The sequence below is a fragment of the Schistocerca gregaria genome, chromosome 10, assembly GCF_023897955.1.
Source record: "Schistocerca gregaria isolate iqSchGreg1 chromosome 10, iqSchGreg1.2, whole genome shotgun sequence".
NCBI classification, from domain to species: Eukaryota; Metazoa; Arthropoda; class Insecta; order Orthoptera; family Acrididae; genus Schistocerca; species Schistocerca gregaria.
Genome location: NC_064929.1, coordinates 151,041,822 through 151,108,114, shown reverse-complemented (window position 1 = coordinate 151,108,114; position 66,293 = coordinate 151,041,822). Strand labels below are relative to the sequence as shown.

Here is a 66,293-nt window from a genome sequence, read left to right as displayed (position 1 = left end):
ATTTACTAAAACTGTACTTATTATGCTGTCACTTTATATAAAAGTTTTAAAAGAACACTGATTGATATTATATTCTGTAGTGTCAATTAATGTTCTCCCCACTAACAGATTTCAAAAAGCAATTTTGAAATAATTAATACATAAGACATTTCAGAACTTTAAACATAAAACTTTACATTAATGCTCTCGAATAGTTCATGTAGAGTTATTTCAGGATTGTATTTTTAAATCTGTTAGTATGTGTAGAAGGTACTCATTAAAAATACAAACTTTTTACGTCAGTGTAATATTAAAATTTTAATTTAAAACGACAGCATACAATTGTGGCTTCAGTACATGACACTCAGGCTGATAGGTTTGTTAAGACTGGTTGCCCTGTAACTATAAGAAATTGTATGTTGTATGATATTTGTATTGTAATCACACAATTTATCTCTATAATATTGTAAACACAGGATTAGAACTCAATAGTCATTTATTTTTATATTGTTTACTAACTCTGAATATGGGCAACACAGTATGAAACCAGTCAGTTTGGAAAAATAGAACAGCTATGGAAAGACAGAAAGTAAGTCTATTTTCTACAAAGAATGGCTGTGGGTAACTCCCTGTGACAAATATGTCGATTTTAATCTAATTAATTTTAAGATTCTGAGTAGTCAGCCTTTTGTGGTCTCACATGTCAAGTCTGTTAGTTGTGTCAGAGACATAACTTGTCACTAATATCCTTCAACCTGTTTATTGAGAAAGGCATTGAGGAATATATAGAAGATATAAAAGAGGTAAAGTTTAACAGAATGGAACTCAAAATAAGATTAACCGATTGCATACACTTACAAAAATTGAAAGTGTTATACAGTTAAAACCTTGACAAAACCAGTACTCCAGTATATGCTTGTGGGATACATTGATTAAAATTTCGTTGTTACATGAGCTTATATACTACATAGAAAAAAGCTATTCCTTCAGGTGGTGAATATGAATAGTGTGGGTATGTGACAGCCACTGGGTGTGTGTAATGTTACTCAGTTGTTTCAAGTGGAGATCGCATCACACTGTGCGTATAGGACACATGTGTGCAGTTTATTGCTGTGTTTCAGAATTTGAGAGAGGTCAAATCATTGGTGTGTGGGGGGGGGGGGGGGGGGGGCATGTCCCACAGACAGTTCTCTGGAGCCTGATGGCTGCAGAACGAGTGGTGAGTAGATGGAGTGTACTTAGAAGAGTAAGCACGGCAAGTTCCAGGAGGACTGCACTACAAGCAAGTCATAGGATTATTGGACAGCTCTGATGAAAAGATGGATGACGACAGCTGAGATCCGGCGAAAGGTTCTCCACAAACCATCAGGAACAGGTCACTGGGAGATGGATCAGTGTTTCGAATGTATCATGTTATGTTCAGTGATAGGTCGCACTTCTGTTTGTGATAATGAAATTGACTCTTACGTGTCCTAATATGACCTGGTGAAGTAGTGGTTCTCGAGATGTGGCACTCTCTGACTCGTAGAGTCTTGGTGTGAGGAATTAGTGGATATGGCAATAGGACTGATTTGGTAATTGTTGAAGGGAGGCCGAATGCTCACTAGCATGTGACAAAAGTGGTAAACCTTTCATGACTGGGGTTCCAGATGGCATATTCATCTAGGATAGTGCAAAACCCACATTGCAGTTCACACAACAGATGTCTGCAGAAATGTGGCAATCCTAGACTGGCCTGCCCATTTCACTGATTTGTCACTGAAAGGGCATGTCTGGTAACCGATATACTTTTATTCTGGCCTCCCATCAACAATCTTAGTGAAGTGACACAGCATGTGATTCAGGCATAGCAAGAAATTGCTCGGGATGACATTCATAGGTCACAACTTATAATGATTTTGCTGATGGACATCAGTATCATACAAAATGAAAACAGACTTATTTAATACCCATTATGCAATGAACATCTGAACAAAAGAGAAGAGTGTGGTAAATAGGAACTGGAAAAAAAATTCCGTATGTTCTATGACCAAACTGTGCTATTTTTTGACTAATTTGTTGTTATTTATTTACCAAATTTCTTATATTTTTGCCACGTATGGTATCTCTTCTGCCAAACTCTTTATTATTTTTGTCAAATACGGTGTAAGTTTTTTGCCAAATTCGTTGACCATGTTGCCACATTTGGTGTTACTTTTTCCTCAAATAGAAATGTTACTTTTTTGCCAAAATGCAGAGTTTTTTGCCAAATTTAGTGTTTCCTTGCCAAATTCAGTGTTTTATTGCTATATTCATTATTATTTTTGCTAATTTTGGTACTATTATCATCGTTACATCGAAGTCCATTACAAAGTAAATGAAGTGTCAGTTTAAGATTATACACCAACCTCAGTATTCAGGAATTTAGAAGTCAAAATGCAGTTTTAATGTTCAATAACGAATAGTTATGAATATTAGTGAACTGCAGTTCTCAGATTTATAACATTTTTATACAGCAAAATTATGAATGTTCCAATACCTCAGTGCCATTTATCTCACGTAATTTTGCTAAAAATGCTAATTTTGCATTATTGTTTTTGCAAAATTTCCTGTCCCTATTGATGAATGTTCACCTGATGTTTTATGCTGTAACTCTTTCCATTTGTGTAAGCATACCTGTCACTCTTCACTGTATCACCATAACATTCCAACTTGAATGCCAGCTCGCAGACATCGCTACTTAACTGTTCCTTAATGTTTTCAACATCTTCTTTTTTACAGTCAAAAATATGTACTATGAATGAAAATATTTGATCTAACTAAAACAGATTACTTCAGGCACTGTTTGTTATTTTTTCAAAAATCATCAACATGTGTCCAAGTAATCTGCAAGCAGGATGATCTGCACTTAGATAATTGGAAGCTTGCTGTTTTCATTAAATATGTTTTCCTGTTGTGCATTAAAGTAATCTCCCAAATCATATTTTAATTGCTCAGTAACAAGCACTTGAGGTACAGATTTTATATACCTCCCATCAAATTAATTTCTTAGAGCATGACACATTATGAAATTCTTGTATTTTTAACCATGGTAATTTTAGAATCTTGTCTCTCTCAGGTAAATTTCTGATGCAGATGTTCACTAATTGACATCTATATGACTGCTTTGAAATTCGCGCTTACATCCTTTCTTGAGGGTTCATCAAACTGCCGTCAGATAGTTTCTCAGCTGTTCCATTCTTGAATAGGACATGGAAAAAATGAATATCTAAATATTTCCGCTTGAGCTCAGATTTCTCCTATTTTATTACTGTGGTTCCTATGTTGGTGAGATTCAGGAGAGAAAGTTGGTGACTGAAATTTCACAAAATGATCTCGTTGCAATGAAAAAGCCATTGGTTTAATGATTGCCATCCCAACTTCATTATCATATCCATAACATCTCTCTCTCCTATTTCATGATAATACATAATGAGCTACCCTTCTTTTAACTTTTTTGATATCTGCTGTCTGCTAAGGATCCCATACCTTGTAGTAATGCTCCAGAAGAAGATGGACAAGTGTAGAGTGGATAGTGTCTTAAACCGATTTGTTGCATCTTTTAAATTTCAGTCAATAAATTGAAGTCTTTAGTTTGCCTTCCCCACAACATTTTCTTGGTGGAGTGAGGAGGATTTTGAAACATCTTTGTCTCTGTACTTCCGCCTCAACTGACATCTCTGCCCAAACTCTTTGCCTTTACAAATGACTGCTTGTGTGTGTGTGTGTGTGTGTGTGTGTGTGTGTGTGTGTGTGTGTGTGTGTGTGTGGGTGGGTGGGTGCGGGTGCGCGCGCGCGTATACCTGTCCTTTTTCCCCCCTAAGGTAAGCCTTTCCACAACATTTTCTGTTAGATAGCTTCTACGTAAGATGTTTGTAATAGGGTATTTGACTGTTTTCTTGAACCCGTCTTAGATGGTTAATTATGTCATTTTATGCTTTTTCCCTTCATGAATTTCAGTACCCTTTTATAAAAACAGAAATAAAATTTGAATAATTTGAATGCCTGCTAAAATGCTCCGTTTGAGTCAACTGGCTAGCCCACTGCTCATACTGTCATAAAGGTAATGCACAGTGATGTCTTGGTTTGGAATTTACATGTCAGAAAATGGATTCCAAATGGTGTGTAGTATTACACTGTACAAATACATCCATAAAAACTCTTGAAAATTTGTTTTTGATTGTTTCAGAGAGTGAGAAGGTATGTAAAAATTAGTTGCACTGTACCAGCAAAATGCCATCTTGTCGACACCAAAATTTCCTTACTTAATTATAAATGTTTTGCACTCTGAAGTTAACATTAATTTACGTCAGAGATATGCTTTCTCACTGTTACAAAGAAGGACAGTGTCAGTCAATGAAATTTAACTCTTAATAAAAATTATTGTTATACCCACTTCCTTGGACAGCGTTGGCAGTTTGGTCGGTAGGGCGGTGGAGTGTCGAATATTAGAAGATGATATCCATAGATTGCTGGTTTGAATCTAGCTTGCAATAATATTTTTACTTATTTATAAAACAAATTGACCATCCTTTCATGTGAAAACCAAATCACAATTACAAAACTTCACCAGACCAATTACAAACAGTGTATTTTTATGTTTTTCTTGGCATTTACATGCACGTACATTTGCAATAATTGTTCACACATATCACTTTCAAAAATATATTTTCTAGTTAATGTGACCACTAATTTCTTATTTTAGTAGTAGTAGTAGTAGTAGTAGTAGTAGTTTTCCTTTAAAAAAAAATCTTCATACTGTTCAGCAAGGATCCTTTTGTTTAAGCTTTTGAAGTTTCATCATCTTGCATAAAATGAAGTTAAGTCTGCTTCAGACATGATGTTAGTTTACACTCACAAACAGTGCAGCCCTTACATTTGTGTTACCTGCACGTTGTACTAAACCTCGTTGTACTGTGGGAGTATGGTGATATCTTCACTGTTTGCAATGCTTTCCAAAAAAGGTAATTGTTTGTAATCAAAGTAGATGCATTTATCCTCAGTTGTCCATTTTTCAGAGTAGATTAACGTGAAGCTATATCCAATACATCTCATCGTTGAAGCAACTGCGACAATGAATTCTTGCTAACACTATTTTCAGATTTTGTGTAAAATTATGACCCCTCCAGGACTCAAACCTATATTCTTCCTTTCCAAAATCACATACGCTATCCATTGCACAACAGAGTGCATGCTGCTTGTGGCTCCTGTGCTGCGTAATTTGTATACTGGAAATCAGCACTAAGATTTTCCACAAGAATGGGGAAAAGAATGGCCGTCCTTGCACATATCACTGCTCTGAATGAGTGGTGCATAAACACATCAAGTTTTGCGAAGTTTACGCTGTCAGTATTCATAAAATTCCTTTCTGTTGTTACTTAAAAGAAATAAATGTGTTTTCCATACCTAAATAGTGTAACTATTTGCAGAAAAAGTACGTAAAACCTAGTAACTTTGGCTAACACTCATGTAACACACATATAGCTTCGTTTTACTCCTAGTCTGTGACGTCACCAGAGCTTCAGTCAATGACAGAGTATTTTCGATCATATGACCGAATCTTAAAATTTAATGATTTTTAAGCTTTAATTACACAAAAATAAGAGAGATTTTGTGCGAATATTGATTCCAAATGTGATTTGAATGTTATAATCACTCCAAATAACTGATATAATCACTCCAAATAACAATAATCCAAACCATATTTTTAACATAAGAAAATGGTGTATTTTAATCCCTAGATATTTATTTGAATTAGCAACCATTACATTTGTGATGTTTACCGTGTAATCCAAATTTAAGAGATTTTTAATACTTGTGTGTAGGGCCCTTTACTTTTTATTGTTTATTAATGTCTGTGCACCTCAAATTTTCAGAACTCGACAACTTCCGTCGAGCAGTCACCTGTGAATAAGTCGAGTGAGGGCAATGTGAGAACTCCCGACAAAGTTGTCTCCACTGCCAGCAAGGGCTCTGGTGGGCCGGCAGCACGCAAGACCCGCAAAGTGCGTATAGCGGCACGCTTCACTTACGGCCTGGACGTTGATGATGAGAAGCAGCCAGCTCTGCCAAACGAGGAAGAGAAAAAGGAGACGACGAAGCAGGCAGCGGGCAGCGACTCAGGGGCTGTTGAGGGCCCCACCACCGAGCAGAACTAGAGGCATTTTAATAGTGGTCGGCATTGGTCGTAGGCTGTGAACTGTTACTGTAACTACGCTTCAAAGTGAAAGAAAAAAAAAAACGCTTCGTGAACTATCATAAACCTACCATTTATATGTAGTGAGGTCATATGCATGAGAAAAAAAAAGTTCTTTTTGAATTTGTACTGAAAAACTGCAGTTGATTGCATTTTAATGTACTCTTGGCAAATCTGATGACTGATCAAATTATCAGATTGGATGTTGTATGTGCAATGACTTTTGAATTGCTGATTTTTAGTTTGCATGTTTGTGTTTATGGTTGTAGCTTTGATCAGTGTATTTTCTAATAGGCCCATAAAAAACGATTTGGTTAATATGAAAACTGCTGATGTAAGCTGCATTCTGCAGCTTTACATCTCTCTCTGCATTTGTGACGACACACAGTTTCCAAATGCTGTATTTCCAATACAGATTTGATTACTGCTGAACCTTTTTTATAGTGTGAGTACCACATGTGATCCTGTATATTTTCAAATAAAAGGCAAAAGATAAAAATAGATGTGTTGAAATGGGTAAGTTGTCCACACTGACTGGTTGGGTAACTTGTTTGAGCATTGCTAACACAGATAGGAATTCTGCTTTTAATGTCTTTTTGAACAGAGTAGAATATTAAAACAGTGCAGAGTTGAAAGAGAATAACTAATTCAGCAGTGGAATACAGTGCTCCAGAAATGAATGTAAAATTGTAAGGCAAATCACATGGTTGTGGAACTTGAGGGTGTCGTAAGATGGTCATTTCCCAGTTTGATTGCCAGAAAGTTAAGCCAGTAAAATTTCTTACTCATTTTAGAAACAGATTTTTGACTCCCCCCTGCATTGCTCTATTAGAAGCTATACGCAAGAGTTTATCATACGACAGATAAGTTCAGACCAAAAAGAAATCACTAATAAATCTGTACTGAGCCTGCAGACACAGCTCATTTAAGAGAAGTTTAGGTTGTTTATGTTTATCTTCCCATGAAACCTAGTACGTGAACAATCCCATGTCTGCCATGTTCAATAGGGTTGTTGTTGTTGTCGTCGTTGTCGTCGTCTTCAGTCCGGAGACTGGTTTGATGCAGCTCTCCATGCTACTCTATCCTGTGCAAGCTTCATCATCTCCCACTACCTACTGCAACCTACTTCCTTCTGAATGTGCTTTGTGTATTCATCTCTTGGTCTCCCTCTACAATTTTTACCCTCTGCAGTGCTCTCCAATACTAAATTGGTGATCCATTGATGCCTCAGAATATGTCCTACCAACCGATCCCTTCTTCTAGTGAAGCTGTGCCACAAATTTCTCTTCTCCCCAATACCCCCTCATTAGTTATGTGATCTACCCATCTAACCTTCAGCATTCTTGTTCAATTGGCTATGGAATACAAATATTTTAAGCATGCCCCCTTCCCCATAATAATAATAATAATAATCAGTTTTGCATTATTTACATACAGTATCTGTACCAATTAAAATGCATTACTTTCATTGGTAACATACTCCAGTTCCCAATCAGTGTTGTGCTGATAATCCACTATCAATTCTTTCTCTTTGTCAGCTTCACCACCACCTATGGCTTCTTTTTTACTGAATAATTTATAAAAGCGAAAATCCCAACTGGGTAAAATATCTTTATTGTTAGACAGAGATCATAACTGTTTCACTCAATTAGTAAATTAATCGAAAAACACTTGTAGTAGCATAATAATAGTATAATGTAAAACGGCTTACATGAGCAGTTGCGCAGGGTACAAAATGCGCTGGCACGGAACACCTTCCAATAAAACTTTGTAACAAGTAGAAATAAGCATAAAACTAAATGGAGCTTCGTCTTTTTATTGTTAAGATAGTGGGTGAATATATGTTGTGGTGCTGGCATTCTTTGTTGTGTGGGGTGAAGTACTTCATCAACAGTGCACATGCTGGGAGGTTACTGAACTTTGTGGAAGCACTGGCAGCAGAGTCTGTGAATATATTGAATGATGGGAAGCTAATCTGTTCTATCTAGCGAATCTGAATATCGCTTTGTGGAAGCACTGACAGCATAGTCTGTGAATATATTGATTGATGGGAAGCTAATCTGATCTATATCTAGCGAATCTGAATATCGCGCGCTGAATAGCAGAAGCATTGAGTCAGCCATCAGTGAGCACATAAATAAGGTTCAAATCAAAACTGCGGACAAACTCTTTTTCAAGCTTGGTGTGTGTGTGTGTGTGTGTGTGTGTGTGTGTGTGTGTGTGTGTGTGTGTGTGTGTTTGTTGTATTCTAGCTTGAAAAAGGTTTCATCTGAGAGGTAACTAGTTTTTGTACCAAATAAATTTGATTATCTAGTGAACATAAAACAGTGCTATTGGAAGTGATTCACACCCAACAACAGCTTATCAGTGACACCTACCACATGGTAATCACTTACAGATATCCTCTTGTTGACCTTGTGACAAAAAGCCCCATAAGGTCTGTGACGAAATTCAATTGTCATTCTACAGCAACAGAGTGATTTAAAAAAAAAAAAAAAAAAAAAAAAAACACAACTACTGCTGCTGGTTATTAGCCTGAGTCCGTAGTGCAGTATTACACTACCGGTTAACAAGGACAGAACATTCATATTAATGAAGAGCGTCCAGACAACACAGTAGTTCAACAATGCTGACTTGTTTTGGGAGGTAGTAGCAGGTGATGGGTGGTGTGGTTGTAATGATAGCTGATGCTGGAGTACCACAGCCCAGGAGTTATTGGTACATTATCATCAGACAACTGTCATTTTATTTTATGACAGGCAGATGCTGATAATTACACAGTAGATAAAAGAGGCCAAGAGTGTAATCTAGGATTTCAAAGTGCCAGTGACATTGTTTATGCTAAAAAGGTTGTAAGCTAAGTTAACCCATTCACCTACAGTACATGGTTATAGCCATCATAGCAGCCCTGTGTATTGTGATACAATGGCGGGTACACCCAACACAGCACTGTAGATGCAACATACGACTCTTCTGTAGCTTTGTGCTTTCTGTCATAATTGTGAGCCATACTACTTGATGCCACTAGTTGTATGTTTATGAAACTGAAGCCACACCACTAGATGGCCACAACAAATTGACATGTTTTGGAAGAGAGTGATATTGGTGATGCAGATAATAGTGAAGACAATGACAGTGCAAGTGAGATATCAACCGTTAGCATATTGGAGGATAGGGAAACTGTAAGTGCAAAATGAAGGGCAGAGACACGTGAAACTTGTACCAATGTGACGACAAAATATTTTGCGGCATCTTGAAAGGTGGCCCATTGAGACTGGGACAATGTAGATACTCATCCTATAACTGGCAGTTGCTCTGTAATATCTGAAATAGAAACAATGGTTCTGCAGCATCTGGGACAAAATCCTACAGAACTTCAGGTCGTAAATCAGTTTCTAAAGACAGCTTTTGACTCCATTGTGAGAGAAACTCTCTCTTATGCAGCAAAACCACAGATTACTAATTCAAGCAGTGGCAACACATGCTTGTTTCCTATAACAGCTGACAAACTGAAGGCACACTTTGCTCCCTGCATCCTCATGTCACAGACATTAAAACCTTCTGTACAAGACAGTTGGTCACAAAGAAAAATAATTGAAACTCCAATATTTGCTACAAGAAAGCCACTGAGAAGATGTTATCTCTAAGTACTACTGAATCTAAGTACTACTGCTACTGAATCACCAGAAACACAACATGGTAAACTGAGGAAACTAAGATCAGTCGTTTCACAACTGCTCAAAAAATTTCAAAGAGTATATTTTCCTAGTAAAAATGTCAGCATCGATGAAAGTCTGACGTTACTGTGTACTCAAATAGAAGGATACAAGAGATGAACATATTTTCCATTTGAGAACATTGCTGCTGTGTATATGCAATGTAATGCGACTATGGTGTGGGGGTACAAGCACCAACAGGGGCAAGGGATTAGTGTGTCATTAGTGTCTTTCCAACATGTGTGAGATAAATGTGGAAATGTGAATTATGGTGACATTATTACCAAATGCATCCAAACAGGACAATGTGCTGTTAATTTTTTCTTGGTTGTGGAAGGGCAAACACTGGCAGGCATCCATCAGAGAATGAAGAATGTGTACAGGGAAGCACATCTGTTGAAAACCATCATTATGGAATGGTCTGGAAAGGAGTGCTGCTGCTGCTGCTGCTCCGTGATAATGCACATACCCACATCACAAATGTTGTAACACACACATTATGCCAGTTTGAGTTGGAGACACTCAGGCACCTGCTCTATAGTCCTGATCTCTGCTCATGTGATTATCATGCCTTTGGTCTCTTAAAAAGGTGTTGAAGGGTCATCTGTTTCTGTTGGACAAGGATATGCAGCAGGCAGTTACAGACTTCTTCACTCAGCAGGAGATTAGTTTCTTTTATTTCCAAGTGCACTGTTTGTGTGTTATTCCAAGATGGCAGACAAAGGAAGATCGCCTGTTGAGCAGCACATTAAAACTTATTTTTTTCATGAAATGGAAAGTGTGGTGCTTTCACAGAGACAGTTTCATGTTCATTTTAAAACTCAATGATTGCCCTCATTTAAAACAATATGTAGACATTACAATACATTTAATAAAGGTGTTTCAATGTTTGAGAGGAAGCAGAAACGGCCTGCGAATGTTCGTGGTCCACAGAATGTCGAAACTGTCAGACCGCCATTATTGAGAAACCTGGCAACTCGACAAGGAAAACAGCGGCACAGCTTGGGATTTCTAGACAATCTGTACAGCAAATTTTAAAAACTAATTTGCATCTGTATACGTACAAAATAAGAATTTTGCCTAAGTTAATGACGGGTGACAAAGGTCGAAGAATCGGTCACATTCACTGAATGGGAGGTGAATCACAGTGTACTGTTTAACAATGTCTGGTTTTTGAATGAGACATTTTCACCTAAGTGGCCTTGTTAATAAACAAAATGTGTGCTTTTTGGCTTCCAATAATCCAAATGTGCTTCACGAAAAGGTGCGTCTCACTCCAATTACTGTATGTGCCAGTATCTCAAATTGTGTAGTAATAGGGCCATTCTTTTTGGAGCAGACAGTGAACAAAGAACATTGTTTAACATGCTGCATAATAATTTTGGTCCTCAGCTTCTTGCAAAAGGATTTAAATTAGAAAACGAGTGGCTCATGCAGGAAGGATCCAGCTAATGTCAAACTTTCTGTATGAAAATTTTAAGGCTAGTGTCATACCGAAGAGTAATTCAAAACATAGGAGCTTGTGAAGGAGTAGTTGGTAGATGTGTTGGTGGTCATATTGAACAGGCAATAAGCAGAATGTAATCTTCACATATATTGTTAACACATTGTATTTTTCATTTATGTATCCTGACTGAAAGAAATGTATTTTACTGAAACAAATGTTGGATCATTTCGTGCACCACCCTGCGGTTTTGAGCAAACAGTGACAGTAACTGTAAAAGCTAGAGTAGGAAGACAGGCAGAGGGAACATCAAAGTCAAGGAAGAACGTGGAAACTGCTTGCTCACATGTTTGATATGCCAAATAAATGGAAGCAAAGACGAAGACTCCTCCTCCTGTGTCAGCTTGCCTGTGAACCTTGGCTTCTTCAGTAATTCTCTGCCAGTTTTAACGATCTAATACTTGCGCTTTCCACCCCTACAGTCGAATTTCTTCATGTTCTCCATGAATCTATCTGGTAATTGGTAAACCCTGCCCTCTTTCACCCTTGGATTTCCACCTAATATCATTTTTAAGTCACTTCCATATCACTCATCCATACCATGTGGCCTGTCTATCTCAGTCTGGATGATTCCACAGTTCTTCTAATAGGAGGACACTTGTAACGTTCATTCTTCTCCATCTTCCTCTTTCTCAGGTTGGGCCAACTGTCCCTCGAAGTACCTTTCTCTCAGAGGCATCTAGTATTCAGATATCTTTTGATGTTAATGACCAAGTTTCTGAGGCATATGTAAGCAACAGCCATATACGTGATTGAGCAGATGGCAGAAATTGAGAGTCACGAAGAAAATAAAGATCTATAATCTATCTAGTACATTAAAAGATAATTATGGTAGAGAAGTTCACCAGTTCACTCTGAATGGGGATAGGAAAGAAATGGAGAAATCTTTGTTTAGTTCAAGTCATTCTCTATTCAAGATACGATAGGTTACGGGGTCCTACCAAAATTTTAACAGCATTAGCGAGTTATTTTCATCTGAATTGTTAATTTTTTGTCATTCAAAGAAGCACGATCAATTATTTGGAACAGCCACGTTTCTCTTGTTTAATTTTGCTTCTTTTGCCAAAACACAACGTAAGTTGGACTAGCTAACCTTGCAGTAGTTATTGTGATATCTAATTCTGAAACACTATCATATTAAGCAACTGGTGATCAGAGAGATCAAAAGCTTACAGAAAATCTCATACTTTCGGTTTGCAATAACATAAGAGAAGAAATTTCATGATTATTTTAGTACAAGCATAGTCTGTTTTCATCAGGTGTCAAAGACCCTTAAAAAAATTACAGTACTGGACTAGAAGAAGAAGAGAAAAAAATGTAACTATTGCTATATCGTAGTAGATACAAAACTATATAGAAAAATACTTTCCTCTCTGCATGCTTTCACTTGTCAAAATCTCAAAGATGTCTCAAACAGTTTAGGCTGTATGAGGGATGTTACACTATGTGATCAAAAGTATCCGGAAACCTGTGACTTACGAGTTTGTGGCGGTCTCCATCGGTAATGCTGGAATTCAATATAGTGTACCCTTAACCTTGATGACAGCTTCCACTCTTACAGACATACATTCAATCAGGTGCTGGAAGGTTTCTTGGGCAATAGCAGCCCATTTTTCACGGACTGCTGCACTGAGGAGAGGTATCGATGTCAGTCAGTGAGGCCTGGCGTTCCAAAACATCCCAAAGGTATTCTATAGGATTCAGGTCAGGACTCTGTGCAGGCCAGTCCATTACAGGGGCGTTATTGTTGTGTAACCACTCCGCCACAGGTGCTCGATCGTTTTGAAAGATCGAGTCGCCATCCCCAAATTGCTCTTCAACAGTGGGAAGCAAGAAGGTGCTTAAAACATCAATGTAGATCTGTGCTGTGGTAGTGCCATGCGAAATAACAAGGGGTGCAAGCCCCCTCCATGAAAAACATGACCACACCATAACACTGCCGCCTCTGAATTTTACTGTTGGCACTACACACGCTGGCAGATGACATTCACCATACCCACACCCTGTCATCAGATCGCCACATTGTGTAGTGTGATTCGTCTCTCCGCACAATGTTTTTCCACTGCTCAGTCATCTAATGTTTACGCTCTTTACACCAAGTGAGGCATCATTTGGCATTTACTGATGTGATGCGTGGCTTATCAGCAGCCGCTCAACCGTGAAATCCACGTTTTCTCACCTCCCGCTTAACTGTCATAGCACTTGCAGTGGATCCTATTGCAGTTTGGAATTCCTGTGTGATGATCTGGATGATGTCTGCCTGTTACACATTATGACACTCTTCAACTGTCAACAGTTTCTGTCAGTCAACAGATGAGGTCGGCCTCTGCATTTCTGTGCTGTATATGTACCTTCATGTTTACATTTCACTGTCACATTGTAAACAGTGGACCTAGGGATGTTTAGGAGTGTTGAAATCTCGCATACAGGCGTATGACACAAGTGGCACACAATCACCTGACCATGTTTGAAGTTCGTGAGTTCCACGGAGTGCCCCATTCTGCTCTCTCACAATGTCTAGTGACTACTGAAGTTGCTGATATGGAGTACATGGCAGTAGGTGGCAGCACAATGCACCTAATACGAAAAAGGATGTTTCTGGGGAGGGGGTCTGGATACTTTTGATCACATAGTGTATGAATATTTCACTCTCTCACAAGTGAGGTCGGAAATGAATGAGCTACATAAATTCTATTTTCTCGAAATTGGAGACAGATCGAGATCTCTTTCTAACTATAAACAGAAATTAAATATCTGAGCTAAATTTCATTTGCAGCAACATATAGCGTAAATAAAATAGAAAGAAACTTCCACATGGGAAAAATATATTAAAAATAAAGATTCCAAGACTTACCAAGCGGAAAAACGCCAGCAGACAGGCACAAGAACAAAACACACAAACACACACACAGAATTACTAGCTTTCGCAACCGATGGTTGCTTCTTCAGGAAGGAGAGGGAAAGACGAAAGGATGTGGGTTTTAAGGGAGAGGGTAAGGAGTCATTCCAATCCCGGGAGCGGAAAGACTTCCCTTAGGGGGAAAAAAAAAGGACAGGTGTACACGCGCGCGCACACACACACACACACACACACACACACACACACACACACACACACACACACACAAGCAGTGTGTGTGTGTGTGTGTGTGTGTGTGTGTGTGTGTGTGTACACCTGTCCTTTTTTTTTCCCCCTAAGGGAAGTCTTTCCGCTCCCAGGATTGGAATGACTCCTTACCCTCTCCCTTAAAACCCACATCCTTTCGTCTTTCCCTCTCCTTCCTGAAGAAGCAACCATCGGTTGCGAAAGCTAGTAATTCTGTGTGTGTGTGTGTGTGTGTGTGTGTGTGTGTGTTTTGTTCTTGTGCCTGTCTGCCGGCGTTTTCTCGCTTGGTAAGTCTTGGAATCTTTGTTTTTAATATAACATATAGTGTAATACGCACTAAACACAAAATCATAGCAACCCATTTTCCACTGCATAGTTTTTCAAACTTCACGCAGTGTTGTACTTTTTTGCAAATATCGCGTTAAGTATGATCATCATTGAACGTTTGGGCACTTCACTGGGAAGCTGACATATAAAGCTATAGCTAACACTAAAATTAATTTTTTGCCGATTATTTTCTATAAAATTGTTTGCGAAACATTTCAGGCTAAGTGTCGTGATTCTGCCAGCGCACTGAAGCAGTTAAAGAATGTCTCGTCCCTTCTGGCTCGCCAGTAGGTGCAGGGCCTCACTAGTCAGCGCAGTCCCATTGCTGCCATTGTGTTCTGCCTCATGAGGGGATATTTTCCGCGCTGGGTCAAGCTGTCATGTGCTATGCAAGTAGCCTGCTTTCTTTCTGTGCATACCCTACAGAAATGCTCAACAAACTCTGGTAGCAACCGTTACAAAAGATGTGCTGTTAATCACGGAAAAGTTTAGTACTGAAATTCCAAAATGGCACTATTCGGCAAGAGTCAGACAACGTATTACTTCCTCCCATAAAATCTCACAAAATGAACACAGCAAAGAAATTAAGAGTTAATACATAAGCTTACTGAGAATCATCCTTTCTGAGCAACATTTGTGACTGGAACAGGGGAGGGGGCATCAGTTAACGGTACCAGACGTATCCTGCACCATACACCTTTAGGTGGCTTGTGGAGTGTGATGTAGATGTAGATGTAGATAGCATGAAGTAGGTGGCTCTCAAGACATGGACGATTCACACGATGAAAACTGATAGTGTAGTTGTGAAGAAAAACAAATGACGGGGTAACAGGAGGATAAGAAATATGTGGGCAAGCCAGTATGGCTCTTGCCGAAGTCCGAGAGCCACAAGAACAGAGAATGCAAATAAATGGTAATGATAAAAGCATATTGTTAATGTCAGTGTTTTATGCCCTGTTACGTGGCTTCCAATCACTGGATCTAGCCACGTCAAGAAAATTATTATTTCTATTTGAAACCACGACTTCCCACTCACAAAAAAAAAAGTCTATGAAGTCTTTCGCTACAGTGTAGTTAGATAAAAAGTACCGTTAACTTTACACATTAGATTAAGATAAAACCACAAGCTTTTGCTTGTGGAGGCTGTCATCGAAAGATGAAAACTTTATCACAATCCAGAAATGTCTTTAAATCGCATTCCACATTCCCTTCAGATTCAAAACACATCAGAGGTAAACATACAGCGGGCCTCAGACAATAAAGCCCACTCTGTCGAAGCCTTCTCTGCACCGTTTGCCTAGATACAATATTTTCAGTGGACACTGTGAGATCAGATGCCAGTTGCTGCGCACTACTAAGGCGGTAGCGTCATGCCCTTACAGCCGAATAACGGTTCTCTCTTACTGATGTTGCTCGTGTCTTGCCCTGCCCTTCGGGACACAGTTTTGATCCCTTTAAACTGTCGTCACATCCGAGAAACAACAGAACGATCCACCTTAAGCCATTGGGTCACATGAGTTTGCAACTGTCCTGCTTCCATTCTTCCTACTGCCTTCCCCCGCAGAGAATCTGATAGGAATCTTCTTTGTGCCATACTCCACTGTCTGTGACTGTGTACACAGCAACTGTGTGTGTGACTACCAGGCAAACACTGCTCTGTTCAATAGGTGCCCAACATCATCGGTGGCATGATTTTCTGTTGACCAAAAGGCAATATCCCATGCAGAAAACAGTCTTATGGACATCTGTTGACAGTTTGTATTATTATATTGTGAATTAGACACAGAATGGGGAAATAGTGGTTTGTTGCCATAATTCTGGATACCGGTGTATTTTTCCTTCTCCTAACTAGCTCTATATTCCCACCACAATTAAAATGTCTCACTTGAAAAACAACTAGACATATCAATTAAAGATACAGCATTATTAACAAGTGTCTTTACATCTAAATCCAGTGAGGGCACTGCCAGCAAGGTAAACACAGCACCTGTGGCCATTTTCTCCCGTGGGAACAGCGAGCCAGTTGATTTAATCCCAAGCGACAACGAGTTTGCTTTTGTTCTCTGTCCTGTTCATGTTCTGATCTGATACTTCCCTACTAAATGGCTGTACATTTACAAACTATGCCAGATGACGAAGAGGACTGCTGTTGCTGTTGGGTGAGTTGATTATGCATTCACAAGAGATTGTTAAGAGTGAAGTTGTGCTTGGTGCATAAGGGCTGGTATATTTATTCCACAGAGCAAAGTGATTATTACCCATCTCCCACCTCATTCTATCACTATCACCACATCTGTGTTGTATCCACCTTAGCCTGCATGCACAGTGGATGAGTGATGGTAATTGTTTAATTTTCTTGTGATTCAGAAAGATTGCATTATTTTATTGATAACTTACTGACTTGATTCATGTTGCAGTATACTACTGCAGTAGTTAAAATAACTGTTGCAACAGGAGAGTCGAGATTGTAGGAACTTTTAGTTCTGTGGTGGATGCTGGCTTTATGCTTACCTCTGCTGCAATAATGCATTCACTACATTGTCCATAGCAGCTTAACACATTCTTATGTTCTTTTTCATTATTACATCTTCTAACACATTACTCCTATTTGATTTTGTGTTTGTATCTGTGAGCTCACCTGTTGTTTCTTCTTCCTGCCACCATATCTAACTTCAATCCACCAGTTTCTTTTTTTAAATTATCTAACTTACTTGCCCAATGAAGGGGATCTGACAGTCCACATTCCACATGCAGAAAGTGTTTGTTTGTTCTTGATGACATCCTCCCAGGTACTTCCCACCCAGAAAACCGAACACATGACTATTTTATCTCTGGAATCCCAAAATCATTAAGCCAGAATACCCCTGGGAAAATTGATTGCTGTAGTTTCCCCTTGCTTTCAGCCATTCACATTACCAGCACAGCAAGACCGTATGAGCTAATGTTACAAGGCCATGGCAAGCAATCGTCGAGACTGACGTGCCTGCAACTGCTGAAAAGGCTCCTGCCCCTCTTCAGGATCAGAGGTTAGTTTGGTCTCTCCACAGACACCCTTCTGTTGTGATGGTACCTACAGTTCCAAATATCTGTATCGTTCAAGCACTCGTGTCAATCCACTCAGCGAGGTCATTGGTTTAGTGTGAATATACTGCCCTCAAAAACTGCCACACAATTTTCTGAAACATTACAGAGCTTAGCAGCAGGAAGAGGGCACTCCAGTTTCTTTGTCACAGGTAAACACATCCCTCAGTAGCGGACACTGTTAACCACACTTATTGGATTCCAGTCATCTAGACATTTTTCCACTGGCTGGTATTCAAACCCTACTACGTCTTGTGCTGCTAATACTACTGAAGCTGCTTCTTTGGATTCACCTTCACCCAGTTTACTAATGTTTGACAGTAGGATATCTAAGATTAAAGTTCTATGTATGCAGTTAATTTTCTGTTGTCCTTCTTTCTGGCATAAAGATATTTCAATTTTTTTGGTCTGAAAGACTTTTGTGCATGCTTATAATATAATTTCTGTTCTACTGTAAAATGACTGAAATTTCAATGAGGTAAATGACAAATGTCGAACAAATTTAAGCTTTTGCTCACTTTTCTATTAGAAGATGCGATTACATAATACAATACAGTGTACTGCTAAATTTGGAGGACAAAGATGGGAGGAGCAATATGATCTTAGTGTCAATCCGTAAGAGTACAAACAGAAGAGATGGAAGTATTGGTACTACATGTCAGCTACAAGATGCTGTTGAAACTTCTCTTGAAGGTAGAAGAAGAACTTAAAGTAGGGAAGTGTATTCACAGAACAGATCTTTACCCTAAACGACTAACAGAACACAGGGCTTAAAAGAAGAAAGACAATGGTAATTTTGTGGACTTCACGAAGGCATACAACTCCTATGACATTCTTACCGTTTGAAGGATTCTGAAAGACAGACTAGACATGACTACCGATAACTGGAATTTTGACAAACAAAGGCAACAGTAAGATTCACAGGAGCCCTGTCTGAAGAGTTTGTGTCGCACACGAAGGACTTCTCAGCACTGTGCAGAAGGTGGGAAATTTAAATACCTAGGATAGTATATAACAGAAATGAACAGGAGAAGTAAGGAAATCATATGAAGAAGGAGGAGGAGGAGGAGGAAATCGGCTTTCTGTGTGACCCACAATGTATACAATAGAAATAATATAGCTATAGAAGCACAGACCAGACACCATAATGCAGTGGTGACAAATGCAGTCCTATATGTGGCTGGGACAAAAACAGTAGGAAGTCATGGTACACAAATAGTAGAGAAAGAAGAGGGAAAATTACTAAGGACAATACGGGCCTTGAAAGAGATTATGAAACACAGATGTGAAGACATAGAGAAGAACTGTACCAGAGTAAAACGACGGTATCAGGAGAAAAAAGCACTGACTAGGGCAAGATATGCAGGATGTGTTACCAGAATGAATATGGGCATATAGAGCAAAGCAGTATGGTAGACAATGGGCAGGATAAGAGGAAAGAGAGGAACCAACTAATTGTTGAACTCTGAAAAAGTTGGTTGGAACTGGGGATTAATGTGGGAGGGAAGGAAAATTGGAGAAGCATGTACACACTGAGTGCAACACCAGAGCTAAATGAGGGAAAGGCGCACAACAATCAAACAATGGAAAATCCAGGTTGGAATGTAACAATAAGAGAAGGACAGTTGCTACTCACCATATAGTGGAGATGCTGAGCTGCAATAGGCACAATAAAAAGATTCACACAATCACAGTTTTGGCCATTTGGGCCTTTGTCAGCAACACACACACACACACACACACACACACACACCACGCAAGCGCAACTTGCGCACACGTCTGCAGTCTCAGAGAGCTGAAACTACACTGTGAGCAGCAGCACCAGTGTGTGATGGGAGTAGCGACTGGTAAGGTGGGGGTAAGGAGGACACTGGGAGGGGGAGGGACAGTATGGTGGGAGTGGTGGACAGTGAAGTGTTGCAGTTTAGACGGAGGGTAGGAGAGAAGGTGCGGTGGGGGAAGGGGGTAAGTAGTGGAAAGGAGAGAAATAAAAATAAAAGGAATTGAAAGACTTGGGTGCGGCGGTGAAATGACAGCTGTGTAGTGCTGGAATGGGATCAAGGAGGGGGCTGGGTGGGTGAGGACAGTGACTAACGAAGGTTGAGGCCAGGAGGGTTATGGGAACGTAGGATGTATAGCAGGGAAAGTTCCCACCTGCGCAATTCAGAAAAGCTGGTGTTGGTGGGAAGGATCCATATGGCACAGGCTGTGAAGCAGTCATTGAGATGAGGCATATCATGTTTGGCAGCATGTTCAGCTACACGGTGGTCCACTTGTCTTTTGGCCACAGTTTGTCGGTGGCCATTCATGCAGACAGACAGCTTGTTGGTCATCATGCCTACGTAGAATGCAGCACAGTGGTTGCACCTTAGCTTGTAAATCACATGACTGGTTTCACAGGTAGTCCTGCCTTTGATGTGATAGGTAATGTTAGTGACTGGACTGGAGTAGGTGGTGGTAGAAGGATGTGAGGGACAGATCTTGCATCTAGGTCTATTACAGGGGTATGAGCCATGAGATAAGGAATTGGGAGCAGGGGCTGTGTAAGGATGGATGAGTATATTGCGTAAGTTCGGTGGACGGCAGAATACCACGGTAGGAGGGGTGGGAAGGATAGTGGGTAGGGGGTAGGACATTTCTCATTTCAGGGCACGACAAGAGGTAATCGAAACCTTGGCGGAGAATGTAATTCAGTTGCACCAGTCCCGGATGGTACTGAGTTACGAGGGGAATGCTCCTCTGTGGCCGGACTGTGGGACTTCGGAGTTGGTGGGAGACTGGGAAGAAGGCAAGGAACAAAGAGAGAGCATTATCAGTGCAGCATAGAGGATCCTGAAGATCTCAGAAGAAGTGCACGAGAAGGAGGACGAAGAGGGTAAAGACATTCTGAAGCAGGAGATGAAATTGCAATAAACAAAGGGGCTACCCATCGTCCCACAAGGGTTTAACGGAAAGTGACAGCACTAGCTGTGGAGGGTATATAAAGTATGTCGGAGGGACACGGACGACAGGGCAGTTTATCTGACACCCAAAAGTGCACAATCATTGGCTTTCGGACCACAGGTGGAAGCATTTCCTAAGTGGCTATGTATGTAAACTGTTTGCGTGCCACCGCAGTTAAAGTACACCGTACAAGGCAAAACGACACATCCAAAACTGGCGCCGAGGCAACTGTGGCACCACGAGCCATAGATGACAAGGATGAATGATAGCTGCAGAGATGTTTATGGACAAATATATGTGCAACTGATCACCCATATGAACCAAGGGGCTACCAACAGTGTCTCTTCAATGACTGTTCAGTAAATGTGATGCATGTGGGCCTCCAACAGGTTCATGCTGCAATAATCATCGGAGGGAGGAGCATTATGGCCTGGGAAACTTTTTTTTGTTGCATTCGCTGGGTGATCTCGTCATTCTGAAAGGTGCAATGGATCAACATAAGAATGTATGTATCCTTCTGGACCATCACCCCCACATGCAGTTTGTTTTGCCTTGGCGCGATGGCACCTATTTGCTGGACAATGCGATGTGTCATGCAGCTCTCGGTGTATGTGCGAGGTCCGAAGAGCACCAGAACGAGTTCAGCGTACTCCCCTAGTGACCAAGATCCCAGGATTCAAGAGGAGTTGGAACTCCCTATCTCGACAGTGTTACATTTAGTGACTTTGCTTCCCTTATTTCAGGAACAGCTGTAGCCATTGACATGAAACTTTTACAGGACATTAAACAATATGTTCCGAGTCTACTGAAGTACATTAAATTCATTTTAGCCACTGCTTTCGGAAATACAATTTTTTAATTACACAGTTAAAAATTTTGTACTTTTTTTGTATGTTATCCTACATAATTTTAATTATACATAACATTATGTTCTTATTTTAGTTCAGTAGACTCAGGGTATGTATGTTATTACTCCCTGAAAATTTGAATAATCTACTCGAAGTGGTTTCTGAGATATAAGGAAAAATGCAACAGAAAATGTAAATTTTTCAGGAATGGCTTCTAAAGTTTCAAAACACTGTAACTCACTTAATATATGGTTAATTTTTTATTTTAAGTCACTCAGAAGCAACCCGCACCATACTGTATATCATCTTTTTCCAAGTTTTTTCTTCTTTCTGTACTCCTTAGTGGCCAATTGTGCTGCATACTGTGCTTTACCAATGTGAACCTTGTCCATCTGTTCAAGTTCTCTGATGCAGTTTGCTCCAGGATTAATTCCTATATGTTGTATCACTTTCACCCTACCAATGTTGCAAACATTAAAAGCAATAACAGCAGCACTGCCCTCCCCTCCCTCCCCCCCCCCCCCCCCCCCCACTTTAGTGTCTTATTTCAAACAAACATTTTTTGGTAAGCAAGTCCACATAAGCTTATTGAAGAACTCATTTGGATTTTGACTCTCACCATGCAGACCCTTCTTCAGTAATTTGGGATTTGCCAGCTCTCCATAAATACGTTTTATGATAATCCACGACTCCTGCTTGGATGGAATGTATATGTCTGTATGCACTGTGAGTACTGGGCATTGCTGTAATTGCACCATGAATCGGGTCCAGGAGGGAAATGGTAGTGTACTAGTTTTTCATCAGTTGCCAGTCTGAAAGAATGTAGCCCATATTGCCTGCTTCATTTTCAACAAATCCTCAGTATTATTTCTGATGGCCATCCCATAATACTGCTATAGTTCAGCAATCATTTTGTCTGTCAGCCTGGCTCACGGTTTTACCATCAGAAGGTTTGTCTCTCAAACTTTGTTTCAGCTTCTCTTCTGGACATGACCAACACATTTCAGTTTTGTGATAATCTCACCATAACGCTGAGCAACTACTACAATGCTTGAGTCTCCATCACCTAAGAACTTAGTGTAACACACATCCCTTTTGTTCAAAAATCGAATAAAAATTTCAATAGCTGCCAAGGCCTCCATATCACCACTTGTTCCTTCACAATTTCTACCACAGATATGACCTTCATTCCTTGATTTTTCACTTATAACATTGTTTGCTTTAAATCTGGAAATCTGTTACCTTTCCAGTATCCACACTGGCCACCGTAGCAACAGAATTCTTCGACTGTAGCCGCACTTCTGCCCAGTGCCATCAAAAGCTCCTGGTATGTCAGTCATACCATCTTTTATTTGAATAGCTTCATTTACAGCACACTTCATTGACTCATATGCAACAGATTCCACAGCAGCTCCAATAAATCCTGCATACTTGTCAGTGTTACACAGTGGGTGTGGCATATTCATGGTGGCGCACATTGTTTCTGCTGCAGTGTGTCCTTTGCCATTAGCTCTCAATCCATAGCACCATGTAACGTTTACTTCAACATAATTATCTTTGCACTTATAATTCCAAAATGAATGAGTATATTTACAACTGGCACCATTAATGATAAGTTTCCTGGATAGTTCATTTGATACCTCACTGTCTTCATGTTTATTGGCCCTCCACATTTTACAACCCATGCATTCACCTAACACCCTTGTTAGTATGTGTAAATCTATAAGAATATAACCTCGCCTACTATTTACATCACTTTCATTTTGAGAAAACTGTGTATCACAATGTTTTATTTTAATCTTCGAAGCACTAATGGGTGTTTCTCTAGATACTGATGAGTTTGCTGTCTGTAACTTCACACGCCACATGTTGAACACGTTTCCCTATATCAAAAATCTACTTTCATGAAACCCAAGTTTCTTAAAAACACTTCATTTTGGTGTCCTAGTTTACTTTTTGAGAGATTTACCAATCTATTCATCATGTTTTCGTCAGAAATACATTAGCACTTGAACATAAAATGTACGTTTATACTGTGAAATGATATGATACTATTTTCGACAGTGCTACCAACACAAACATGTAATTTAACCTTTATAACACAGCAGTCCACAGCCTTCTATATAAAAAAAATTACCAATTTTATTAGATCTTTCAGTAATGCACATAAAAATTAACATTTTCAACCTGTGTAATTATATTTAAAAATTGCAAATTTTATAATGAGATAAAAATCCAAAAAAGTGAAAAAAAAATTTTCTGTTCTAACTCCCCTTAAACTCAAAGGAGAATCTGTGGGACCACTTCGATCTGGCTTTCACACCACATATCTACAACTGAAACACCCAGTGTAGCAGGCCAGGGCACTACAGTTGGCATGGCTCCACATCCCTGCCAGTACCTTACCTTCCAGAACTTCACTGACTTTTCTACATGTCATGTCTTGCAGTGGTCCCCACTGCATAAGGTGGTTAATCAGGCTTCCCACAGGTGGTCACATTAATGTGTACATTAAACACGTCAGTCAATGTTGTGGCAGTGGTGCTCTTATTATGATTAATAAGTCTTTTTTAATACTTACTTGTTTAAAACAGTAAGAATCATTGTAACTTAACTTACAGTTATGAATACAATACAAGGAAACATTCCACGTGGGAAAAATATATCTAAACACAAAGATGATTTAACTTACCAAACGAAAGCGTTGGTATGTTGATAGACACACAAACAAACACACACAAAATTCAAGCTTTCGCAACCTGCGGTTGCTTCATCAGGAAAGAGGGAGAAAGACTAAAGGATGTGGGTTTTAAGGGAGAGGGTAAGGAGTCATTCCAATCCCGGGAGCAGAAAGACTTACCTTAGGGGGAAAAAAGGACAGGTATACACTTGCACGCACACGCACGCGCGCGCCCACACACACACACACACACACACACACACACACACACACACACACACACACACACACACACATCCATCTGCACATATACAGACAAATGCGGACATATGTAAAGGCAAAGAGTTTGGGCAAAGATGTCAGTCGAGGCGGAAGTAGAGACGCAAAGATGTTGTTGAAAGACAGGTGAGGTATGAGCGAGTGGCAACTTGAAATTAGCGGAGGTTGAGGCCTGATGGGTAACGAAAAGAGAGGATATATTGAAGGGCAAGTTCCCATCTCCGGAGTTCTCATAGGTTGGTGTTGGTGGGAAGTGTCCAGATAACCTGGACAGTGTAACACTGTGCCAAGATGTGCTGGCCGTGCACCAAGGCATGTTTAGCCACAGGGTGATCCTCATTACCAACAAACACTGTCTGCCTGTGTCCATTCATGTGAATGGACAGTTTGTTGCTGGTCATTCCTACACAGAAAGCATCACAGTGTAGGCAGGTCAGTTGGTAAATCACGTAGGTGCTTTCACACATGGGCTCTGCCTTTGATAGTGTACACCTTCTGGGTTACAGGACTGGAGTAAGTGATGTGGGAGGGTGCATGGGACAGGCTTTACACCGGGGGCGGCTACAGGCGTAGGAGCCAGAGGGTAGGGAAGGTGGTTTGGGGATTTCATAGGGACAAACCAAGAGGTTATGAAGGTTAGGTGGACGGCGGAAAGACACTCTTGGTGGAGTGGGGAGGATTTCGTGAAGGATGGATCTCATTTCAGGGTAGGATTTGAGGAAGTCGTATCCCTGCTGAAGAGCCACATTCAGAGTCTGATTCAGTCACGTAAAGTATCCTGTCACAAGTGCGGCACTTTTGGGGTTCTTCTGTGGGAGGTTCTGAGTTTGAGGGGATGAGGAATTGGCTCCGATTATTTGCTTCTGTACAGGTCGGGAGGGTAGTTGGGGGATGCGAAAGCTGTTTTCAGGTTGTTGGTGTAATGGTTCAGGGATTCAGGACTGAAGCAGATTCGTCTGTCACAAAGACCTAGGCTGTAGGCAATGGACCGTTTTATATGGAATGGGTGGCAGCTGTCATAATGGAGGTACTGTTGCTTGTTGGTGGGTTTGATGTGAACGGATGTATGAAGCTGGCCATTGGACATATGGAGGTCAACGTCAAAGAAAGTGGCATGGGATTTGGAGTAGGACCAGGTGAATCTGATGGAACCAAAGGAGTTGAGGTTGGAGAGGAAATTGTGGAGTAGTTCCTCACTGTGAGTCCAGATCATGAAGATGTCATCGATAAATCTGTACCAAACTTTGGGCTGGCAGGCCTGGGTATCCAAGAAGGCTCCCTCTAAGCGACCCATAAATAGGTTGGCGTATGAGGGGGCCATCCTGGTACCCATTAATTGTTGGTATGTCTGGCCTTGGAAAGTGAAGAAGTTGGGAGTCAGGATGAAGCTGGCTAAGGTAATGAGGAAAGAGGTTTTAAGTAGGGTGGCAGGTGATCGGCGTGAAAGGAGGTGCTCCATCGCAGCGAGGCCCTGGACGTGCGGAATATTTGTGTATAGGGAAGTGGCATCAATCATTACAAAGATGGTTTCTGGGGCAACAGATTGGGTATGGATTCCAGGCGTTCGAGAACGTGGTTGGTGTCTTTGATGAAGGATGGGAGACTGCATGTAATGGGTTGAAGGTGTTGATCTACGTAGGCAGAGATACGTTCTGTGGAGGCTTGGTAACCAGCTACAATGGGGCGGCCGGGATGATTGTGTTTGTGAATTTTAGGAAGTAGGTGGAAGGTAGGGGTGCAGGGTGTCTGTGGGGTCAGGAGTTTGATGGAGTCAGGTGAAAGGTTTTGTAGGGGGGCCTAAGGTTCTGAGGATTCCTTGAAGCTCCGCCTGGACATCAGGAATGGGATTACCTTGGCAAACTTTGTATGTAGTGTTGTCTTAAAGCCGACGCAGTCCCTCAGCCACATACTGCCGATGATCAAGTACCACGGTCGTGGAACCCTTGTCCGCCGGAAGAATGACGATGGATCGGTCAGCCTTCAGATCATAGATAGCCTGGGCTTCAGCAGTGGTGATGTTGGGAGTAGGATTAAGGTTTTTCAAGGAGGATTGAGAGGCAAGGCTGGAAGTGAGAAAATCCTGGAAGGTTTGCCGCTGTGACGAAGGTCGGAACTGTTCCAGGCAGGGTTCAATTTGGATAATGTCTTGGGGAGTTGGATTATTAGGAGTAGGATTAGGATTATTTTTCTTCTTGGCAAAGTGATATATCCAGCAGAGAGTACAAGTGTAGGACAGTAGATCTTTGACGAGGGCTGTTTGGTTGAATCTGGGAGTAGGGCTGAAAGTGGGGTCTTTGGATAGGACAGAGGTTTCGGATTGGGAGAGAGGTTTGGAGGAAAGGTTAAGTACTGAATTGAACCTATCTCCCAATCTGAAACCTCTGAACCGAGCAAGGTGGTGCAGTGGTTAGCACACTAGACTCGCATTCGGGAGGATGACGGTTCAATCCCATATCCATCCATCCTGATTCAGGTTTTCTGTCAGTTCCCTAAATCACTTCAGGCGAGTGCCAGGATGGCTTCTTTGAAAGGGCACAGCCAGCCTCCCTCCCCGTCATTCCTTCCCTAATCCGATAAGACTGATTACCTCGGTGTTTGGTTTCCACCCCCCCCCCCCCCCCTCGCACAAATCAATCTAATCCACTCCACTGGCTCCAAAAGCCTCCTAATAATAACTTGGTGAGTATATTTTTTTATTTTATCCATCCAATTAAATATTTGTTGTTGTGATCTTCAGTCTAGAGACTGTTTCATGTGTTCCAAACAACAAAGATAATGGACTTCCTTTTGAGCTTGTTTACTGTATTCAGCTCTTTGTCTCCCTCTATGATGTTACACCCAAAACTTCCTCCAATATTAAACTGGTGATCCCTTGACTTTCAGAACGAGTCCTATCAACGAGTCCCTTCTCTTAGTCAAGTCGTGCCACATATTTCTTTTCTCCACAGTTCTAATCAACAGCATTCTTCTGTAGCACCACATTTCTCAAAAGCCTCTAGTCTTTTTTTGTCTGAACTGTTATCGTGCACGTTTCACGTCCATACAAGGTGACACTCCACATATCTTCAGAAAAGATCTTCCCAACATGTGAATCTACATTTGATGTTAACAAATTTGTCTTCTTCAGAAACACTTTTCTTGTCATGGTACATATTATTGGAGTGCATATCTTGAATGCTACAAGAGCACTTCCATAATAAATGAATAAATAAATAAACAATACAATGGAAACTAGTTCTACATGAACCCATTCAGGGGCAAAAGAGATGATATCAGATTATAGATAGAAAAACACATTTTGTCCATTCTGGAGCTTTAAAGTTTTACAAAACTTGAAAATAATTCAGTTTCTTTCTTACTATAAATCACCTGACATTACTTGATATTTTGAAACTAACAATACATCATTCAAGTCATAACAAGTAGTAGTCTTAGGCTTTGCAGGAGCAAAATTGCTAAAAATCTATCATTATTTGACCTTTCAAATACCTGAACACTGTAACAACAGGTCAATCTGCAGCTGCAATGCTTACCAGGCTCACATGTCTGTGGCCTCTCGTTTGCAAATGACTTACATTCTTTAGTATAACTTGTAGATTTATGCATTCCAACACTTTCATGTGTCACATTTAAATGTTCACTCTCCAGTGACTTGCAGGGAAAAAATAGTAAAAGTAAAATATACTGCCACCACCAAGACCTACTAATAACACGGCACTAACAAACACATTGTTCAAAAAACAATACAAAACACAATTAAATCGAATATATGGCGTAAGGTTAGGGAAGAAGTGGAGATTAAAACATTTCTCTGTTTAACTTAGTGCAAGCAAGCCAGCCGAGAATCAGAAAAAAATCCAATGTCAACATAATGCAATGTGTCACATGCACACCAATTATATGAATGCCACTAATCGTCATTTTTGGAAGTTTCTGAAACCCAGCACAGCTGTAGATTAACACCAAACAGTTAATGGTGTAATGGCAGCTGGTAACACTTCTAGAGGTATTCAGTGCAAAGAAAAAACCAAATGAAAGAAAGGTGAAAGTGAACAGCTATGCTGTTAGAAATGGAGTACAAGCTGAGATAGGACATGCATAAGGAAAGATGTGGACACTTGTCACTTTCCAAAGGGACCATCCCAGCATTCATCTTATCTATTTGGGGTAGACAACAGATAGGTAGGAAGTGTGGCAAAAATGTACTGCTACTACTACCACACAAAATATAGACTTCATTATTTTGTTTGGGCTTATTTGGCTGAATTGTTCTGTGAACAGACAATCTATATTACTAAGTGGTTAAAACAGTCACCAGTTTGTAAGCTGCTTATTTAGTGGCTTCCATTGGTAACAAAAAATTGATTTTCAGTATTTCATAAAATCCTTGACTGAATTTAAAATGCTGTCAACCTACTCATTATGATATATAATCTTAAATCAAAATTTTATTACAAACTGGAAACTGTGTACATATCTTGAGGCATTGTAGCTCAAGGTGCACAAATTAGCCATACTATAGTCATCCAGTATTTCAGAATGAGAGTTCCTGATGACTTGCAACAAACTGAATGTAATTTAAAACCTTTTCTATACATTTCTCACTTATAATCTTAACATCAAGTATCTAACACTTTAATTTGTTTTTAAAGTAATGAAAAGTTTGAAGGTGCTTTACACATGGGAGTTTAATTCTTTAAAGGGGGGAAGGGGGCAGTTCAATGCTTTATAATATTCCTCATGATGCAGCAGATACGTAAGTTGGTCTATATGGATCAGAGCTAATCACTCCTGTGTGACTGTGGCCACCTTAAGAACAGAAACTTTGAAAAATCAGTGATGGCTCAGCACAGTCTAGTGTAAAAACACATGATTATGCCCGAACAGATGAGGATTTTGCTTTGTACTTCAAACTATTGGGGCTCTGATTAGGGAAACCGTTAAAATATGGAAAGACTATGTGATATCTTCACTAGACACACCAGCTGTGCACTTAGCAGGGAATGAGCATTTGACAAAGAAAAACCGCGTAGGAAGACTTCACCACCTGGTGCTAGACAGGGAGCACAAATGAAATCCATGGATACAGAGTGTGCCACCTCAGCATCCGCCTTATCCGTGCTGTCATCATAATGTAGTCTACTCCATCAGATGTCATCCTCTGGGCATAAAAGATGGAACCTCTCTAGTCTGACAAAGGTTAGATTTAGTCTTTGATGCCAGGGATACAGGCAGTCATCGAAAGCTTTGGATTTGTTCCAAATTTGATGCACCAAGTTAAATCAGAAACTTTTATTTAAAGGACAGTTGCAAAAGACTTCCCAGCCATTATCATGGCTGACATGCAACTCATCCCCCCCCCCCCCCCCCACCCCTGTGGCGATACCTGTAAGACACCGCTAGCCCACGCCTCTAGCGGTGTGCGTTCAACCCCATTTAAATGACGCGCCAAGCGCGCGCCCAGCGGCTGTAAGAACTAATTAAATAATCGGCGTGCTAATCACAGTTGAAATCTCTGGTCCAGAGGGACGTGAAGAGGCTGTGGTCCAGAGAGAGAGTAGAGTCAGTCGAGTCTTGTTCAGTCTTAAGAGTCAGTCGAGCTAGAAAGTGTCTTGTGAAACGATCATTCTGTGGATAATATTAGTGTGATGATTTCTTTTATATGTGTTGTGTTGTCTTCTTCGATGAGTAAAAAAAAAAAATATAGGTAAAATAAATTTTTGTGATGTCCATCAATAAGTTCATTCCAGTAAAAATAGAACCACTTCCCTTCACCTTTATTCACCCTTTTTTCTTTCTTTCCTTTCAACAAAACAAAAAACAAAAAAAAATTACCAACCCCCCTTTTCTTTAAATTCCGGACATCACCACCCCCCCACCCCCCCCCCCCCTGCCATCCACACCTTTGGATCAAACATGTAGTAGACAACATCCATCATAAGGCTGCATTTCCATCACAGAAACATCCCATCACCTGTGCATGACAACCATCACACTCTTTGACTTGCTTACTATACTCCACATGGAAAGGTAATTTATATCATACATACTTTTTATCAGAGTGTTATGACAATCAGCAACTGCTTTTGTGACTGAGACAAACAAAGAAATTATTTGCATTTGAATGACCATATCTGTGTGAAATTTAGGTTACAAGACCATTACATACCTCTCAATTTGCTAGATACAGTCTTTTTTTTCCTCTCCAAGACTCTGCAAATGTGCTCTAGATGCCATGTAGAAGCAAACAATGTAGATATCTTTAACTACAAATGCAAGTGATGATTTTCAATAAAATGCTTCAATCAATATGAATGCCTACAAAATGCACAGTGAAGGAAAGCAAGTTGATCACATGTCATAACTGCACAGTCTGCAGTCTATAATCTTAGCGCTGAACGCCATATCAACTTTTGAAGTTGTCCATAGCTTCACCAATTTTGTCATATGTTACAAAGAATTGGTCAGCATACTTCTGCAGATAATCAAATTCAAATGACAGAATGCACTTTCATGACAAAAAATCTATCACAGAATTTTGGCTGCACATTCCTGGAACGTAATGTAAGAAAGTCTGTTATTCTCTTGGCTGAAGAAATACACGTCCAGAGGTTGTGCATATTTTTTGGTTTTAGGTGGAGTGATTTTTTAGATATCTTTTCCTCCAGTCTTCCAGCAGTACTTGTTATCCTTATGTCCAGATGAGGTGTCACACAGGACTACCAACTTTGTCAGCACATGTAGATTCAAAAATGACAGGGGTAAAAAACACCACACTCCTTCTTTTGTCATCTTCCCACTCACAACTGCAATTACAAAAACATCTGAGGAGCACCTGCCCCCCCCCCCCCCTCTCCCCCGCCCCCTTCCCACACACAGGGTCCAAACTTTCCATTTAGTTCTTGGCAGCACATATAATTTGTCTGCCAAACATCCATCCATTGACACAGCAACATCGTGTAGCTGTGTTGCACTGTTAACTGATCGCAACATCAAGATACCGTTCCTCTTCCTTTTCATGGATAGCTTTCTTTGCTCAATTTTGTTCAGAAGCCATTTAGATATTTTCTGCCATGATATGCACATCAATTTTAGCAACATATGTTTGAATTCTTTGAATCATTTCTTCTTCATCTTTTCAGGTCTGAAGCACGTCATCTTAAACACTTTTTTCAAATTATTAATAAAGCCCAATGACGTAAAGATTGTACACCCGCAGTTTCTGGCTATATCCATTGTCCAGTATTGTAAATGCGATCAGTGGAATGGAATTAATGGAAAAACCACATTTTCGCACTTCATCAGACATCGTCATTACACATTGCTTGATGATATTGAACTGCAACGAACTATTTTCTTTGAAATACTGTATTGCCCTCTCTTTTCTCTGCCACATAATCCAGTAAGCTTTTAACATTGCTTATAGCCTTCAGTTTAGGGTATCTTTTCAGGAGCTTATCATATAATTGAAACCTCCCGACATGATAATCACTGTATGTGTTCAGGTCACTGCTTCCATCGCCTCTTTTCAGACTTGTCATGTCACCATAATATTTCTGTGTTATGTGTTAGAATACTATCCGCTGTAACCAGTGATGAAAATATTAGCACTATAATAGATACCAGAAAACATCTGAATGAGTCATCTTCCACACCAATACTATCTCCGCAAAGAAAAGTTCACTGTAACTTCATCCCAACCAACTGCAATACATTAGCAGGATTGATTACTAATTGCCGACTCACCTGACACTTCGTTATACAAGTTAACTTCACAAAATGCAACGTCACATATACAATTCATTATTCTAGTGGTCTCTACTGTCATAGCAGCAGGCAGAGATTGAATTTAGCACAGCAACTGCAGAGGTTCACAGATAAATATCACTGGTGCAATAAGGGATCTCCCAATGATCCCTCACAGGATTGTGCGTTTGCTTGAGCTCAAATATTTTCCTTGTAAGAAAAATTGAAGCCACCAGTTTTCCACTAATATTAACATTATTATCATATCAAGAAATACAATTGCATGACTTTGAAAGATGTCAAAGGTTAGCAAAGGATTTCAGAGTATGTTCAGGCTGCCGATACCTGTTCAAAATCAAAACTCTGAGAAGCGTCTACTGAAATTTGATGAAACGAATCAGACCTTGAAGAATTCAAGGCAGCTCTGCTAACAAACCCTACTCCCACGTACAAGGTGACACGAATTGCATGACCTCTGCTCAGTACATGGCATACAGTGGCTGTACATTATGTAGTCAACAGGAGAGGATGAAAGGTATGTTTTCTGGTGCCTTTAAATAACCAGAACATATCAGCTAAGAGAAATAACCCTGGAAAAAAGAAAACTCTTGGTCCTCCTAGAAAAGGGGTAACCAGCTCTCAGAAAACACTCACTACTCCTAGTACCCCAAGATAGGTACCATAACAGGTTATTTCACATACTACCTGAAGAGGAGGAGAGGCCTTTGAGTGTAATCAGCACATAGCATATAACTGTGATAGTGATATACTTGCATATTACTTCATCTTTAACTTATGAAAGCCATCACAAAACCAGAAGATAATGTGGCAATGTCACTTCAGAAGTAATACCACAACGAGTTGTGATTTGTTGTCTTAATTTGTTGCAATCATCAAACGTACGATTTACATAATATTATGTAGGCTGCATAGGATGTCCAACAAATATCAATGATCATAATAATAATAATAATAATAATAATAATAATAATAATAATAATAACAATAATGTAAAAATAACTGCTTAGCTTCAGTAAACAAAGTATAAGAACTGTAGCTTTATATTTCTACATAAATGAACCATTCAACTTTAAATCATGTTCAACAAAGCATTCAAGAAGTGTTAACAAGATATTAACATATTTTGTGAATTGTTACTGTCTGCTACCTATAGAATTCCATATTGTGACACATGATACAATCAACTTATTTCCAAATCATACTATAATACTGTGGGTAGGAGAGTTACAACCCTTATCACAACACAGGTCCCAAGCTTTTCAATTTAAACAGTGTTTCTTTTTGTCGATCCCACAATAAATAATGTATTTACACAGGACTGTACAACAGTCACACTACAAGACTGGAATGTGTTTGATATTCTAATTAGCTATTTATCCAACACCATTTTCATTTGAGCCTTAAATATAGTATATGCTTAATTAATTTTAAGCAATACAAGGCAGATACATTTAATTACATAAGGTAAAATGTAAATTATTCCATCTGGCATCTGCAATGCAATGATTTTACTTGAAGTCATCTGGGTTGAACATTCCCTGCAAAGAAAAGGCATATGTTAATCAAGAAGTTGTGTAAAATAAGCTCAGTTTGGTAACTGAAAATTATAAAAACAAAAACAACAGTTTAGAAAAAGAAGACTCTCTGTTCAAAGTTTAAAACGCAGGGGTGATAGTAGTAATGCACAAATCAAAGATCTTTATAAACCAATGGTCACTAGCAGCACAATAGGGTTCATCACACAATCTATGAGCCATAACAGTAATTCCAAGTACAGTCATTCCTATTTTTTTTTAAATTTATCGTGACTAGACTGTGGCCTTCAGCTCCTATGATTGACAGAATCTATTGCAATTATTATTTTTTTTTAACCACATTCCTCAGTTTCTATGTGTGCTTGTGGTGCAGCTATTTATGCAACTGAACCTGAGACACTGTTATAAGGACAATAGCAAATAATACTGGCTCTGAGCACTATGAGACTTAACACCTGTGGTCATCAGTCCCCTAGAACTTAGAACTACTTAAACCTAACTAACCTAAGGACACCACACACATCCATACCAAAGGCAGGATTCGAACCTGCGACCGTAGCAGACACGCGGTTCCAGACTGAAGCGCCCAGAACCGCACAGCCACACTGGCCAGCGACAATAGCAAATAATAATAATAATAATAATAATAATAATAATGGTTGGAAAATGAGAATGTGTGTGTGTGTGTGTGTGATTTTTTTTTTCTGGCAAACAGGAATAAACAAGACACAGCATGACCATAAGAACCATTTCCATTGTTTAAATGACAATCTGACATTAGAGTACCAGTTCAATTGTTATTGCCCATCACATTCTACATAAATCAGAAATAAACTCTGTTTTCTGATTTTAATTGGCATGCAAGTGTCGACAAATCTAGTTTAAAAAAAAACGTTTGTAAAGGAGATGGCGGAGAAACGAAACAAACGTGTTGACCTTTGAACAAAAATTAGAATTAACTGAAAGATTTGAAAAGGGAGAAACTGCTGCAAGTGCTCATTATGGTGTTGAAATGCAGACTGTTTGGGACATCAAAATGAATATGCAGAAAATGCAGGATTTTGTCAGGAAATGCGATTCTAATTCTGGACCATCCACACGAAAAAGCATTAAGGGATTTACATTTGATGAGTTAAATGCTGCTCCTTTTCAACTTTTTAGCCAAAAACAAGAAGGTACCATTGTTTCATATATACCAAACAAGCTTTTTTCACGAAGCTCTAGGGGTCGAGGGCAAATTTAATGCCCCATCAGTATGGCTGACCAGATTCATATGACATCATGAGATTTGCAAGCTTACTGTGGAAGGAGAGTTCCTTAGTTCAGCTCATTCCTTCAAAGATGAGTTCCAAAAATTTGTAGACAGAGAGAATATCACCCTTACTAAATTGGAAATATCTACCAACAGTATCCTTGCTTTTAAAAGCGAAGTTCATGCTCCTGGATATACGCTGTCTAAAAAAGCATTACTATTTTGTGTACCCTTAAGCTTCTGGGAACCACAAAGTGAAACTAGTACTGACAGGGGGGGTGGGGGGGGGGGGGGAAGAGCACTCAATGATATCACAGCTAAGGATCTTCCTTTGGATTAAACAGTCATAAAGGAGCACAGATGGATAGTGAAATTTTTAAAAACTGGTTCTAAGCACATTTTGTATCCCAAGTTCGATGATCTCTAGAAGAGAACGAGCTGCTACAGAATGCAAGTCTACTGCTTGATAATGTCTCTTCACATCCTGATTAGATGATTCTCATATCTGACAGTGGTCTCATCACGAATACGTTCTTACCTCTTAACGTGTCTGCTATTATATGGCCAAAGGACCAAGGCATAGCTGAATCGATAACAGTAGTACCACAACTAACAACTCCGCACTGACAATGGCTCCAACTAGTTTTTAAGGTGTCAATGAGAGAAATTTGAATTAGTGTCTGAAGCTCAATGCATGTGAACCCAGCTTCTAGTATACAAGTGACATCGAAATTGTGAGAGCAAATGTGAATGTGCAGGCACCATACCATACTGCAATGTGTTGATATTCTTCTAGATTATGTGGGCTGGGGGGATTTTTGTACTGTGGGCTCACCGAACCACCCCCCCCCCCTCCCCCCCCCCCCCTTACGCATCCAAGTTAGAAAAGGCTTGGGTGTCCTAGGGTTATGTGAGATAAATTACTGAAAGAAAAATTCAAAATGCCATGTGAAAAATGTATACTACTCTCAGAACCAGAGCAACATCATGGACTACTTTAAGAAGTAAACTGGCTTGCACCTACGTGCAGATCTTGGATAAACTTTCAGACAAGGCTTGAGGGGAGTTAAAGAGAGTGAGAGGCAGACAAGCATGTGGAAGAGAGAATTATTTTGATAAGAAGGTGGGTACTAACAGAAGTTGAAAAGGAGTAAATCATTCCAATGTTGGTTCCCAATAAAGAAAAAACTATGGATGTACAGGTTTTAAGGATTTGTAACATTTATTATATTTAACTTACAATTATCAATAATAATCAAGTGAAAGAGCAATTTAACAGTTTTTCTTAAAGGTGTTCAATGTCAGAACCATCATCACACATCAAGTTGATAGGCGAGTTCTTCCAAAACCTTGATCTCTGTGTCTATACCAATTGTTGCAATGATGCTGTTTCGGAAGTCGGAGAGATCAGCTGGTAGCGGAGACATGTACAAATCGTCCTTTATAAACCCCCAAGTGCATGGGGTAAGAACATGTGTGAACATGAAGATCAAATAAAACGAGCTCTGTCATCCAGTGGTCGGGTACAATGTCATTTAACCAGTCACGTGCTGAGTTATGCCAGTGAGATGGCGCACCATTTTGCTGCCAAATAAAATTTTGTGTTCAACTTCTTCCAGTTGAGAAAGAGTCATAGTTCTAGAGCACCAAGATGAGAAACACCAGTTACAGTTAGTTCACTGAAAAAGTTGAGGAATCTCGTTGCAACTACACCATCTCGTGAGGATTTTCTGACCCACAGATACACACATTGTGTGTGTTCACATTTCCATTTAGGTGAAATGTCGAGTCACGACTCAAGACAACACGATCCAGAAAATCATCTCATGCAGAAAAATTTCATTTGTGAAGTTGGCACGTAAACCGAAGTCTGTAGGCTTTAGAGCTTATAACAACTGCGAACGACAAGGACAAACTGATTTCTTGGGAATACGCGTGATAGACTCTCACTCGTTCATGATTTTTTTTCATTCCTTCTTGGTCGTTCCATACTCTTCCCTTTGTGCATGGGTATACAAACAAATCTGAGGTGCTCTTTCATTTGATGTATTATTTATAACTGTAAGGTGAATGTAATAGATGCTACCAAGCCTTAAAACCCGTACATTCATTTTGAAACACCCTGTATTACGTAAGTCTGCAGACTTTGTTGCTATTATCATTGAAAGTAAAAGCTTCCGGTTTGTTAGGCCCAGTCACGTTCTTTTTCAATTTCTTATACACATGACATTTTAACCACCGAAGTTCTACTAAACACTCAGATATCGAACTTTCATAAGATGGTTTTAACATGAGATATATGTGGCTCGGTGGGTAAGTGTTATATTACAAATGCAAAGATCTGACGTCCAGACCTCAACTGGTCCAGGGATTTATTGCTTCTTTCACCTCTAACAAACAACTGTATCTGTGAAAAGCATCAAGCTGCACTGTGGCCTGGAGTTCAAAATACATTCTGGGACATTCTCTGTCTGGGTAAGTCACTGCAAATTACAAAGAAAAACAACGTATCACCTCTCATGAGCACCTTGCTTAGTAAAGCACTGGTGTCCAGACTGACCTTTTGATTGAGGATGGCCATTCATTTGTAAAGGTTAAGCTTAAACGACAAATGCCACCTCATAACAGGTAGCACGAAACCCATGCTGTGCGATAAACTTATAAAGTGGTTAGACTTACAGACCCCAACTGGCAAAGAGCTGATTACGAACATACTGAAGCTTAAACGTACCTTCGATGCCACCACTCATTTGGAGCTTCCAGCGAACATGGAAAACTTGAATCCTGCAAAAGTTTCCTGAAAGAAGAACTCAATCCCCTGAACAACTATTATCCACTACAGGAGATACCTAGTGCAGAGAACTCCAGATGGAAGATTTGGAAAGGTCTGAACTGCATCAGAGTGAGCACAGCACCAGTGAAAGCAGATCGTATCGAGTGCAGCCTTACAGGTGAATACGATGACAGATGTGATTGACGAATATCAGGGTACGGAACACCTCATGACCCGTCCCACTTGCCCCAGTAAATGCACCCTTGACAAATTATGCAGGGAAGCAAGGAAGCACTTGTGTAGTCCAATTATGGACCACAAAACATTTGACCTGAAGTTTACATTGTACATAGATAGAATGGTTTGCAGAAGTTTCTTAAGCTCACCAAAATCATAATTTTATTATCTCATTGCACAAGTCATTGGTTTAATGTACAGAAGACTCACCAATGTAAGTAATACATTAAGACATACAATGTGTAAAAAAAAAAAAAAAGTCTTAATTTACAACATTTGTAAAAGTTTATCACATTACTCTACAAAGAACGATTTATGACCTTTTAACGATTCTGTAACTGAATAGCCAAATTTTTGCACAAGGTTGACACGTTATTTTCTTTCAGCAAATCTAATTCCGTACTGTCAATGTTTTTACCTAAAATCTATTATAAATTTTCATAACCACATGCTGCGGAATGTGGTGTTCAGAGTTTTTAATGTGCAAGACAGTGAGACAAATTTATCTTTTTTCTAATATCATATATATGTTGAAAACTGCTTGCATAAAGATAAACAGTTCGTAAGTACAGAGGGGACAGAAGTGTGTCTTGCAATTGACTGTATACACTACCCCAATTACTTATTTTATATCTTTAAAGACATTGTTCGATATGACAACTGGCATGCAACAGTAAATTAACAACTGGAAGAGTAGAATGAACACCATTTTCATCTGGTTACTAAGGAGTGTACTCAGTAGAACAGACTGTACCTATTCTAAAACTACATATACAGCCACAGTGTGCAAACCAGTGTTCAATTCATGGCAGATTGTGCTTATGAGGGTGAGTCCAATTAAAACCTAAAATTTTTTAAAAAATTTATTTATTGTGCAGAAGTGATACAAAGCTGTATCACTTTTCAACATAATCTCCCCCACACTCAATGCAAGTTCTCCAGCACTTACAAAGTGCATAAATTCCTTTAGAAAAAAAATTCTTTTGGTAGTCCGCGCAACCACTCATGCACCGTGTGGCGTACCTCTTCGTCAGAACAGAACTTCTTTCTTCCCACTGTGTCTTTGAGTGGTCCAAACATATGGAAATCACTTGGAGCAAAGTCTGATGAGTATGGTGGATGAGGGAGTGGCTGGTGGAAGAGAACCCAGGTTTCGTCCCCAGTACCAATTCTTGCAAGGAAGTCATCACCCTCTCATTCAAAGCACCGAAGAAGCACTTCACAAGCATCAACAAGTCGTTCTCTCATTTCAGGAGTCAGCTGCCATGGCACCCATCTTGCAGACACTTTGTGAAACTGGAGCACATCATGCACAATGTGATGTGCTGACCCATGACTAATCTGTAAACATGCTGCAATGTCATTCAGTGTCACTCAGCGGTTTTCCTTCACTATGGCTTCAACTTCTGCAATGTTCTGTGGAGTCACAACTCGTTGTGCCTGGCCTGGATGAGGAGCGAACTTCCTACTCCATTCATAGAATTGCTGCTGTGACAAACATGCATCACCGTACTGAACCTTCATTCATCGATGAATTTCAATAGGTTTCACACCTTCACTATGCAAAAACCGAATAACAGAATGCTGTTCCTGGTGCAAGTCGAAAGTGGGGTGACCATCTTTATACTGAAACTGTGACTGTATGAGTGCATCTGTACTATGCTGCCACCTACAGGTCATTCTGCATGCTGTTTGTAGCCCACTTACCAACTTACAGGATAATGGCGCGAAATTTTGATTTGTTAATACAAATTTAAGGTTTTCATTTGACTCACCCTTGTAATATTAAAGTTTCCCCCTTTTCCCATTTGCACAAGAAGAATGACTGCTCAAGAGCTTGTGTGTGCAGCGCAATTTGTGTAATGTTTTTTCCAAGTCCTTACAGGAGGAATACACAAAACGCTGTAGTATATTCCTAGATACCTTACTTAACACTTTTCTTTTTTTTTAATTTGGTAGGTAGGCTTTTGCATGATACTCTTCAATAGTCTGTCAATTTGAATTTTTCAGCATTTCATTGACACTTCCACAGATCAACGAACCTGTCACCATTTATGTTGCTCTTCTTTGCAATACATGCAGGTACACAGCCTGACAAACAATGTGAACCACTCACAAGACACAAACAGATGTCCATGTAACATCATACATGTACACACCATCATCAGGTATTTAAATTGATTCCGGAATGTTGGACTCCTCTGTGACAGGTAAAATGCATTAGCATTTTTCACGTTTAGTGCTGTTACCGGACCCAGTAGGCTATTTAAGGGATGTGACAGCATCAGATGTCGAGTGATCACTGTGAAAGACACACAAAGGCCATGTACTAATGTGAGACAGCATTATCAGCACTCAACAGAGGTTGAAAAATGGCCCGATTGTGGGTCTCCATTTGGCGAGTTGCCCGCTGATCGATACTCTAAGGTCAGGGCAGGTATAATTATAAAGATTCTGGTTGGCCAAAAGGGAGGACTGCCATATCGTGCACCGAGCACATCTTAACCATTTTACAACTGAGCCTGCCATCCAAGAACGATTAACGGACTCCTTTCAACATTCTAAGTCATCCTGCAGCACTTGTTGGAGACTAGCAGTAGTTGGACAAGACAATCACAAGCCCACATGTAGGCTGCCGGTAGCAGCACAATACAAATGGCTGAGCTCGGAGTGATTCTGTGACTGGGAAGTAAGGACTGGTAACGAAGAGTGATACACTGTGTTTAACAAAGAATACCAGTTCTGCACTACCCTTGATGACCACTATCCAAGAGTATGGCAACAACCTGCAGAGGTGTCTCATTCATCAGTATTTTGGACAGGCATTATGGTGCAGTGAGCCACAGGGTACGACTTCAGATCACGGCTAGTACTGAATCGGGGAACTTGTATGACACGATTCTGTGTCACAGATATCCTGTGTTGTCACACATTCTCTCTCGTGCCACTTTTAGATGGGACAAAGCTCGTCCATACATACACATCTCTTTATGAACCATCAGTGTGATGCTGAGGGACTCCTTCAGCCAACTAGATTCCCATATCTGTCTCTGATAGAACACGTGTGGCACCAGTTTGGACATAAACAACATCGCAGTGCCAATATCCGGGATATCGAGGACCAGTTACGACAATTGTTGGCTGGCTTACCTCAGACAGGATACAACTACTTTATGATGCCCTTACCACCAAATTGGTACACACATCAAAGCCACAGGGAACAGTGTCATACTGATAAGAGGGCCCACACTGCCGTGTTTTCTGTAAATTTAATGTAATCTCTGATATAACATCACATACCATCTCAGCCCACAAAGTTTCATTTAATTTCCGCTTCCCCTTGTGGATGTTTCACTTTTTTTTAATCGTCGGAGTATGGAAGACATTAAAACAGTTATTTGGCAACAGGCTGGGTCCCCTCTCATGCTGGTGTTGAATGCCTTTCCCTTCCCCAATTGATCCCTTTTTCCTTCAAGAGGAGGAAACTGATACACTCATGCTCATAAATTAAGGATAATGCTGGTACATGGTGAAACAATGCTCTGGTAGGCAGTTTGTCAGTTTAATCACCTCTGGGTATAACCATGCGGTGCATTTGACCTGCGATTGTTGCACAGTGACGCTGGCAGCAGTCCACATATGCAGAGGTGTGTTGGCGCACGTCAGAGTATGGTGCAGCTAAGTGTGCAGATGTTTTCAGACATGCTAATGGTGACTGTATGCTGAAAATGACTCAAAGAACACACATTAATGGCGTTATGAGGGGTAGAATATTACGGTGACTGGATATTGGTCAAACACAGCAGGCCGTAGCATGGGCGTGTGCCACAAAGTGTGATCTCAAGATTATAGAAACGATTCCAGCAGACAGGAAACCTGTCCAGCTGCTACAGTATGGGATGTCCACAAGAAGAATAATATCTCACCATCAGTGCCCACAGTCTGCCACGGAGTACTGCAGGTATCCTTGCTCGGGACCTTACTGCAGCCACTGGAACAGTTGTCTCCAGACACACAGTCTACAGCCGACTGAACAGACATGCTTTATTCATCTGGAGACCTGCAAGGTGCATTCCACTGACCCCTGGTCACAGGAGAGCCCGTACAGCCTGGTGCCAAGAACACAGTACATGGTCATTGGAACAGTGGTCCAAGGTTATGTTCACGGACGAGTTCATGTATAGTCTGAACAGTGATTCTCGCTGGGTTTTCATCTGGCGTGAACGAGGAACCCGATACGAACCCCTCAATGTCCTTGAAAGGCACCTGTATGGAGGTCGTGGTTTGATGGTGTGGGGTGGGATTATGATTGGTGAATGTACACCCCTGCATGTCTTTGACAGAGGAACTGTAACAGGTCAGGTGTATCGGGACATCATTTTGCACCAGTATATCCACCTTCCTCCTGATGGATGGATGATAATGCACGGCCCCACTGAGCTGCCATCATGGAGGAGTACCTTGAAACAGAAGACATCAGGCAAATGGAGTGGCCTGCCTGTTCTCAAGACCTACACCCCACCGAGCACGTCTGGGATGCTCTCAGTCCTTGTATCGCTGCACGCCTTCAAACCCCTAGGACACCTCAGGCACTGGTGCAAGAAATGGAGGCTATACCCCAGCAGCTCCTCAACCCCTGATCCAGAGTATGCCAACCCATTGTGCGGCATGTGTACGTGTGCATGGTGATCATATCATGTATTGATGTCGAGGTAAATGCGCAGGAAACAGTGGCATTTTGTAGAACATGCGTTTCGGGACTGTTTTCTCAACTTATCACCAATACCGTGGACTTACCGATCTGTGTCGTGTGTGTTCCCTATGTACCTGTGCTATTAGTGCCAGTTTTGTGTCGTTCCACATTGTGTGGCACCACATTCTGCAATTATCCTTAATTTATGAGCATGAGTGCAGTTCCACAAGTTAGAATAATTTTTGGCATTTTTACACAGTGGTGGGAACAATCAAATGAAAACAATCGATTCAGACGGTTGTTGGAAAACAATCAACTCATTCGCTTGCAGATTTATGTCTCAGCTGACTTATTCATTCACTCTTGACTGAAACCAGTCTATGTACGGGAGCAACCAAATGGAAAACAAGTGAATCAGTCAGTTCTAGCTTTATATATCAGTTGGATTATTATACATTCATTTCTTCCAAGCGAAACCAGTCTGTGGGAGCAACCAAATGAAAACAGTTGGCACAATCCTTTGGTGATTTTCATACCATGTTTCAAGTGAAAAATGCCTCCGAGCATTGTGCACGTTCCACGTCAGCATCCTGTTGCTGCCAGGGCCAGGGTTGCAACCGGTGCAAGGAGGTGGCGTGGAGGCCAGTCACCACCAGTATAGGTCCCAGGAATGCTGTGTTGCACTCGCACTGGCAGCACCAGGAGGCGACTACGGTGGCAGCATCACATGCCTGCCCTAACGACCATCACCCTCATAGAAAAGAGTGATTTTTTTTTTTGTTTTTAGGGCGCTCAACTACTAAGGTCATTAGCGCCCAGACACTAACGTTTTTGCACTAATAGTGTAGAAAAACGCAAGGGGGCAACTTTAGAAAGTGCTTACAAAGACGCAGAGAAACAAAATAAAAGAGTTACATCTTTTGGATAGTCCATCAGTGTAATAAAATGAAGGACTTGAGCAGGTGCTCGAATGTCATCAGTTCCTGTAAGGTAGATGGCAGACATAGGACAAGACGAAAGTGATAAAACGGGGACAGGACAATAAAACATGGTGCACAGTCAATGGATGACCACAGGGGCACTGCATGGCGGGGTCACCGGACAACAGGTAGCGGTGGCTAAATCGGCAATGCCCAATCTGCAACCTGGCCAAAATGACCTCCTCTCACCAGGAAGGAGGACATCCAAGCTGTCTGGATCGGTTTGATGGCCCTAAGCTTATTTTCATGGAGAGAGGACCAAGCCTCATGCCACAATGATGAAACGTGCCAACAAAGAACCTCATTAACATCAGTTGATGGGACACAAAAGGAAGCTGTCCGATGGAGGAGGACAGCAGCCTTGGCTGCAAGCATCAGCAGCTTCGTTCCCAGGCACACCAACGTGGCCAGGAAAAATAAAGGACACAAGCGACTGTATCAGCTAGCGACTGAAGGGCCGTTGAATTTGTTGCACGAGAGAGTGGTCCGAGTACGGGTCACGGAGACACTGAATGGCACTCGAAGTATCAGAGCAGATGACATAGGGAGAATGACGAAGGCGGCCGGTATACTGAACAGCCTGATAGAGAGAAAAAAGCACTGCTGTAAAGCTTGAACACTGGGCAAGGAGCCGATATTGAAAGGCATCTTCGCCAATGACAAAGGCACACCCGACGCCAATAGTAGTCTTGGAGCCATCTGTGTAAATCTGACATTATTAGCGAGCCTTGAACGAAGTGCAACAAACCCCGAGCGGTATATCGAATCCGCGGTCCTCTCCTTTGGGAGCGAGCTGAGTTCAAGGTGAACGTGAACCTGAGCCTGGAGCCAAGGTGGTGTCGGGCTCTCACCCACTCGAAAAGTCTTAGGTAGGGTAAAATCAAGTTGCTGAAGCAGGCGACAAAAGCGAACTCCAGGAGGTAACAGGGCAGAGGCAGACAGCCCGTATTGGTGGTCGAGAGAGTCGCCAGAGAAGGAGAAATATGACGGGTGGTCGGGCACTGACATCAGTCAGCAGGCGTACCGACAAAGCAACATATCGCGCCGGTAGTTTAGCGGTAATTCGGCAGCTTCGGCATACAGACACTCAACAGGTCTGGTGTAGAATGCTCCAGTCACCAGATGAAACACCCGATTGTGGATAGAGTTTAGATGGCGTAAGATGGATGGCTGGGCAAAAGAGTAGACAAAGCTCCCATAATCCAGCTTTGATCAGGAACAGCACCATTCAATCTGCTCCCCAAGAGTGAAAAAGTATGGGAGTGAAAAATCACTCAATCCAGAGACTGAGTGAAAACATTAATCTAGCTGGTGAAACTGAAGATATTTGTGTTGGTCAGTTGTCTCACATTGGATGAAACCGCTCAAACCAGACAAGTGTGTGAAAACATTTCTATAGTTGACATGGCCACAGAGATTCTCTCATTCGGTTCTTTCATTCGAGTGAAAAAACCAACTGAAGGAAAAAGAAACAATTAACTGGGCAGTCAGTTGTCAGTTATCCCAAATCCCATCACTACTTTTATGTGTATTTATCGGGAGCTGTAAAAATTTTGTGTCTTGGGGTAACTATCTCATAATTTTAGAAGAATACTAAAAGACATATTGCATGCTAAAACACTAATGACTGAAATTGTATTAATATTGTAATTAATACTTCACAAACGAGTTATTAATTATGAACAGACAAAAAAATAATATGGAAACTGTTAGCAGCTAAGGTAATCATTTAAAATACCTACACAAGTTGAACAGTTATGTGGATAAATAAACACACAGTGAAACTTCAAGAAAGTTGCCACTCTTAAAACTTTGGCTTACCCTCGCCCTTCGCAATATCGAGTCTTTGGTGGCATCGTAAGGATGATCCTTGGATGGTATCTCGAGAACAGCTGGAACGGGCTGCGAGTGGCTGTCAATTACGTGTCGAATCATCTCGGCAATCTGGAGAATGTACGTAAATGGTCTCAGATTGCACTTTACAGTGTTGTGGCTAAGTGCGAGTGAAGGTTAGTTGGAAAAAAAGGACTGGAGAGGGGGAGGGTAAATTACATGAAAAAGCTTAAAACCTACATAAATTTGAGGCAGTCCTGTAGATATTAACGTATCATTTACTTTTCAATGTATCCTATTAAGTTATTTTTTGCAGAAAGACGACACATATGACAAACAGCAAGTGCCAGCATACAACAGATGACCAAATTCAGATGTTATCAATAGTGAAATACCAACCAACAGTGGGTTAGCAGGCAGCACTAACTCTGTCCCTCTGGGAGAGAGCACAATTTCAATCAATTTTATGCTTATCTCTATCTCTAAGGTCACTTGCTCGTTTAATCTCAACAGCATCTTTGTTAACAGCTCAACAGTAACTGTAAATAAGTGCCAAAATATCTATTGTTACATTGCATCAGATGAGTGACACTGAGGCAAAGTTCTATAATCACAGTTGCCATGCACAGCAATCTCTCACTGCACTCGTACCTCAAAAATAATGAGGTGGTCTGAGTCTTAATTCATTCACTCATTTACTTTGTTTGAATATGACTGGTTTGATGTATCTCACCACAGTTTCCCTCTCTTCAGCCCAGAGTACAAGTGAAACACTTACATTTACACCCAACATTGTTCAATAGAAGTTGGACATTTGATGAAAAAAATCTGCTGCCTTATCCGACTCTCTCTCTCTCTCTCTCTCTCTCTCTCTCTCTCTCTCTCTCTCTATGCAATGTACTACATCAAAAATAAAGACACGGCTTTGATAAAAGCTGCTGCTTTCTCAGCTATGTTTATTTAACAGCTGAAATTTCCTGCCAGCTTAAAACTTTGTGCCATACTGAGATGCAAACCTGTGACCTTTGCCTTTTACAGGCAAGTGCTCTGCTGATTGAGCTATCCAAGCACAGCTCCCAACCTGTCCTCAAAGCTTTACTTCCACTGGTACCTTATCCTTATCTCCTACCTTACAAACTTTGAAATTCAATTCTGGGAACCCCCTCCCACCCCACCCCCAAACACAAACACACCCTCCCCTACATTGTTGCTCAGCCACGTGTCTACAATAGCCTTTGTTTCAAGATTGCTAGTCCCACAAGGTATGTAGAAAATCATGGAAAAGTTTGGGAGGTATGATATGAGGTACTGGCTGATAATGTCGGCATGCTTGAATAGCTAAGTCTCCAGAGCATTTACTGCTAAGGTCAAAGGTCGCAGGTTCAGTCCAGTCCAACACACATTTTTAATCTCCCATTAAGTTTCAAATCAGTGCACACTCCCCTACAGTGTGAAAATTCATTCTGGAAACTTAATAGCTGCTCTAGGAAAGCTGTAGAACTGTGAAGAAACTAATTAAAGACATTAATTTGATACCACACGTAACTGATGGTGATGCAAGTACATCTTGTAAGTTAGAGACTAACATGAATATTATATGGCCGATACCTTGAGAAGCTCCTTTGGGCTGAAATAAAAACTCCTACAGGTTATATCATGTAACTAAAGAATTTTCTGTGTCACTGTGGCTCTGCTCCGCACCACTTCATGCAGTTCATTTACACTTATTTTTCTTTCTTTTATTAAAAATACGGTACAATCAATAGGTTCTTGCAGTCTGAGTGACTAAATTTTAATAACTCAGTTCAAAGCAGCTTTTTGCAACAGTTTGACCATTAACCCCTTGTTTGCAATACCTGCTATTATGCTTTTATATTAACTCCACCATAGTTACAATGTGGAGATATTTTGTTAAATGTTCTTGAAATTAAGAACACTAACTGGTGCAAAAATAAGCCATCCACTTTCATTGCATCCGAGTAAGACTAGTTATTTCTGAGAAATATACATTTTCAATACTAGCTGCAAATGAACAGCTTCATTTGGGCCTTTTTTCCATTTGTTTTAGAACTGGAAAAAAGAGTGTAATTTATCATTTTACCTGCATAGTATTTAACTTATGCAAATTATGTTATTATGAACTACAGTTGGTATTTTGCTTTGGGGACAAAGACTAATAGTTTTGTGAACTGCCAAGCACAAGAACACACACTGTACAGTTGTTTGTGCGAGAAACACAATTCTTATTCTCATAAATTCATTCCACAACATTGGTATGATGGCGCTTGTCCTTTATTGATAGTCAAACTGTATGTTAACTTTATCATAAAATGGAGCCGTTTACAGCTAAACAGTACAAAAACTGACTTGCCTTTTTCTTTTACAGTTAATAATGCCACTTTACGCTCTTTTTTGCAAGACTTTTTGTGAGGGCATACTGTTGGAAAGTTTAAGATTTTGTCTTGATCCACCATTATATCCATGGATTTAAATATCCCCTCCACCCTTCCCCTCATTCTCATAATATGTATTCACTGAATTTACTGTTGAAGTGCATAAATTTTCTGTCACTAAAACTGTTTGTTCACACAATCTCACTGTGTACATGGTTCCACTCTATATATCAATGCACTTTCTCAATGAGTTGCTCCTGTGTCTTGACCACACTGCACAACTCATCATTTAAGACAAATTAGACAAATCCCCCCATTCTCTCTCTCTCTCTCTCTCTCTCTCTCTCTCTCTCTCTCTCTCTCTCTCTCTCTCTCTCTCTCTCTCTCTCTATCTCTCTCCATCTGCAACAACTTCATGCTGTGGGCTCCCCATCACCAATTGTCCTCCCTACAGTCTCAACTTGGTGCCATCTGAGTTTCACCTGTTTCTCAAACTTATAGAACAGTTTCAAGGACTTCATTTTCATAGAGATGAAATGGCTCCAGTACGGGTCAAACATTCTACAGTGACAGTACCAACAAACTGGTCTCTCATTGGCAGAAATATGTAATTGGGATGACAAAGGTGAGAAATAAATATGTACAACGTTAATAAAGTTTGTTTTATTTAAAAACCTTTAAGAGTTTTCATGTACAGGAGAGTCAGAAACAGTCTGCGAAGGTTGTACGGATGTTGCTGGAGAGGTTTTTGCTGAGAAACAATTGCTAAGAAAAAAAATCCTGCATGTTCCACCATTTCTGAGTTAATTAGCATTGATGTTAGCCAATTAGGCCATTGCACACACAAATTCAAGTGGCCCTCCAGAGATGGTTTCACCAAATATGTTCTTCATTTGGTTTCCTACAACTGAACAAGACAGCAATACAAGAAATGGTCATGGAGTGGCACCAAGTTGAGACTGTATGGAGGACAATTGGTGACAAGGACCAAGGGCATGAACCAGAACCAAAAGCTGGAAGCCTTGTGCACTGTCATCTACGCAATGAGAACAACAGACATTAAATGTATCTAGTGGCTTGTTTGAAATGGCATGTGCAATGGCCCAAATGGCTGATTTCACAGCTAATCAATTTGGAAAAGACACAACATACAGTATTTTTTTTTCCTTAACAATTATTTCTGAGCATAACCTACACTACAACACCTTTAAAAGCTTTTCAGACTGTTTCTGACCACCCTGTTATTGATTTGTTTCTCAAGCTCATAATTTATCTGAAATCAGATCATTACCATACATGAAAAAGTGGCTGAAAACTATAAAGAGGTAGTTATACTGTCAAACAACAGCAATAGCCGAAAACTGAGATAAGATTGTTTTTTCCATTGTCCACGTAACAGTGAAACATAGCCGAACAATATTTAAAGTGAAAGCCACTGTGCCACATTCACTTGTGCACACTGGTGTGATTACATCTAGTCACTAGCTAACAAGCTGGCCAAGGAGAAAATCTTATTCAGATTAATCACTATGTAGTCCATTTGTTTAGGAGGATTGATACTCATAGCTCTTGTAATACTCTTTCTTACTAATGATAGTATTATGATGAAAGGAAGAGGCTGCTGCTCACCATATAGAGGAAACACTGAATCACAAACAAACATAACAGAAGAACTGCTTAACATGACCAATAAAGACATTTTGTGTTAAGCCCCTACAATTGCACCAAACCCAGTTTAAATAAATGGCAGTACTTACATTCTGGTTAATCAGTATGATGTCAATATCATCTCTCTTCACAAATCTCTTGAAGCATTCCTCTATTTCACCAACACTGGTGTCTGTGAACAACAAACACCACATTAAGTAACATGTTACAAATACTTTTTACTACACAGTAAATCTTACAAAAGTGACTACAGAAAAGGAGGAGAAAAGTATCAAGTAAAGATTTTTCAACCGAAGGCATTATACAGGGTGTTGAACAGTTCAATGCACAAAACGAAATATTAAGCAGCACCAACAACAAATATATTTTGTTAAGGAAGCAGGTGCCAGAAGTGCACATGGAGTGAGTTCAACATGCACATAAACAGTGACTCAAAAAAGTACCTTCTTTAATTATCGAACATCGAAGTCTGTTTGAGTTGTATAGTGTTGCGGCATCATGACATTCAAAGTGAGTCAGTAAATGGCATATAATGCTGTAGCACATGCTCGACAGTTTCAGTATGCAACACTGAACACTGCATTTAAAGAGCATTGCAAGACGAACGTTGTTTAACAGTGAAGCTGAAGGCAACAGTCAAAGAGCTTGGCGAATTAACCACATGAACATGTTCACATTATCACACCTTTACAGACATCCACAATCAACTGAGCAATATGGGCATACTGGTGATATGCAGGTCAAATGCAAGCACAAAACGGACAGTGCGTACACCAATGTTTGAGGAAGACACATTATTGTGTGTTGAGGACAGGCTCAAGGCATGAACATGTGCTATTGCTGCAAACTTCGGTGTTCAGCACGGTTTAGTATAGGGTGTGTTGCATTAAAAGGTGCTTAGTCCTTTACGTTCTACGAGAGTACTGGCCATGGGAACAGATGTCTATCTCCCCCCCCCCCCCCCCCCCCCCTCAGCTCAGCTCGAGTTTGTATGCCGATTTCTGCAACAGGCTACAAGTTTGTACACAAATTTCTGCATCAAGCTAACAAACACCTTCAGTTTTCTACAGATGAAAGTCAATTTACATGCATGCAGGTATGGGTAGATAAAAACCCACGTAAGTTATGTGAGGCCATCGGAAACACCAGTATTGTGGGTGACTACTTGCTTGGGTCCTACATGTTGTCTTCTTGACTGGTGGCCAATAGAGAATGTTCTAGCAAGAGCAACTGCTGATGTTACCCCTATGTGTCAGTGAGAGGATGTGGTTCCAGCACGACGATGATCAGGCACACTTTGCAAAACAGTACACGCAGCACTGACCACTTACGGGCTAGGGAGGACCAGTACATTGATGTGCAAGATCCCTGACCTCACCCTATTCCCCTGTGGACCCACAGGTGTTACTTGCAAGAACTCTCAAAGCGGCCCCACGTGTAAAAAACATGTAACATACGGAAATAAGGAAGCGTCCAATCCCACCCGTCTGCTTTGACCCATGACACAAATATGGCTGAAACGACCATAAATCAGAATTCCAATATGGCACATATAAAGTCAGTACGTACACATTATGAGGTCGAAAATTCATCGAGAAACAAACACACACACTTTCCACAAAAGCGTAATGACACTAACTCTCGTTAACAAGAAACAGGGTGTTTTTGGGTGGGGGCAAACTAAATATAAACAAATTTAGACACCCACCCCCATTCAAAACCACACAAAATGACAAAAAAAAAAACTGACATCACAAAACTCCCCAAATACCACTAAACACAATATCATCTGGAATCGGACACTTCCCTTGACCTATATAGCCCAACAGCAGCTCCCGATCCCATAGATTAGGGTCAAACACTTCCCTTGGCCTATATAGCTCAAAAACATCTCCCGATATCGACATACACAGCCACACATTGGGATCAAACACTTCCCTTGACCTGCGCACTGTTAATTTTATCCGTCATATCCATTCCTGAACAAAAACAACAGCCAATTAATTTTACTAAAATTACCACACGATGTACAGCAAACAACACTAAATTAACTTTCACACAAAATCGTTTGCTCACTGAAATGAATTCCACGACAAAACACAGCTGACACTCTCTAACAATTCTGGATAATGAGCAAAGGCAAACTGAGCCCATTACACCACACAAATGAAAACCCTGAACATACCACCAGAGAGCACAACAAATCACAACATGACGACATGTACAAACACGCCACACTCGCAAACCAAACTCCGCGCCGCCATGACGTTACACACGACAACACCCTTATGTCACGGGTCAAAGCCGACGCGTGGGATCGGACGCTTCTGTTGACCTTAACATACTTCGCATCAAACACAGGACATCCTGCTGCATCGATATTGGTCCCGCACTTAAGTTAATGGCATTCATTTCAAGCATTTACTGTAAGACTGATCAGAATAATAAAGAACTAGAACACATTTAACATTGTTTTATTCCCAGTCACAGTCGACAACCTCCTGGACACTCCATACTCAATATGCAGTTCTGGCACCTGGTTGCTAAATGAAATATATGTCTTGACATCTCCGTTGTATCTATAAGTTTGGGTATTGAATTTTTCAACACCTTGTATTAAGATTCTGTGGCGGAATTTTAGTTTCCACCTAAGTATTTCTACAAACATATCTTCAATGTTAGCTCCACAGCTTTCCTGGCAGATAAGACTGAACCATTCTGTTCTGAGGAAATGAAAATTGACTCTTACAGGATTACATATTTATGAAATCAAATAAATAATTCAAAGTATTAAACAATTATGAAACCAGAAGTATGCACGATTTTCATACAGAAATGCCTACCAAGATTCATCAGAAAAGTGTATTAACCTAAAATAATCTTCAATGAATTGCCTGCGAAAATACAAACATAAATACATTAAGTTTATTTAAGAATGAGCTGGGGAATATACTAATATCTAATACAGTACGGAAGAGCCATAAATGATTCACCTTGAATGAGATGTCTTAATTTGTTCTGTAATATATGTTTTACTATGTTTTTCATATAATAAATGTTTCTGCCGCTTCGCTGTTTCTGGGCAGCTGCACACCTGTCAAGCCATCAGAGCATGTCAAAGAGCAATAATGATTGCACAAGTGAAATGAACTGTGTGAAATGGTCTGAGTGCAGTGGTCTCTGCCTAGCATTTGAATACTTCTTTCCTCACAAATGCTACACTTTTCACTGTAGACAATAATGTGTTGTAAAAATATTCATCTTCCATTTAATAAATAATATAGGTTTTTTTAAGTTTTCTGTAAAATCAACACACTTTAAATAAAAATTTTACCTCACCCTCTTAGATTTTGCTAAAAGCTGGTATACTTATACTGGGTGCTGAAACTAAAAAAAATACCAAATTTCAATTTTTTACCTCAAACCACTCCTGAAATACGGTCATGTAAACTTTTCAAAAACTGGCCAAAAATGTGTGAATGGACTTCTCTTAAATTGCCCTAGGAGCTGCCCTAATTGAGCTAGAGAACTGGGAAAGGTGTCATTTTGCACCATTTTTCATGCTCTTTCTATTGGTCGACAAAAAAACATAGCTTCTAATTAATAATCTTTTTCAAAATGGTAATTAATATTTTGATTTAATTATTTTACAAAAAGTACATAATTGAAAATTTTCAAAATATTTCCATAACTACTTCGTACTGTTGTAAATCACATGGCAAAATATAAATGTTGGATGATGATTGGTTCATTGTTAAAATAAACTATTCCGGACTCTTATTTTTCACTAATGACCATAGTTTGACCAAACTGACCTTTAAAAAGTAGTATGTCAGTGGAGGACCGTATACATAGGGCTTGATGTCTGTACAGTAATTCAGAGACTGGAGCCATTGTTGAGATGATGTAGTCTGCATTGTTACCTTCTAAGGCCTACAGCATTATTGTGCACTGTGGTTTTAGTGCAAATCAATTGTTACCTCTGTGTTGACCTGCCTGTATATATTATATTTAATAGTTCATTTTCAAGTAAATCTATACATTGAAGGGCAGTTTATAAGTGGTTTTTGCATAAATATGGAACAAAGTAAAAAGTGCAGTGCTGTAAGAGTGCAGTGTTGTAAACCAATGAAGAAGTCAAATCATTTTATTCGAGACAGAAAAAAACTGAGAAATGTCACAACATGGATGCCCAAATTATTTCCTCAAATACCAAGTGGTGCCAAGATTTGTGATAAATGTAGAAAAGATGTAACCAAATTCAAAAATACACCATGAGCCCATGAGTGATGAAAGTGTTGAAGAAGAATCTTCTGGATCAGAGATAATCATCAAAGACCAAGAGCCTGACTTCACTCCAACTTCAGTAGCTGTTAAAACATTTAACACAACACTTCAAGAACTAGGTGAGTCCCCAATTGACAGGAGAAAAACATCTAGGCATAACGCCAAATCAAAAGTGAAGAAAATCTCATCAATGACACGTAAACTTTTTGTTGCCCCTGAAACTTCTTCGTCAGATACTAATACTGATGAATCCATTCTTGAAAATCTTAAAAGAAACTTTAAAAATTCTATAAGTAGAGCAAAAAAACTAATGATGCTTACAAGTTTACCTGAAAAGTGGAATGTCAGGAAAATAGTGAGGGAATTTAATGCTCCTAATTACATTGTTCAGCAGTCCAAAAAAATTTTGAAAGAGAGGATTCCTGGAACGCCCAAACCCAAACCCAAAACCAGGGAAGTGATTACCAACAGAAACTGTCGAAACTGTACATTCATTTTATGAAAATGATGAAGTTAGCAGGGCAATGCCAGGTATTAAAGATTGTGTGACAATTACAGAAACAAGTGGAAATAAAACGAAAATATCAAAAAGACTTATTTTGTGTAACCTTAAAGAAGCTTACAAGCATTTTAAAGACAAGTTTCCTAACATAAAAATAGGTTTCTCTAAATTTCCTGAGTCGAGACCAAAACATTGTGTATTAGCTGACCTAAGAGGCACACACACAGTCTGCATGTGCACAACTCACCAAAACATTAAAAAATGATAGAAAATGCCAAACGAAATACAGTAACAAACAGCAGCTTAAACAATTATAAGCAATGCATTGCAAAAATGCTTTGCAACCCATCATCAGTTGATTGCAACATGGGAAACTGTGAATACTGCCCAGGAGAAACTGTCATACGTAAAATTTTAAAAAGGCTATTTTCATGAAAACTTAATTGAACAAGTTCAGTTCAGACAGTGGATGTCAGTTGACTGATGTAATGTGGAAATTGTTCAGAAAACTTCTGAAGAATTCATAGATTTATTTTGTAGTAAGATGTAGACTTTGATTCGGCATGACTTCATTGCTAAGCAGCAACGAACATTCCATAACTTCACAAGAGAAAACCTTATGGAATCTGACTTTGTTGTCATATGTGATTTTTCAGAAAATTATAGTATAGTTCTAAAGGATGAAGCTCAGAGTTTCCACTGGACAAGACAACAGATTACCATTCATCCTTTTGTTATATATTACAAACAGGAAGACAAAATTGAGCATATGAGCTGTGTCATTGTTTTTGATTGCCTGGAGCACAATACAACTGCAGTTTACACCTTACAAAAGAAGCTAATTTCATATCTAACAAATAAATTTCAAAAGAATACAAAACAGATATACTATTATTCTGACGATTCTGCCGCTCAGTATAAAAATAAGAAAAACTTCCTGAACCTTTGCCTTCATGAGGAAGACTTCAAAACAAAAGCTGAGTGGCACTTTTCAGCCACAGCACATGGGAAAGGGCCTTGTGATGGAGTAGGGGGTTCAGTAAAGAGACTGGCAGCTTGTGCAAGTTTGCAAAGGCCAAACCAAAATCAGATCCAAACCACATGAGATCTATTTGAGTGGGCAGTAGATAATATTACAAATGTTGATTTTGCATATCCCACTCAAGAAGACTACACTGCTTCAGAACATGACATCTACAGACACGCCACACTCACAAACCAAACTCCGCGCCATCATGACGTCACACACAACACCCTTACGCCACGGGTCAAATCCGACGCATGGGATGGGACACTTCTGTCAACCCGACAATTTATTGGGAAACTGCTTTCAACTCAAAACTTAATTTTTGTCTCAGGTTAGTGTTAATGTATATTTTATAGAAAGTTGTTTTAAAATTATTGTTAGTACCTGTTGTGTTAAATTTAGCTATGTACAGATACTTGTTACTCAAAAACAAGCATTACATATTTAATTTGTTTAATTGTTCCATTTCAAAAATAATGGACCAGAACTATTATGTAAATACTTGTACTTATTCATACTTTATTTCAGTTTTTAGTTAAATGCTCAATTTCTTGTTTTTGTTATATCGGTTAATAAGCTGTTAGTGAAGTTGTATGAAATTAAAATAAGCAATCAACTTAATTATAAAATATGCTGATTAATTTTGGTTTAATAGGGTGATGTTTCGGTATTTCTAATACTTTTCTACTTATCTTTCAGAATATTTTAAAGAAATTCCTGTTTGTTAAAGGTCAATTTGGTCAAACTAGGGCCGTTAGTGAAAAACAAGAGTCCGGAATAATTTTTTTTAACAATGATCCCATCATCATCCTCCCAGATTTATATTTTGCCATGTGATTTACAATAGTATGAAGTAGTTATGGAAATATTTTGAAAATTTTCAATGATGTACTTTTTGTAAAAGAAAAAATAATATTAAATCAAAATATTAATTAGTATTTTGAAAAAGGTTATTAATTAGAAGCTATGTTTTGTTGTATATCGCTGGAAAGAGCATGAAAAATGCTGCAAAATGACCCCTTTCCCAGTTCTCTAGCTCAATTAGGGCAGCTCCTAGGACAATTTTTAAAAAGTCCGTTCACACATTTTTGAAAAGTTTACATAGCCATATTTCAGGAATGGTTTGAGATAAAAAATTGGAATTTGATATTTTTCTTAGTCTCAGTGCCCACTATAAGTGGCCAACTTTCAGAGGGTGAGATAAAATAGGTATGTTGATTTGACATGGAACGACTCCCATCACAAAAATCTCCATAGATGATGCGTTTTCAATAACCACAAGTGGTGCAAAATCGAATACTTTTTTTGTTAGAAATAGGGGTGAATAATGTAAAGATAACAATCTCACTAGTTTGAAACCCATGCATTTTGGTCTGTAAAATAGCACACTGGACATGAAGGGGAGAGGAGCTGTATATCTTACACGCTTCATTTCAATGTTGTAGAATGGATTATTTATATTGTTGCTACAGTAATACATTATGACGAAAAAATGCAGTAGTTGTATCTTTATACCGGTAACGTGATCTAATCACATACCACACTGACAACAGGGTACTACTCAGCCAATGCAATGGAATACGAACTCTTATTTAATAAACTATGGGATATTATTACCATTTATTTGAAGAATTTACGTACTTTTGTCTACCACCATGAAGTTAGGATGTCTGCTTTTATTTACTTCTCCAACTCCTCCGAGAAGAAAGCCAACGCAAGTGTCCTAAAAACGAAAAACAGTAACAACAACAGATGTAAAAAAAATATGCGAAACATCCAGCCAGGTCAGAAAACGTACCTCATCTCCAATGACTGAGACGAGTTTTCCTTTGTAGGCTGAATGTAATGCCATTTTACACAAGCTGTTCACGTAAACCGTACAACACTTAAATCACGCCCCCAAGTCAGCTGATCAAGCAGAGGTTATCACTGACTCAAAGACTGCAATAAACCACGGCCCCCTATATTAATTTACGAGGCCATTGATTGAGATACTTCGTAACTGGAAGCTACTTGTCTCTCCTTCGATCCAGAAACACTATGAATGAATTTTAGCGCAGTTTTCTTACCAACACAGCTAAATTTTATTCACAACGTTTCTCTCTGTTAGACGTGAGATGCATCGATTCCGTTTTTACATCGATACTCTGACACCTTGGTGTGAACATGATGTAACTTCGTGAAATTAAGTAAAGCATAAGTAAGTTGTTCTTGTGTAACTTAGACCCCAATACACTATAGGAGCGTTTTACACTAGTCTGCATACTTACCTGGTATTAAGCTCGTCGAAAGTAGACGTTGCGGTGCAACTATTTCTTCGCGTGTGCGGTTATCTTATTTACATTTGTGTGATCGTTATTCTCCCTGACCCATTCTCCAAATCTGGCGTAATTACTTAAAAATCCATACTTTTCTATATTTGCTATTTCAATAAATAACTTTCACTGCTACTTTTGAGTCAACAAGTCGTCCATTCTTTTCATCGTTACACGAACTACATTAAACTACAAAATACAGTCGTTCAGTATGGAATAGACTGTCAAACTAATCTAGTTCATTCTCCGTCTATTACAACATGCGTCTGTTGGTAATATAATAGCTCTTTGAAAGTCTCCGCAGGGTAACGCTCTTTTCCCACAACAATCGCCGCGAAAGTGATGTATATTGACGTCACGCTCAGCATCGACGACCACATGGTCAGCTATCGATTTTGTAACAATGAAGAATATTAATATCACTGTTTCTCAATTCAATCGCAGCAGTTTAAGCTGTCCTCTTAGATTCCCAAGGTTGCTACTTAGATTCCTGCTTAACCAAACACTCCTAAGTCGTTACATATTCGGAACTAAAGACAGAAATATTTGTGATGAGAAGAAATACAAATTTTATTGCAGCTCGTTTTAGTCGCAGCATTTAAAACTGTGATCTTAGGTTCCAGCCTAACTACATACTCGGGAATTGCCACATATTCAGCAATAAAAAGCCAAATATTAGCGAAAAACCAGGGTAGGAATTTTATCACTGCTCGTTTCAGTCGCAGCAATTAAGGCTGCATTCATAGGTTCCTGTATAACCACATGCTCGGGAAACGCTATGCATTCGTAAATAAACAGTAAAATATTTGTGACAAGAAAGAGTATGAATGTTAATGCTCCACTTTTCACTCCCAGCAATTTAAACTCTTCTCTTAGATTCCTGCCTAATCACACACTCGAAAGGGGCACATATTCGGGAATAAAGGTCAAAATATTTATGAGAAGGAAGAACATGAGATTTATTGTAGCTCGTTTCACTCGCAGCAATTTAAGATATCCTCGTAGGTTCCCACCTAACCACACATTCGGAAATCGCTAAGTACTGGTATTTATTTCATCCTTCGATCTCAGATCAGAGTGAATGTAAATAATATGCAATACTGCAGAACATACTCGTATTACATTCATAAGAGAAACAGAACGTGTTAACAACACGAATATTGAAAAAGTCACAACTTCCGACTCCAGCAATCACAATGTTATTCATGTGACGTTTAACTCCGGTATTGGCTATCATATTCCATCTTGAAGGCTTGTACCGTTGATGCGTTATTAAGTGGCATGTAATGATAATGCTGATGTGTTTGTGATAAATTTTCAATGTTCCGTGTTTCATTCTTAATTTGTAAATTGTTGTTGTTGTTGTTGTTGTGGTTTTCAGTCCTGAGACTGGTTTGATGCAGCTCTCCATGCTACTCTATCCTGTGCAAGCTTCTTCATCTCCCAGTACCTACTGCAACCTACGTCCTTCTGAATCTGCTTACTGTATTCATCTCTTGATCTCCCTCTACGATTTTCACCCTCCACGGTGCCCTCCAATACTAAATTGTTGATTCCTTGATGCCTCAGAACATGTCCTACCAACCGATCCCTTCTTCTGGTCAAGTTGTGCCACAAACTTCTCTTCTCCCCAATCCTGTTCAATACTTCCTCATTAGTTATGTGATCTACCCATTTAATCTTCAGCATTCTTCTGTAGTACCACATTTCAAAAGCTTCTATTCTCCTCTTGTCCAAACTATTTAACGTCCATGTTTCACTTCCATACATGGCTACACTCCATACAAATACTTTCAGAAATGACTTCCTGACACTTAAATCTATACTCGATGTTAACAAATTTCTCTTTTTCAGAAACGCTTTCCTTGCCATTGCCAGTCTACATTTTATATCCTCGCTACTTCGACCGTCATCAGTTATTTTGCTCCCCAAATAGCAAAACTCCTTTACTACTTTAAGGGTCTCATTTCCTAATCTAATACCCTCAACATCACCCGACTTAATTCGACTACATTCCATTATCCTCATTTTGCTTTTGTTAATGTTGACTTTATATCCTCCTTTCAAGACACTATCCATTCCGTTCAACTGCTCTTCTAAGTCCTTTGCTGCCTCTGACAGAATTACGATGTCATCGGCGAACCTCAAAAGTTTTTATTTCTTCTCCATGGATTTTAAAACCTACTCCAAATTTTTCTTTTGTTTCCTTTACTGCTTGCTCAACATACAGATTGAATAACATCGGGGAGAGACTACAACCCTGTCTCATTTCCTTCCCAACCACTGCTTCCCTTTCATGCCCCTCGACTCTTATAACTGCCATCTGGTTTCTGTACAAATTGTAAATAGCCTTTCGCTCCCTGTATTTTACCCCTGCCACCTTCAGAATTTGAAGGAGAGTATTCCAGTCAACATTGTCAAAAGCTTTCTCTAAGTCTACAAATGCTAGAAACTTAGGTTTGCCTTTCCCTAATCTTTCTTCTAAGATAAGTCGTAGGGTCAGTATTGCCTCACGTGTTCCAACATTTCTACGGAAGCCAAAATGATCTTCCCCGAGGTCAGCTTCTATCAGTTTTTCCATTCCTGTGTAAGGAATTCCTGTTAGTAGTTTGCAGCTGTGACTTATTAAACTGATAGTTCGGTAATTTTCACATCTGTCAACACATGCTTTCTTTGGGATTGGAATTATTATATTCTTCTCTAAGTCTGAGGGTATTTCGCCTGTCTCATACATCTTGCTCACCAGACGGTAGAGTTTTGTAAGGACTGGCTCTCCCGAGGCCGTCAGTAGTTCTAATGGAATGTTGTCTACTCCCAGGGCCTTGTTTCGACTCAGGTCTTTCAGTGCTCTTTCAAACTCTACACCCAGTATCGTATCTCCCATTTCATCTTCATCTACATCCTCTTCCAATTCCATAATATTGTCCTCAAGTATATCGCCCTTGTATAGACCATCTATATACTCCTTCCACCTTTCTGCTTTATCTTCTTTGCTTAGAACTGGGTTTCCGTCCGAGCTCTTGATATTCATACAAGTGGTTCTCCTATCTCCAAAGGTCTCTTTAATTTTCCTGTAGGCAGTATCTATCTTACCCCTAGTGAGATAAGCCTCTACATACTTACATTTGTCCTCTAGCCATCCCTGCTTAGCCATTTTGCACTTCCTGTCGATCTCATTTTTGAGACGTCTGTATTCCTTTTTGCCTGCTTCATTTACTGCATTTTTATATTTTCTCCTTTCATCAATTAAATTCAATATTTCTTCTGTCACCCAAGGATTTCTACTAGCCCTCGTCTTTTTACCTACTTGATCCTCTGCTGCCTTCACTACTTCATCCCTCAGAGCTACCCATTCTTCTTCAACTGTGTTTCTTTCCCCCATTGCTGCCAATTGTTCCCTTATGCTCTCCTTGAAACTCTGTACAACCTCTGGTTTAGTCAGTTTATCCAGGTCCCATCTCCTTAAATTCCCACCTTTTTGCAATTTCTTCAGTTTTAATCTACAGTTCATAACCAATAGATTGTGGTCAGAGTCCACATCTGCCCCTGGAAATGTCCTACAATTTATAACCTGGTTCCTAAATCTCTGTCTTACCATTATATAATCTATCCGATACCTTTTAGTATCTCCAGGATTCTTCCATGTATACAACCTTCTTTTATGATTTTTGAACCAAGTGTTAGCTATGATTAAGTTATGCTCTGTGCAAAATTGTACCAGGCGGCTTCCTCTTTCATTTCTTAGCCCCAATTCATATTCACCTACTACGTTTCCTTCTCTCCCTTTTCCTACTGTCGAATTCCAGTCACCCATGACTATTAAATTTCCATCTACCTTCACTACCTGAATAATTTCTTTTATATGATCATACATTTCTTCAATTTCTTCATCATCTGCAGAGCTAGTTGGCATATAAACTTGTACCACTGTAGTAGGCATGGGCTTCGTATCAACTTGTACCACTGTAGTAGGCATGGGCTTCGTATCTATCTTGGCCACAATAATGCGTTCACTATGCTGTTTGTAGTAGCTTACCCGCATTCCTATTTTCCTATTCATTATTAAACCGACTCCTGCATTACCCCTATTTGATTTTGTGTTTATAACCCTGTAGTCACCTGACCAGAAGTCTTGTTCCTCCTGCCACCGCACTTCACTAATTCCCACTATATCTAACTTTAACCTATCCATTTCGCTTTTTTAAATTTTCTAACCTACCTGCCCGATTAAGGGATCTGACATTCCACACTTCGATCTGTAGAACGCCAGTTTTCTTTCTCCTGACAACGATGTTCTCTTGAGTAGTCCCCACCCGTAGATCCGAATGGGGGACTATTTTACCTCCGGAATATTTTACCCAAGAGGACGCCATCATCATTTAACCATACAGTAAAGCTGCATGCCCTCGGGAAAAATTACGGCTGTAGTTTCCCCTTGCTTTCAGCCGTTCGCAGTACCAGCACAGCAAGGCCGTTTTGGTTATTGTAACAAGGCCAAGTCAGTCAATCATCCAGACTGTTGCCCCTACACCAACTGAAAAGGCTGCTGCCCCTCTTCAGGAACCACACGTTTGTCTGACCTCTGTTGTGGTTGCACTTACGATACGGCTATTCTCCACCAACGGCGAGGTCCATGGTTCATGGGAGGGGGGGGGGAAGACACATACTGTACCAAAATAAGAAAATAAGTATATTTATTCCATATAATGAATGCCATTTGAGTTTGATAATTCTTTGAGGGCTCCACATCGAGCACCAATTGGCAGTAAGAGATCATCAGAGATGTGGGCCTCCCACATTGCAGGAAGTGGATTCATTACACTTTACACTTACGTTATGATTGGTTCACGAGCTGTCTGATATTTTCACTTGCTCATAACAACCCTGTAAGAAATGGAATTGAGTTCACACATGTTTAGCATGGAAATAAGTGAGAGAGAGACAGAATATTTTATTATTTTTTCAAAGAAGGTAATCAGCTTTGTCTTGGGACAATATATGGTGGCATTAGTATATTCCTGGGACAATTTGTTTTTGGGTGCTTTGTTGCATTACAGTGCTTGTCCTGTATCTGCGTACTGTCTACAAAATTTAAGAACTGTTGACAAGCTCAAAACTGGAGTCATTTGCCCTTCCTCTTTGGCTCCCAGCAGTTACCCTATGTTCCATAAATACATAAAATGGCTTTCTTCACAATGTTTCACAAACATTGATCATCTTCGAGAAGCTATCGAATTGTGTTTCTAGTGCTTAGCGGAACAGTTGTAGCAAATTACGTTGAGAAGTAACTTAAAGATGGAGCTGCACTTTTTGTATAGTTAAGAGTCATTCCATGTGTTAATGATATCTTAGTAAGCAAATGGATATTACTTTTTAAATTGCCCTTATATTTAACAGCCAATGTTGTGCTTATCTCTGCAGATATTTCTGTGCCAATTCTTGTGTATCACATATATGCAATTTTTGCCTTAATAGTCCACAAATTAATTTTTTTCAGTTGTTGCATAACTTATTAGTGATTACTCCAAATTCAAATGGGGTTTACTGTTTTAATACTTATCAACAATTCTGCAGGTTATATGCTATTAACAACTCTGCAGGTTATATGCTATTAACAATTCTGCAGGTTATATGCTCTTGCTGACGCAGGAAATCCCTATGTTACTGTCATCAATTACTATTTCATGTTGCACATGTGACAACCTCAAGTGTATTAAAAATCTTCACAGGAACACACTTCAAATTGTTGCCACTGGAATGTAAAGCCAATAGATTCTGATATTGGTTCATCACATACTATGATCATTATTAACTTGAAACACAGCATTGCAAAAAACTGGCAAAATACTGTGTTGTACTGAAATTAATAAAGAAGATCCAAATCCTGAATGTTCAACGCTGACCTACAAGATCTCCATCATACTCAAAATTTCACAATGGACAATAAGGAAAATTCACCAGGATTTGCAAGGACTTTGTGAGTAGTTGAGTAACAAACATTTCAATAATTCAATACATTTCTCCACCTTACTTACGGGGCTCCGCAATCAATTTTTTCCAAAGCAGAATTTCAGAGTGATTTGTAACAAAATAACTTAGAACATTCCGTTCCACCCCCACCCCTTCCAGCCTCCCTCCCAGGGAATTATCTAAGTCTCTCAGAATTCCCTTCTGGGATTTTCTTGACCCTTCCAGTAAACACAGGTTCCCTGAGAATTCCTGATTTTCCAGACAGATAACCACCCTGTATCTACATCTACATCCATACTCTACAAGCCACCTGTGGTGTATGGCGGAGGGTACCTTGATTGCACAATGGACAATAAAGAAAATTCACCAGGATTCGCAAGGACTTTGTGAGTAGTTGAGTAACAAACATTACAATAATTCAATACATTTCTCCACCTTACTTACGGGGCTCCGCAATCAATTTTTTCCAAAGCAGAATTTCAGAGTGATTTGTAACAAAATAACTTAGAACATTCTGTTCCATCCCCACCCCCTCCTGCCTCCCTCCCAGGGAATTATCTAAGTCTCTCAGAATTCCCTTCTGGGATTTTCTTGACCCTTCCAGTAAACACAGGTTCCCTGAGAATTCCCGATTTTCCAGCAGATAACCACCCTGTATCTAAATCTACATCTACATCCATACTCCGCAAGCCACCTGATGGTGTATGGCGGAGGGTACCTTGAGTACCTCCATTGGTTCTCCCATCTATTCCAGTCTCGTATTGTTCGCGGAAAGAAGAGTTATCGGTATGTTGCGCTGAATGGAAGTAAAGAGAGATTCAAGTTGCTTCATAATTGCCTCCCTGCCTCGAAACAGTATGCAACATGCAATGTACTTCACAATGCCATTTTCATAAATGTGAATATATGAAGTTTATTTGTAGATGGTGCTAGTTTAAAGATACAAGATGGATCTTTTGAACATAGAAAATTGAGGTACATAGGTAGAGCTGTTTCCATTTATGATAATAATATAATCAACAAATGCCCAGCAAAATGCAGTATAGCATGTACCATTAGCAAAAGGCTCCCAGACACAAAGGTCAATTTTTTAATACCGACAGATCCTGAGCACCTACATGTAGCTGGTGTTGCATCCAAGAACTGTCCCGGAAATGGGTCTCACCTGAACTACCCCACTGACTGTGGTGGTTGCTTTTCTACAAAGTAAAGATTCCACAAATTTGTCTAATTTTAAAGTAATACAATAACTGTAGAAAAAAAGATGGAAGAAATTTTGGAGGGAGAGGAACTGTTGGAATTTAAAATGGGCAGATGTCATTTTAAACTGTTTTTATTATGTACATAACATCACAATTACATATTTTTGCACAAAAAATAAATGTGAATAAAAATAGCCTGTGCTTCCTTGCATATAAAACCATTTATTATAGCTGCTGCAGGTTATTAAAGCTTGGTTTCATTGTAATATCTTGTCTTCTAACAAATGTATGCTGCAGAACATGATAAGCACTAAATATTGACATACACATGAGAATACTGTTATATATTTTCTAGTTGAAACACGCATGCTAACAATCTGCACACATAAAAGCTGACTATGTTACTCAATTACAATACTGCTGTAGGACACATACCTTTTGAGAGTATGCATGTAGAGAAAAAAAACAGAAAATTGATTCTTTGGTTTCTCCAGTCAAGACATATGAGTTAAACTGTATGTGCGTGATTTTTTTTTTCTTTAATTTTTCAGCAGTGCACAAGGTTTCTCCAAATTGATGGGGTCAAATAATTATTTAGTATACACCAATTTATCTGCTGATAGTAAATAATAAGGAAGTTCATAAAAAATTATGAAATCATGCTAGCAAGTAGAATATAATTATAAAGTTTAAATAGTTATACACTTATGTTCACTTACTGGCCTCGACAAATAACACAGCTTTAATTTGTAAATATATTTTTAAACATATGTCATTTTAATTGTTAAACAACAATAGTTTTTCAGCTGTAAATGACACTGGAATCTCTCCTTAATGTTTTGATAAAAATAAATCTTTGAAAATATCTGTACTTTATATATAAAAATTTTATTTTATAAACATCTAAAATGGTAGAAATTAATTCTACAACAGTGCCTTACCAGAGGAAAAGAATACGAAATAACACTCTTTGTGGTGTCTGCAATGTGTTACAATGTTATCCCAACTACTATTACTTTTATAGCCACTTCTCTTTGTCCACAATACTAAAATTTGTTTCCCTTCATATGTGATGTGAATCTTTGATTTGTTTCCAATAAAGCGAATATAGTCTAACACATACTGTAATCTATTTAATTTCAATGGGCAAATAACTAATCTCCCCAAATTATAATTGTTATT

At 39.6% G+C, this 66,293-nt stretch overlaps 2 protein-coding genes across 2 annotated transcripts in view; one reads left to right on the top strand and one right to left on the bottom strand.

Annotated features, from left to right (window-relative positions):
- Positions 1-6,694, top strand: part of LOC126293418 (5'-3' exoribonuclease 1) — a 188,113-nt gene extending 181,419 nt beyond the window's left edge. Inside the window, exon 34 of the mRNA XM_049986642.1 lies at positions 5,874-6,694. Within this exon, the coding sequence (XP_049842599.1) occupies positions 5,874-6,155 (282 nt within the window). The 3' untranslated portion in view covers positions 6,156-6,694. The remainder of the gene's footprint in view (positions 1-5,873) is intronic.
- Positions 6,695-33,452: 26,758 nt separating this feature from the next.
- LOC126293344 (V-type proton ATPase subunit F 1) lies at positions 33,453-57,661 on the bottom strand. Its single transcript, XM_049986537.1, has 5 exons — positions 57,423-57,661; positions 57,266-57,347; positions 49,898-49,980; positions 45,736-45,858; positions 33,453-33,982 (listed from the first exon to the last, which is right to left on the bottom strand). Exons 1-5 carry the CDS (start codon positions 57,474-57,476, stop codon positions 33,953-33,955), a joined length of 372 nt encoding a protein of 123 aa, XP_049842494.1. The 5' UTR covers positions 57,477-57,661; the 3' UTR covers positions 33,453-33,952.
- Positions 57,662-66,293: the final 8,632 nt, after the last annotated feature.

What these genes read in the sequence shown, in the direction of transcription:
- LOC126293344 (XM_049986537.1), bottom strand. Translation starts at nt 57,476, where the DNA reads ATGGCATTACATTCAGCCTACAAAGGAAAACTCGTCTCAGTCATTGGA. An exon ending in TCTCAGTCATTGGAGATGAG is followed by an intron (nt 57,348 to 57,422) that starts GTACGTTTTCTG and finishes TTTCGTTTTTAG; the next exon opens with GACACTTGCGTTGGCTTTCT. An exon ending in CGATATTGCGAAGGGCGAGG is followed by an intron (nt 33,983 to 45,735) that starts GTAAGCCAAAGT and finishes TTTTCTTTGCAG; the next exon opens with GGAATGTTCAACCCAGATGA.